This window comes from Lolium perenne, chromosome 1 (assembly GCF_019359855.2).
Source record: "Lolium perenne isolate Kyuss_39 chromosome 1, Kyuss_2.0, whole genome shotgun sequence".
Lineage (NCBI taxonomy): Eukaryota > Viridiplantae > Streptophyta > Magnoliopsida > Poales > Poaceae > Lolium > Lolium perenne.
This window is the reverse complement of record NC_067244.2, coordinates 255,495,929-255,567,017: the sequence shown is the minus strand read 5'-3', so window position 1 is coordinate 255,567,017 and position 71,089 is coordinate 255,495,929. Positions and strand designations below refer to the sequence as shown.

Here is a 71,089-nt window from a genome sequence, read left to right as displayed (position 1 = left end):
CGTTTAAGCTAGATTTTAGCAATTGTATTCAATTTTTCTATCACGGCACTCATAACTTTACCCGTTCTTGATTCTCTATAATTCATATATATTTCAATAAGATCCAAATAGGTTGTAGGTTCTCCCATAACAACATTTTTTAATTTTTCGATTTTTCAAATTTTTATGGATTTTTGGGTATATAGGAAAAATAAAACAAGACAAAAACAAACTAAACAGAAGTAAACTAAGCAAAACAAAACAAAATAAAATAAAAACAGAGAGAGAGGTAGAGTGTACTCCCCAGGTGAACTTATGAGTAGAGCTATGCCTCCCTGGCAACGACGCCAGAAAATAGTCTTGATAACCCACAAGTATAGGGGATCGCAATAGTCTTCGAGGGAAGTAAAACCCAAATTTATTGATTTGACACAAGGGGAGGTAAAGAATACTTATAAGCCTTAACAACTGAGTTGTCAATTCAGCTGCACCTGGAAAAGCACTAGCAACAGGGGTGATGTGAAAGCAGCTGTAATATGAGAGCAGTAGTAACAGTAACACAACAAAGCAAGAATAAAGAATACGTAGGCAATGGCACCAGAAAATAGTTGATACTACTTCCAATGACATGTAGGAACGAGTATATGATGATGAGAGATGGACCGGGGTTCCCAGCTATCTATACTAGTGGTAACTCTCCAATAACAAGTGACAAGTGTTGGGTGAACAAATTACAGCTGGGCAATTGATAGGATTGAAATAGCATTAAGACAGAACATCAAGATTATTAATCATGTAGGCATGTTTTCCATATATAGTCATACGTGCTCGCAATGAGAAACTTGCATAACATCTTTTGTCCTACCAAATGGCAATGGGCCTCTAGGGAATCTACTGGCAATTAAGGTACTCCTTTTAATAGAGCACCGGAGCAAAGCTTTAACACTTGGTGAAAACATGTGATCCTCATACCTACGCCTTCCCCTCCAGTTATCCCAGTTGCTGTCACTCTGGGACCTCGGGTTCCGGACATAGACATGTGCAAACAACTTGTAGATACAATCTAAGCAATAATTATAGAGCTTAAATCTAAGATCATGCCACTCGGGCCCTAGTGACAAGCATTAAGCATAACAAGATTGCAGCAACAATAACTTCACAAACTTATATAGATAGACTGATCATAATGTAACAATTCATCGGATCCCAACAAACACAACACCGATTACATCAGATGAATCTCAATCATGTAAGGCAGCTCATGAGATCATTGTATTGAAGTACATGGGAGAGAGAGTACCAACTAGCTACAGCTAGAACCCGTAGTCCATGGGGGAACTACTCACGGAGCATGATGGAGGCGGTGGCGTTGATGGAGATGGCTTCCGGGGGCACTTCCCCGTCCCGGCAGGGTGCCGGAACAGAGACTTCTGTCCCCCGAATTGGAGTTTCGCGATGGCGGCGGCGCCCCTGGAGTCTTTCTGGAGTTTCGTCAATTCATATCGCGTTTTTAGGTCGAAAGGGGTCTTATAGGCGAAGAGGCGGCGCAGGAGGGTGCCTGGGCCCCCCTCACCATAGGCTGGCGCGGCCAGGCCTGGGGCCGCGCCGCCTTATGGTGTGGTGGCCCTCTGGCCCTCCTCCGACTCTCCTTTGGTGTTCTGGGGTCTTCCAGGAAAAATAAGATACTGGGTCTTCGTTTCGTCGAATTCCGAGAATATTGCCCGAACACCCTTTCTGGAACCAAAAACAGCAGAAAACAGGAACTAACACTGTGGCATCTTGTTAATAGGTTAGTGATACGTCTCAAACGTATCTATAATTTCTTATGTTCCATGCTACTTTTATGATGATACTCACCTGTTTTTTACACATTATATGTCATTATTATGCATTTTCCGGCACTAACCTATTAACGAGATGCCGAAGAGCCAGTTGTTGTTTTCTGCTGTTTTTGGTTTCAGAAATCCTTGTAAGGAAATATTCTCGGAATTGGATGAAATCAACGCCCAGGGTCCTATTTTTCCATGAAGCTTCCAGAAGATCGAGGGAGAGACAAAGTGGGGCCACGAGGTGGCCAGACAACAGGGCGGCGCGGCCTGGACCCTGGCCGCGCGGCCCTGGCGTCTGGGCCCCTCGTGACGCCTCCTGACCTACCCTTCCGCCTACTTAAGCCTTCGTCGATAATAGCTCCAGTACCGAGAGCCACGATACGGAAAACCTTCCAGAGACGCCGCCGCCGCCAATCCCATCTCGGGGGATTCAGGAGATCGCCTCCGGCACCCTGCCGGAGAGGGGAATCATCTCCCGGAGGACTCTACACCGCCATGGTCGCCTCCGGATTGATGTGTGAGTAGTTCACCCCTGGACTATGGGTCCATAGCAGTAGCTAGATGGTCGTCTTCTCCTCATTGTGCTATCATTGTTAGATCTTGTGAACTGCCTAACATGATCAAGATCATCTATCTGTAAAGCTACATGTGCGTTTGTTGGGATCCGATGAATAATGAATACTATGCTATGTTGATTATCAATCTATCTATGTGTTGTTTATGATCTTGGGGAGTGGTGTTTTGGCACCCGGGAGCATATGCTCCCGGTTTTTAAATTCTATTTTAAATATATTTTCAAAATGTTGAAAAGTTCGGACATAAAATTTAATAGGTATATCTCGAAGTTCTACACGTTTACAAATTGGTCTCACGGAAAACTGACTTTTTTACTGTCGCGTGTAAAAAAGACAAATTTTGGTGCAAAAAAGGGCAGTGTACGTGACTTTTTTTGTCTTTTTCACACAAGTCATAAAAAATATTGGTTTTTTGCAAAACTTGATATACGTACGTAGAATGTCGAAACGTAAGCGCGGAAATTTTTGTTCAAATTTTTTGACATTTCAAAATGTTTTTCCGAAGGCAGGAGCATATGCTCCCATGTGCCGAATTGAATTTCTGATGATCTTGCATGCTCTCCGTTGCTAGTAGAGGCTCTGGCCAAGTCATTGCTTGTAACTCCAAGAGGGAGTATTTATGCTCGATAGTGGGTTCATGCCTCCATTGAATCTGGCGGAGTGACAGCAACCTCTAAGGTTGTGGATGTGCTGTTGCCACTAGGGATAAAACATCAATTCCATATCTAAGGATGTATTTGTTGATTACATTACGCACCATACTTAATGCAATTGTCTGTTGTTTGCAACTTAATACTGGAGGGGGTTCAGATGATAACCTGAAGGTGGACTTTTTAGGCATAGATGCATGCTGGATAGCGGTCTATGTACTTTGTCGTAATGCCCAATTAAATCTCACACTACTCATCATAACATGTATGTGCATTGTTATGCTCTCTTTATTTGTCAATTGCCCAACTGTAATTTGTTTACCCAATATGCTATTTCTTATGGGAGAGACACCTCTAGTGAACTGTGGACCCCGGTCCATTCTTTTACATCGAATACAATCTACTGCAATACTCACTTTACTGTTTTCTGCAAACAATCATCTTCCACACTATACATCTAATCCTTTGTTACAGCAAGCCAGTGAGATTGACAACCTCACTGTTACGTTGGGGCAAAGTAATTTGGTTGTATTGTGCAGGTTCCACGTTGGCGCCGGAATCCCTGGTGTTGCGCCGCACTACACTCCGCCGCCATCAACCTTCAACGTGCTTCTTGGCTCCTACTGGTTCGATAACCTTGGTTTCTTACTGAGGCAAAACTTGCTTCTATACACATCACACCTTCCTCTTGGGGTTCCCAGCGGACGTGTGTATACACGCTATCAAGCAACTTTTTCTGGCGCCGTTGCCGGGGACCTGAAGAAAAATTACACCACAAAGATCTCTAACTCCCACGTCAACTTTGCGCCAGCAACTTTTTCGGGCGCCGTTGCCAGGGAGATCAAGACACGCTGCAAGGGGAGTCTCCACCTCCAATCTCTTTACTTTGTTTTTGTCTTGCTTTATTTTATTTACTACTTTGTTTGCTGCACTAAAACAAAACACAAAAAAAATAGTTGCTAGTTTTAATTTATTTACTATCTTGTTTGCCATATTAAAAACACAAAAAAATTAGTTACTTGCATTTACTTTATTTAGTTTGCTTTATTTACTACTGCTAAAATGAATACTCCTGAGAACACTAAGTTGTGTGATTTCACTAGTTAGGCTTAATGGAAAACAACAAAAATATTAGAGATCTTTATAGTATTTATCTTGAGTTAGGACATGAGGAGTTTGAAGATAAAATTAAAAAACCTATGGAAGTTTATATGCATGCTAATGGCAATGTTATTAATATGAACGCTTTGAACACTATTGTTGCTAATGCTATGGAAAATTCTAAGCTTGGGGAAGCTGGTTTTGATGAGCATGATATTTTTAGTCCCCCAAACATGGAGGAGAAAATTTTCTTTGATGATACTATGCCTCCTATATTTGATGATTATGGTGATGAGAATAATAATGATAGCTACTTTGTTGAATTTGCTCCCACTACAATTAATAAGAATGACTATGCTTATGTTGGGAGTAGTAATAATTTTATGCATGAGACTCATGATAAGAATGTTTTACTTGATAGTTATATTGTTGAGTTTGCTCATGATGCTACTGGATATTATTATGAGAGAGGAAAATATGGTTGCAGAAATTTTCATGTTACTAAAACACCTCTCTATATGCTGAAATTTTTGAAGCTACACTTGTTATATCTTCCTATGCTTGTCACTTTGCTCTTCATGAACTTATTTATGTACAAGATTCCTATGCATAGGAAGTGGGTTAGGCTTAAATTTGTTTTGAATTTGCCTGTTGATGCTCTCTTTTGCTTCAAATACTATTTCTTGCGAGTGCATCATTAAAACTGCTGAGCCCATCTTAATGGCTATAAAGAAAAGCGCTTATGGGAGACAACCCATCACTTTACTACAGTACTTTTGTTTTATATTTGAGTCTTGGAAGTTGTTACTACTGTAGCGACCTCTCCTTATCTTAGTTTTATTGCATTGTTGTGCCAAGTAAAGTCTCTAATCGAAGGATGATACTAGATTTGGATTACTGTGCAGAAACAGATTTCTTGCTGTCACGAATTTGGGTTGAATTCTCTGTAGGTAACTCAGAAAATTATGCCAATTTACGTGCGTGATCCTCAGATATGTACGCAACTTTCATTAGATTTGAGTTTTCTCATTTGAGCAAGTCTGGTGCCCCAGAAAAATACGTCTTTACGGACTGTTCTGTTTTGACAGATTCTGCCTTTTATTTCGCATTGCCTGTTTTGCTATGTTAGATGGATTTCTTTATTCCATTAACCTCCAGTAGCTTTGTGCAATGTCCAGAAGTGTTAAGAATGATTGTGTCACCTCTGAACATGTGAAATTTTTGGTTACGCACTAACCCTCTAATGAGTTTGTTTTGAGTTTGGTGTGGAGGAAGTTTTCAAGGATCAAGAGAGGAGGATGATACAATATGATCAAGGAGAGTGAAAGCTCTAAGCTTGGGGATGCCCCGGTGGTTCATCCCTGCATATTTCAAGAAGACTCAAGCGTCTAAGCTTGGGGATGCCCAAGGCATCCCCTTCTTCATCGACAACACTATCAGGTTCCTCTAGTCAAACTATATTTTTATTCCATCACATCTTATGTGCTTTACTTGGAGCGTCTGTTTGTTTTTGTTTTTGTTTTGTTTTAAAAAAGTTGGATCCTAGCATTCATTGTGTGGGAGAGAGACACGCTCCGCTGTTGCATATGGACACATATGTCCTTAGGGTTTACTCATAATATTCATGGCGAAGGTTGAACTGCTTCGTTAAATTGTTATATGGTTGGAAACGGGAAATGCTACATGTGGTAATTGGCATAACATCTTGAATAATGTGATACTTGGCAATTGTTGTGCTCATGTTTGAGCTCTTGCATCATATACTTTGCACCTATTAATGAAGAAATACATAGAGCATGCTAAAATTTGGTTTGCATAATTGGTCTCTCTAAGGTCTAGATATTTTCTAGTAAAGGTCGAACAACAAGGAAGACGGTATAGAGTCTTATAATGCTTACAATATGTCTTTTATGTGAGTTTTGTTGTACCAGTTCATACTTGTGTTTACTTTAAACAACCTTGCTAGCCTAAACCTTGTATCGAGAGGGAATACTTCTCATGCATCCAAAATCCTTGAGCCAAACACTATGCCACTTGTGTCCACCATACCTACCTACTACATGGTATTTCTCCGCCATTCCAAAGTAAATTGCTTGAGTGCTACCTTCAAAATTGCTATTCTTTATCTTTGCAATATATAGCTCATGGGACAAATAGCCTAAAAACTATTGTGGTATTGAATATGTACTTATGCATCTTATCTCTTATAAGTTGCTTGTTGTGCGATAACCATGTTCCTAGGGACGCCATCAACTATTTCTTTGTTGAATATCATGTGAGTTTCTATGCATGTTTGTCTTGTCTGAAGTAAGGGCGATTTACCATGAGTTGAATGGTTTGAGTATGCATATTGTTAGAGAAGAACATTGGGCCGCTAACTAAAGCCATGATTCATGGTGGAAGTTTCAGTTTGGACAATAAACCTCAATCTCTTATGAGAACATTATTTGTTGCTAAATGCTTATGCATTAAAGAGGAGTCCATTATCTGTTGTCTATGTTGTCCCGGTATGGATGTCTAAGTTGAGAATAATCAAAAGCGAGAAATCCAATGCGAACTTTCTCCTTATACCTTTGTACAGGCGGCATAGAGGTACCCCATTGTGACACTTGGTTAAAACATATGTATTGCGATGATAATCCAGGTAATCCGAGCTAATTAAGACAAGGTGCGGGCACTATTGGTATACTATGCATGAGGCTTGCAACTTGTAGGATATAATTTACATGATACATATGCTTTATTACTACCGTTGACAAAATTGTTTCTTGTTTTCAAAATAAAAGCTCTAGCACAAATATAGCAATCCATGCTTCCCTCTGCGAAGGGCCATTCTTTTACTTTTATTGTTGAGTCAGTTTACCCATTTCCTTCTATCTTAAAAGCAAACACTTGTGTTAACTGTGCATTGATTCCTACATACTTGCATATTGCACTTATTATATTACTTTATGTTGACAATATCCATGAGATATACATGTTACAAGTTGAAAGTAACCGCTGAAACTTAATCTTCCTTTGTGTTGCTTCAATGCCTTTACTTTTGAAACTATTGCTTTATGAGTTAACTCTTATGCAAGACTTATTGATGCTTGTCTTGAAAGTACTATTCATGAAAAGTCTTTGCTATATGATTCAGTTGTTTACTCATTACATTTACCATTACTTCGAATCGCTGCATTCATTACATGTGCTTACAATAGTATTGATCAAGATTATGATAGCATGTCACTTAAGAAATTATCTTTGTTATCGTTTACCTACTCGGGACGAGTAGGAACTAAGCTTGGGGATGCTTGATACGTCTCAAACGTATCTATAATTTCTTATGTTCCATGCTAGTTTTATGATGATACTCACATGTTTTATACACATTATATGTCATTATTATGCATTTTCTGGCACTAACCTATTAACGAGATGCCGAAGAGCCGATTCTTTGTTTCTCCATTGTTTTTGGTTTCAGAAATCCTAGTAAGGAAATATTCTCGGAATTGGACGAAATCAACGCCCAGGGTCCTATTTTTCCACGAAGCTTCCAAAAGACCGAGGGAGAGACAAAGTGGGGCCACGAGGCGGCCAGACAACAGGGCGGCGCGGCCTGGACCTTGGCCGCGCGGCCCTGGCGTCTGGGCCCCTCGTAACGCCTCCTGACCTACCCTTCCGCCTACTTAAGCCTTCGTCGAAAATAGCCCCAGTACCGAGAGCCACGATATGGAAAACCTTCCAAAGACGCGGCCTCCGCCAATCCCATCTCGGGGGATTCAGGAGATCGCCTCCGGCACCCTGCCGGAGAGGGGAATCATCTCCCGGAGGACTCTACACCGCCATGGTCGCCTCCGGATTGATGTGTGAGTAGTTCACCCCTGGACTATGGGTCCATAGCAGTAGCTAGATGGTCGTCTTCTCCTTATTGTGCTATCATTGTTAGATCTTGTGAGCTGCCTAACATGATCAAGATCATCTATCTGTAAAGCTACATGTGCGTTTGTTGGGATCCGATGAATAATGAATACTATGCTATGTTGATTATCAATCTATCTATGTGTTGTTTATGATCTTGCATGCTCTCCGTTGCTAGTAGAGGCTCTGGCCAAGTCATTGCTTGTAACTCCAAGAGGGAGTATTTATGCTCGATAGTGGGTTCATGCCTCCATTGAATCTGGGGGAGTGACAACAACCTCTAAGGTTGTGGATGTGCTGTTGCCACTAGGGATAAAACATCAATTCTATATCTAAGGATGTATTTGTTGATTACATTACGCACCATACTTAATGCAATTGTCTGTTGTTTGCAACTTAATACTGGAGGGGGTTCGGATGATAACCTGAAGGTGGACTTTTTAGGCATAGATGCATGCTGGATAGCGGTCTATGTACTTTGTCGTAATGCCCAATTAAATCTTACACTACTCATCATAACATGTATGTGCATTGTTATGCTCTCTTTATTTGTCAATTGCCCAACTGTAATTTGTTTACCCAATATGCTATTTCTTATGGGAGAGACACCTCTAGTGAACTGTGGACCCCGGTCCATTCTTTTACATCGAATACAATCTACTGCAATACTCGCTTTACTGTTTTCTACAAACAATCATCTTCCACACTATACATCTAATCCTTTGTTACAGCAAGCCAGTGAGATTGACAACCTCATTGTTACGTTGGGGCAAAGTAATTTGGTTGTGTTGTGCAAGTTCCACGTTGGCGCCGGAATCCCTGGTGTTGCGCCGCACTACACTCCGCCGCCATCAACCTTCAACGTGCTTCTTGGCTCCTACTGGTTCGATAACCTTGGTTTCTTACTGAGGGAAAACTTGCTTCTATACACATCACACCTTCCTCTTGGGGTTCCCAACGGACGTGTGTATACACGCTATCAGTTAGTTCCGTAAAACGCATAAAAACATTATAAAGTGCGAGCAAAACATGTAGGTATTATCATAAAACAAGCATGGAACATCATAAATTATAGATACGTTGGAGACGTATCAATGGGCAATGTTCTTGTGGCGTGCATTGCCTGTTGTGCATAAGTGTGGGAAACTCTGCTGAGTTGCCTAGTGACATGGATGACCTTTGCTCTAAGAGGTTGAGCTAGCTCCTGGAATTGGATGGCTTATCTCCTGATTTCCCATAGGACATTTGGATCCTTAGCTCTTGCCGTTGTTGTTGCCTTGGCAAGACTGCGATTACCAGTGAAGAAGATGGGGTCCTGAAAAAGAATAAAGGAAGCAATGTGCGATGTACTGATAAGAGTTGTTGTCTCGTCCTAGATGGGAGATGCAATGTTTGTAGTCTTGGCTGCAATAAACACATCAATCACTTGTGAGTTATCTTGCCAGGTTATGTAAATCCCAATGCATGCCTTTGTTGTTCGTCTATTGGTCTATTCTTTTCATGATGCATCAACAAATATTTTTGGCCCTGCATAGGTTAGCTCCTCAGGAATAGCAATAGGTTTGTTTGGCTGAGGAGTAGATGCATTTGTTTGTAAGCTATTTAGCAAGGCATGAATTCTTATGAAAACATGGTTAGGAAAACCTTCTTTGTTGGAGAAAAGTTTATCATTTCTCATATTCCATAAGCACCAAAGGAAAGTGAAAATGTGTTGGATAGTAGTAGTTGGATGGTTGATTGCTAGCAAGTTTGATATAACGGTGTTTATGTTGTTTGAATTTGCAGCAACAATGTCAGTTCTTAGGTGCTAGGTAGAATGGAACCAAGCAGCTCTAGCAAAAGTGCAGGTGAAAAATAAGTGTATATCATCTTCTTGTATTCCACATCTGCAACAAATATTGGAAATGTGTTTAGAATACCTTGTAGCTTTTTATCCCATAGGAATTGCTCTTCTTATTATCCTCCAAGCAAAAGCTTTGACTCTCAGCATTAGCTGCTTATTTTCCCAGACCTTGTTGAGAACTATCATTGATGTGTTGTCTGGTGGAGTTGGTTTTGAAGATCCTGCATCAAAAAGATCTTGCAAACATAGTTTATAAGTGAATTTCAAATCGCATTTTCCATTTGGAGTTGGCTTCTAGCAGAGAATATCTTCGTCTTCAGTTGGAATGATGGAAACATATTTATTTTTTGAAAGATCGGACTGTGAGGCAAAAAGCCCCACAACAATTTATTTATATCATAATAAAACACAAAAAGTTATGTACAAAGAAAGGAGAGAAAACAACCTACCAACTATACCTATGTACACTTATGGCAGAGAGGATAGCCAATCCTCATATCTATCTAGATGTTTATATTTAATCCTATGCTTGAGGAGATGCGCATGATGTATGAAATTACACTTCCACTTTGTAAAAGTGGGTTTCTCATTCCTAAAAATAAATCCATTCCCGATAATCCATATGTTCCAACTAGCCATGATCATCACCTCCATAAAGAAAGGGTGTTGGAAGCTCTTACGTGGTGCAGCCACAATTTCCTGTATATCACCATTTCCTCCGGTCCAATCAATCTGAAGATAATTCCATATACGTGTGCTGAAATTGCACTCAAAGAAAAGATGCACCCGATCCTCATACGCTCTAAGAGGGCACATAACACAATACTTATCATTGGTGACCTTCCACTGTCTTCGCTGCAGCAGATCACATGTGTTTAGTCGATCTCTCAATAATAACCAAGCGAATTTTTTTGTCTTCATGGTACAGCTGGACTTCCAAATCCATTTGAAAACCAAAGGAACAGAGATATGACTATGTATGTGAGAATAGAATTTAGCCGAGGTATACGAGTCTCCCCAACAAAATTTCCAAACATCATCACAGTCAGACAAAGGCACATCCATCATTATTTGCTGCAACTGAAGCATTTCCTCATGAGCTTGCCGTGACAATGGCAAATGGAATATGGACATAAGGTCCTCCAGAGAGAAAACTTTGGCACCAGACACGTTAACCTCAAGCACATATGAATATAGCCTAGGAAATCTGTCCTTTAGAGGTGTAGAGGAGCCATTGATCTGCCATTTATCCTCCCAAAATAAAACAGTGTCTCCTCTCCTCTTCCTGGACTTACCACCGCCACTTCTTTGAAATTTTCCACCAACTTCATCACATCACGCCACCAGAATGATCCGCATAGATTCTGAGCATGCGGTATTTTATGTTCATAGTGAGAAGACCAAATCAAATGTACCCAAGGTATATCAGCCCGGTTATAGAATTTATCCAAGAATTTGATCAATAGAGCAACATTATGTTTTTGAAAGTTGACAATACCCAAACCACCAGACTTTTTTGGCTGAGTAACCATCTCCCACGAAGCAAGAGATTGTTTAGGAGTATCAGTATGATCACCCCACAAACATTGTCTAAGAACACAGTCAAATTGATTGAGGCATGGAGGCAAGAGCGGAGTTGATTAACTGCAGCCTAGCGCCCTGGTTGAGAAATCTCAAACTTGCAGACAATTTACGTTCCAGCCGACAAACTATATAAAGGCATCATATTCCTGATCAAAGGCTTGGTAGTTCCCAGCGGGAGACCAAGATAAGTGAACGACATCGACCCCACTTGGCAACCAAACTCTGCAGCTAACTGTGAAGTCATTTCACTGCTCACATTGATAGGGATCAGCTGTGATTTACCATAGTTAATTTTAAGGCCAGTGGATAACGAATATTTGTGGAGAACATCCTTCAGAGCTTTTAGTTGCACCATATCAGCAGGCAAAACCATAACTGTGTCATCAGCATATTGTATAATTGGAAAGTCATCATCATGTGTATCAATGGGTCTACTAATAATACCTTGATGCAACAAATCATTTACCACCACCTGTAACAAATTCGAGCCAAAGATAAATAATAGAGGCGAGAGAGGATCGCCTTGCCGAACCCCCGCTTGCATGCAAACTGCTTCCCAAGGACACCATTCAGTAAGATTACCGAAGTTCCAGAAGATAGGATCTCTCTAATCCAAACAATCCATTTCTCATTGAAACCAAGATGCTGCATAACTTGGATGATTACTTCATGCTCAATGGTATCGAAAGCTTTTGCAAAGTCTAGCTTCAGAATTACTATTGGCTTTTTGGAAGCATGACATAGGTAAATGTATTCAAAAGACCATGCCAAACGGTCTTGGATAGATCGTTTCCTCAAAAAACCATACTGATTTTTACTAACACATTCCAAGATTCTCCCATGTAGTCTATTTGCAGCCAACTTGGTAAGAAACTTTAAGCATACATTTGTAAGCGAAATTGGTCTGAAGTCATCGACCCCAACAGGACATGCCACCTTGGGAACTAAAGTGATGTAAGAACCATTTATGTTCTGCAATTTGAGATTCCCATCATTGAACTCTTCAGCAAGGCGGTAAAACTCTGTTTGAATGATGGGCCAACACTTCTTCAAAAACCGGCCATTAAAACCATCCGGCTCAGGGGCTCGATCCGTCGGCATGTTTTTGATTACCCCATTCATCTCTTCCTTTGTAAAAGGAGCAGTCAGCTCTTCAAGCCCATCTACACGCTGTATCAAATGACCCAAATCAAACTGCATAGATATACCTTTTGACCGGCCCATTCTTTCTTTATAATTCGTCCATAGCATTCCAGCCATAGTCTGATGATCTGAGAACTCAGCCCCTGTTTCATCTCTGAGCATTGCAATATTATTCCTTCTATATCTCTCGGTCGCCATGGCATGGAAAAATTTACTGTTCTCTTCACCTTGCTCGATCCAACGGATTGTGCACCTTTTTTTCCAATAATCACTTTCACATTTCAACAGATCTTGAAGATGCAACTTGACAACCTTTCTAAAATTAAATTCAGCACAAACCAAAGGTCTATATTCTTCTAGTGTATCAAAAATCATGATAACATTGTTACAGTTCTGAATCAAACCATTTAATTTAGCTAAGCTGACATGCCACTTTTTCAAGTCATAGCTCAAACTTTTTAATTTATCAGCAATGATGGCGCATAACTGTATCTTTTACTGCTCGGATTAGCCCAAGATTTGGACACACATTCCAAGAAACAAGGTAATTCAACCCAGTAGTTTCCAAAACGAAATAATTTAGCCTTGGGGATTGAAGTATCAATATTAACCACGCAAGGTACATGATCGGAACGAATTTTGGCAAGCGGTAGCACCAAAGAATTAGGTAGTCTGACACCCAGTTTGAGCTGGTAAAGAACCAATCGAGTTGCTCCAAAAGAGGGTTTTTTTGCATATTCGACCAGGTATAGGCACGACCTTATAACGGTAGTTCCAATAACCCAAGGTGTCCAATAACCTCATTAAAGAGGAACATATCACTGATGTCTCCTCCCTCCTTATTCCTGTTTTCAGGAGTTCGAATGAAATTAAAGTGTCCTAAGATGAGCCAATTATCATCATGTGGGATTTGTAAATTAAACAGCCAGGAGACAAACTGATCTCTAAGTGCACCCTGACATGGACCATAGACAGATACAAGTGTCCAACAAGCATTATTATGTTTAGATGTAAATTTAATGACAATGCCAAATCTCTGCATTTCCAACAGCTGATCATCAAAAACAGATGAATTCCGCAAAACCAGAATACCCCCAGACGCCCCCACAGAAGGCGCATAAGCATAATTATCAAAACGCTTGGGGCAAAAATTTGCTTATTAAACGCCAATCAAAGACCTCACATTTTGTTTCTTGCAAGCATATAATGTCACATTCGCTTTCGTCAATTTTGTTTCTGACATCTCTCTGCTTACTATCTGAGTTAAGTCTTCTAACATTCCAACAAAGCACTCTCCACTTTCTCCTCATTAAAAGACACATTAATAAACCATATAATCATTAAGATATAAGCTTGGCACATAATACCAATCTTGACAGAAACAATATGAAGCTGACACTGCCCACTGACCATAACCTGAGATAGACACAACCCACTGACCATAACCAGCTTGCCCCAAACTAACACCAAACAGAGACTGACCAACTCCTTGACTACCCTCAAACTTTAAAAACACATCCCAACTCTCTAAATCATCAATGAACCGAAGGCAAAAAACCATGCAAGATGACCCAGACCAAAGAGCAAACAGGCCTCCAAGGTAGACCCATAAACCCAGCCCCGAAAGAGAGCTAGGTCCACACTGAGAGAACATGAGAAAACTAATCATCTTGAACATCTTTTGGACGGTTAACAGGATCAGCTTCAAGCTGCTCCTTAGTGAGACGCGCTGGGTCAATACCAAGCTGTAAACCAATCCTCTGCAAGACATCCAGAGACGTAGCAGGAATTTGCACTGCATCTGGACTGCTTTCCTCATGACCTTCCTTACCCTTGGTTCGTTCCTCCGCAACTTTACTGACAACCAACATCTTGGCACGTATGATTTTTGTTGGCTTTGGCTGCTCCACCACAGGCTTCAGGCGATATCCATTCAACTTGGCACTACTTCTTGTTACACGCTGAATAGGAAGGCGTGGAAATACATGAATGGATAAGAAAAGTATTCCAGATTTTTGTATCTGCCATCCAAAGTTCTTTTACCATAGGCAGGTAGGTGAAACCTTGAGCCTGGATAATAAGGTCCTCATGGATGTTCTTCCAAGTAGTGCACCAAGGGGAGCTCAAGATTGAGAAATTTCTACCAAATTTTCCTGGAGTAAATGGAAAAGTTTGAGAATGGATGTCCAAAAAGCTGATTTTGGCTTGTTGGGCTTAGGCCTCCAGATAGTATTGTTCATGAATTACTTGGATTTCATGATTTGGTGTAACTAACTATTGGACCGGTCCGCTATTCTCGAGGTAGAAGCAAGAATGAGCACATGGTTAATGACTGTCAAATTTTTAATTCCTAGGCCTCCTTTTTGGCGCGCAAATGTTTTTTCAAGCTGCTAAGTATAGATGCTTGGTTAACCCATGTCCACCAGAAGTTCCTGATCACATATGTAATTTTTGATAGGAACTTTTTTGAAAAGATAATGTTATACATGTAGTAAACATGGAGGGATCGAGGAAAAGACTGATTTGATGAGTTCAAGTTGAGCATCATGGGAAAGGGAATTTTCCTTATAAGTGGAAAGTTTTGATTTAAACTTACCCAGGATAAAGTTTGTAGGCTTCCATTCTGTTCTTTGCCGACATAATGAGAGGGTGGACAAAAGTTTCATCTACCAGTGGTACGAGGAAAATATTTCTGATTTTTTCTCGAGTGTGAGTGTCAACAACTTTGCACAAAAATATTCTAGATTTTGACCAATTTGGAAGCTGACCTAAGCGGGTACGAAAGTTTTGCAGAGTTTGTTTAATGTGTTGAGCTTCCATTGATGTTGCTTCTCCACATATAAGAAGATCATCTACAAAAAGGAGAGAATGGACTGGAGGGCAATTCGGTCCAAGCCTGATACCTGCAAGGACAACGTCTGTAAGAGTTTGCTAAAGAAGCAAGGCCAATTCATTTATAGCCAGCACAGAAAGGCACGGGGACAGGGGACATCCTTGTCGAATTCCGCGGGTACCGACAAAGTTTGCATATGCATGTCCATTGATGACAACAGAAAAGGAAGGCGTGGAAATACATGAATGGATAAGTCTGATGAAATGACCATGCAACCCTTTACATGCCAGGGCCAACACTGTTGGAGGGAAATTCGGTCCAAGTCTAGTACATGCAAGGGCTACGTTTGTAAGAGCATGCTAAAGAAGCAAGGACAATTCATTTATAGCCAACACAAAAAGGTATGGGGACAGGGTACAACCTTATCGAATTCCGCGGGTACAGACAAAGCTTGCATATGCCTGCCCATTCATTGATGATGACAGAAAATGAAGGAGTGGAAATACATGAATGGATAAGTCTGATGAAATGACCATGCAGCCCTTTATGTGCGAGGGCCGACATCATGAAACTTCATTCAAGTTCGTCAAAACCTTTTGCAAGGTTGATTTTAAGCGTGAAAGCCTTGTCCTTCTAGGATGACATTGAAACGAATGAGTGATATCGTGTGCCGCTATAATGGTGTCGCTAATGCTGGGATGGGTGTATATAGTGTGGAGATGGGGCTCGAGTGTTTGCAGTGCATTTGGTAATGATTTTGTGAATAGCATTGTACATACGGATGTCAGCGATGAAGAAATTGTGAACTATGGCGTGGACATCGTCACCGATCCAATCCCAGGTAGCTAAATAGAATTTGATGTTATAGCCGTAAGCTGATTTTTGGCTTGTTGGCCTTAGGCCTCTAGATAGTAGTATTCAGGAAGTACTTGGATTTGAGGATTTTGTGTAACTAACTATTGGGTCGGCCCGCTATCCTCCAGGCAGAAGGAAGAATGAGCCCACAATTAACGTATGTCAAATTTCGAATTCCTATGCCTCCTTCTTTTTTTGGCGCGCAAATATTTTTCCAAGCTGCTAAGTATAGAGGCTTGGTTGTGTGGACCGTGTTAAGCCCTGCCCACCCCTTATGATAGATGTAATTTTTGCTAGGAACTTTTTTTTTGAAAAGATAATGTTAGGCATGTAGTAAACAGGGATTGAGAAAAAGACTGATTTGACGAGTTCAAGGCGAGCAACATGGGAGAGGGAGTTTGCCTTATAAGTGGAAAGCTTTGATTTAAACCTACCCTTGAAAAGTTGTAGGCTTCCTTTCTGCTCTTTGCTGGCAGAATGCAAGGGTGGACAAATGTTTCATCTACGAGAGTTACGGGAAAATATTTCCAATTTTTTCTCGAGTGTGAGTGTCAACTGCTTTGCTGAAAACTATTCCAGATTTCAACCAATTTGGAAGCTGACCTAAACGGGTACGAAAGTTTTGCAGAGGTTGTTTAATGTGCCGAGCTTCCGTTCTTGTTGCTTCTCCACATATAAGAAAATCATTTGCAAAAAGGAGAGAATGGACTGGAGGGCAATTCGGTCCAAGCCTGATACTTGTGAGGGCAGCGTCTGTAAGAGCCTGCTGAAGAAGCAAGGACTATTCATTTATAGCAAGCACAAAAAGGTACGGGGACAGGGGCATCCTTGTCAAATTCGGTGGGTACCGACAAAGCTTGCGTATGTATGCCCATTGATGACAACAGAAAAGGAAGGCGTGGAAATACATGAATGGATAAGTCTGATGGAATGACCATGCAGCCCTTTACGTGCCAGGGCCAACACTATTGGAGGGAAATTCTGTCCAAGTCTGATACCTGCAAGGGCAACGTTTGTAAGAACCCGCTAAAGAAGCAAGGACAATTCATTTATAGCCAGGACAAAAAGGTACGGGGACAGGGTACATCCTTATCGAATTCCGCGGGTACCGACAAAGCTTGCATATGCCTGTCCATTCATTGATGATAACCGGAAAGGAAGGCGTGGAAATACATGAATGGATAAGTCTGATGAAATGACCATGCATCCCTTTACGTGCGAGGGCCGACATCATGAAACTTCATTCAAGTCCGTCAAAACCTTTTGCAAGGTCGATTTTAAGCGTGAAGGCCTTGTCCTTCTAGGATGGCATTGAAAAGAACGAGTGATGTCCTGTGCCGCTATAATGTTGTCGCTAATTCTCCTCCCCGCTATGAAAGCTTGCTGGGATGGGTGTATATAGTGCGGAGATGGGGATTGAGTCTGTTTGCAGTGCATTTGGTAATGATTTTGTGAATAGCATTTTACAGACGGATGGTAGCGATGACGAAATTGTGAACTATGGCATGAACATCGTCACCGATCCAATCCCAGGTAGCTAAATAGAATTCGATGTTATAGGCGTAAGCTGATTTTTGGCTTGTTGGGCTTAGGCCTCTAGATAGTAGTATCCAGGAAGTACTTGGATTTTAGGATTTGGTGTAACTAACTATTGGGTCAGCCCGCTATCCTCCAGGCAGAAGGAAGAATGAGCCCACGGTTAACGTATGTCAAATTTCGAATTCCTAGGCCTCCTTCTTTTTTTGGCGCGCAAATGTTTTTCCAAGCTGCTAAGTATAGAGGCTTGGTTGTGTGGACCGTGTTAACCCTTGCCCACCCACCCCTGATGATAGATGTAATTTTTGCTAGGAACTTTTTTTGAGAAGATAATGTTAGACATGTAGTAAACATGGATGGAGAAAAAGACTGATTTGATGAGTTCAAGGCGAGCAACATGGGAGAGGGAGTTTGCCTTATAAGTTGAAAGCTTTGATTTAAACTTACCCTTGAAAAGTTGTAGGCTTCCTTTCTGCTCTTTGCCGGCATAATGAGAGGGTGGACAAAGGTTTCATCTACGAGAGTTACCGGGAAAATATTTCCGATTTGTTCTCGAGTGTGAGTGTCAACTGCTTTGCTGAAAACTATTCCAGATTTTTACCAATTTGGAAGCCGACCTGAGCGGGTACGAAAGTTTTGTAGGGTTTGTTTAATATGCCGAGCTTCCATTGTTGGTGCTTCTCCATAGATAAGAAGACCATCTGCAAAAAGGAGAGAATTGATTGGAGGGCAATTCGGTCCAAGCCTGATACCTGCAAAGGGGGTAACGTCTGTAAGAGCATGCCGAAGAAGCAAGGACAGTTCTTTTATAGCCATCACAAAAAGGTATGAGGACAGGGGACATCCTTGCTGAATTCCGCGGGTACCGACAAAGCATGCATATGCCTGCCCATTCATTGATGATAACAAAAAAGGAAGGTGTGGACATACATGAATGGAAAAGTCCGACAAAATGACCATGCAACCCTTTGCGTGCCAGGGCCGGCACTATGAAACTCCATTTAAGTCTATCAAAAGCTCCGGCGAGGTCAATTTTAAGCATGAAAGCCTTGCTCTTCCAGGATGACAATTGAAAAGAATGAGTGATCTCCCGTGCCGCTATAATGTTGTCACTAATTCTCCTTCCCTCTATGAAAGCTTGGGTGGAGTGGCTGGATATAGTCTCGAGATGGGACGGCTTGAGTCTGTTTGCAATGCATTTGGCAATGATTTTTTTAATGGCACTGCACGCACATACGGATGACAATGATGAAGAAATTATGAACTATGGCGCGGACATCGTCACCGTTCCAATCATAGGTAGCTAAATAGAATTGGCGTTGATGAAGAATTCACACTCCCCTGTTGTGGATGCAACGGCCAGCCACCAAAGCGAGCAGCAGCTCATCCCCGCACTCATCACCATGCCGAACAAGGAGAAGGAGCTTGCCGTTGCTTCGTTGGCCACCAAATCCACTAGAAGCCACCTTATTTACGGAGTTCTTCGCTTCACTCTGCTGCCACACCTTCGAATCCGACCACCGGAGTACCATGAATCAGAGGATGAAGACGATGCAGAGCTAGATCTGGTCGCAGCGATCTGCGTCCTCCCTCCCGGCATCAACGCCATACGCCATAAAGGACCATAAACTGTACCTAAAATTACACCTACCTACTCAGGCGTCATCTCCTCTCCAACTCCGGCCAGCTTGCTCGGCGGAGAGGGATAAGGAGTGGCCCGGTGAGAACGAGGGAGGGCTTAGGAACTTTAGCGAGCTAAGAGGGAGAGGGGGGTGGGGGATGAGAGCCTTCCAAAGAATCCGCCTTATATAAGTTGAAAGCTTTTATTTAGAATTACCCATGATAAAGTTCTAGCCTTCTGTTATATTCTTCGCCAGCAGAATGAGAGGGTGCACAAAGGTTTCATCTACAAGAGGTACCGGGAATATACTTCTAATTTGCTCTTGAGTGTGAGTGTCAACCGCTTTGCTGAAACCTACTCCAGATTTTAACCAATTTGGAAGATGACCTGAGCGGGTATGAAAGTTTTGCAGAGTTTGTTTAATGTGTTGAGCTTCCATTGTTGTTGCTTCTCCACGGATAAGAAGATCATCTGCAAAAAAGGAGAGAATGGATTGGAGGGCAATTCGGTCCAAGCTTGATACCCGCTATCACAAAAAGGTACGTGGATAGGTGACATCCTTGCCGAATTCCGCGGGTACCGACAAAGCTTGCGTATGCCTGCCCATTGATGACAACGGAAAAGGAAGGAGTGAGGATGCATGAATGGATACGTCTAATGAAATGACCATGCAACCCTTTACGTGCCACTATCGACACTACGAAACTCCGTTCAAGTCCGTCAAAAGCTTTTGAAAGGTCGATTTTAAGCATGGAAGTCTTATCCTCGCAGGATGACATTGCAAAAGAATGAGTGGTCTCCCGTGCCGCTATAATGTTGTCGCTAATTCTCCTTCCCTCTATGAAAGCTCGTTGAGATGGGTGGATGTAGTTAGGGAGATGAGGCTTGAGTCTGTTTGCAATGCATTTGGTAATGATTATAATTAAAATAAAAAACGCAACAACTAGTCAAAGTAGATACCTGGACAGAGTGCAGGAGCAAGAAGCCCCCGACGAGCGCGTGCACGGCTGCACCACAGCACCGCCCGCGACCACACGAGGCGGCGAGACAAAGCTGCCCACAGAAGAGAACCGCAGGATTCGAGCCCCCGGCGGAACGAGAGGCCAGCGTTGCTGATCGCCGAGCACAGAAAAATACGTAAATAATAAAGTGGGCGAGGCGAGGCGAGGAGATAAAGCAGCCACGCGAATTTCTTTTGTTTCTTCCCCACCGCACCGCTTCTCTTCTTCCTCCTCGTCTCGTCTCGTCTACCTGACCTCTACTGCTCCCCTCTCTATCTCTCTCCTCCACACGCTCGCCGCGAACGCAAAAGGAAACCTAGGCGGATTTCCCTTTCGGGAAACCTCCCACCGCCGGCGGCACCGCCGCCGCCTATCTACTCCGCCCGCGGTTCGTTCTGGTCTGCCGCCCGTGATTTGGTGCGGCTGTTTGTTTCGGGCCCAGACGAATCCTAATCCCACTCGTCTGCTTCTGCTCCTGCCCTCCAGGTACTCCGCGCGGGGCAGCCCGTGGTCCCCTCTCCCTCGCGGCCGGGACTCGCGGCGCCGGCGCGACCGAGCGAGCGACCTCGTGGTCGGAAGGGAATGCTCCGGTGCGGCGTGATCTCACCGCAAGCGCGTGGGCTAGTTTCCTCGGCGTAGGTTTCGGGCATGGAAGGGACAACGGCGGCGGAGGCGGGCAGCGGCGCGGTGGGGGATGCGCAGATTAAGCCCCTCCCGCAGCAGCCGCCGCAGCCGTCGGGCAGCGAGGCGCTGGAGATGCCGGCGACGCCGCTCCCTGTCGCGCGGGAGCTCGACTGGTCGGAGCACTTCTCCTTCTTCAACTCCGAAGGCGGCACCGGCGCCACGGACGGGGCCAGGCCCGCCGACAGCGTCACCCAGCACCAACGGCACCTGGACAGCGGCGCGGACGAGAGGGTGGAGGAGCTCACCGTGCGGAACTGCATCAGTTCGGAAGCCCAGCCCGAGGCCCCAGCTGCCGGGAGCTCCGGCGGCGGGGAGAGGCCGGTAGTCATGAGGGGCCTGTGGGGCAATTTTACAAGGATGGCCTGGAGGACCGGGGATGCGGCTAGCAGGGAAGCATTGTTAGCGGCGAGCCGTGGCGACACTGCAAACGCTAGCAGGGACAACTTAGCAGCGAGTCGCGGTGACAACGCAAACTTGAGGAGTGGCGATCTGGTTAGCAGGGAGAATTTGCCAGTGAACCTCGGCAACGGTATGATCTCACACAACATTGATGCCTCTTCTGCCAAGGAAATGCTCTTCAGCCGTGGCGAAAATGCAACTAATATGGACTTCAGCATGTCATTTGGTAGTCAGCAGCAGCAGCAGCATATTCTGTCCTCGCGGCTGAATCAAAGCGAGCAGCAGCAGCATATCCTGTCGTCACGGCCCAATCAAAGTGAGCAACAGCAGCATATCCTGTCCACACGGCCGAATCAAGGCGACCAGCAGCAGCATATCCTGTCCACACGGCCGAATCAAGGCGAGCAGCAGCAGCATATCCTGTCCACACGGCCGAATCAAGGCGAGCAGCAGCAGCATATCCTGTCATCACGGCTCAATCAAAGCGAGCAGCAGCAGCATATCCTGTCGTCACGGCCCAGTCAAAGTGAGCAACAGCAGCATATCCTGTCGTCACGGCCCAGTCAAAGCGAGCAACAGCAGCATATCCTGTCGTCACGGCCAAATCAAGGCGAGCAACAGCACCATATCCTGTCCTCACGGCCGAATCAAGGCGAGCAACAGCGATCTGAAAGGGAGAATGGTATGAAGATGAGTAGCTTCTCTAATAGAATTATTGATCAGATGAGGAGCAAGACTGTAGCACCACCATCTGGGGTTCAGGGTTCCCCGTTTAAGAATGGATTGAAGGGTAAAGGGGTTTCCCACCAAGCTGCACGTGAGGAGATGCAACTTCAAGCTAATGCAAGATCCAGGGCCCCTATTCCTAAGATTCCTAGCTCAACGAACGACTCCGTCACCAGATTGGACGGTGCATTTTTCAACACTGCTGCCGGAAGTGTTTCCGAATCTCAGCATGAGGGAACCAGCCTGAGGGAACTAATTAAGCCTGCACGCCAAGCGATGAGCAAATTTGAGAAAATGCATTTGTTTAAGCAGATCCTTGATCATGTAGACAAATGTCATGCACAGGGTTTAACCTTACAGCATTTGCGGCCATCGTATTTTATAGTCACATCTCCAAACCAAGTAAAATATACTGGTTCTTATACTACACAAGATTTATCAGCCCCAGCCAAGCCGGAAATGGCCGCAGATGAGGTTTTTAACAGAAAACGGTTCTTAGATCAGAAAACTGTGCTGCAAGAATCTAATGGCAATGGAAATTCAATCCTAAAGTATCAGAAGGTCGGTGAACAAGGTTCTGTTGCCATCAGGCGACCGATACATGCCTTCCGGACTGACCACAGAGGGGGCAACCAACGTGAAGGCGCTGATTTAGGTGCTTCAGGACAGGGAAATTCTAGTTGCACTGCCAGAGGACGTTTTAAGTTTGGCGAACCTTACTATGGCAGTAATGCATCTTATGCCCAGCGTTTATCTAACTACGGCAACCAAGAATCAGTACTTGAACCGAGGGTGCTGGAAGATAGCTGGTACAGAAGCCCAGAAGAGCTCAGTCAATTGAAAGGCACATTCCCATCCAACATCTATAGCCTTGGGGTTCTTCTATTTGAGGTATGTTGGTTACTTTCACAACATTTCCTGAAAGGCTGTAATAGGATTTGTAAGGGGACTCTGAATTTTAAACACTTCGAATGCTCATAGAAGTGAAGTGACAGTATGAATATTATTTGTTTGCACCTCAAGAAGTCATTTTCTGGACGATTTTACTCTAGCGTTCTAATTAGTCCATGTGGTTTTAATTATAGAATCTACTTATGAGGTTTCAACATTTTCGCACTAGCATATCATAGTGTTTCCTGCTTTTTAGACAGCATGTCCGGCTGGTCTGCTGTTTTCTGTTGTTCAGCAGCAATCTGATTGCTGGAAGCATCTGTTGCTATATTATAATATTTACTGCAAGTTCGACATATATCTAGTTGAATTGTGCAATTGTGTTTGAGACCATATGGAATAATTTTTTGTTTGAATATTCTATTATTACCTACTTATCTAGGCTGTATGAAAAGGCATATCACTATCCTTGTTAACCATGATCACCTTATATGGCATCTTAGTGTTACAGCATATTCCACTAGTAGCTATTCTTGTTTGCATGTAATTCCATATGTTCTATGTTCAGACAGTTAAGGTATTGAATGAGTTAATTCTTTTAACAGCTGTTTTGCTGCTGTGAGACATGGGAGCAGCATTGTGCTGCAATGTCAGATCTTCGCCATCGGATCCTGCCTCCAAGTTTTCTTTCAGAAAGTCCCAGAGAGGCTGGCTTCTGCCTTTGGCTAGTGCATCCGGATCCTTGTTCTCGACCTAAGGCAAAGTGAGCATATTCTATCTCTACTCAGCTTTAAAAAGGCTTTTACTAACTGATTAGTTGGATACAATCAAATGCTCATTGAGTACTGTTCTGATGAATGATTAAAGTTACATTCAAGTTAAAGGAAGAGCTTCCAGGGCATGGTTATTTCAATATATGATGAGAACTGACTATTCATTGCACGTGCATTGCCTTTGTTTGCTTCTGATCTCATAAATGTATCTGTAGCTGTAGGGCAGCTGTTCCTCTAACTCTAATTCCTAGAGATATTTTCATATAATTGTACAGTGACTTGAGTTTTTTGTTAATTTGTTTCGTGTCTAATATAAGTATATAACAAGTCCTCACCACGTGCAGACTGGAGATAATAGTTCCACGTCAATTCATATCTAACAGCATTTTTTTTCTTCTTTTTGCCAGGGATATTCAAGGATGTGACTTGATAAATGAGGGTCGGGATTTGTCGTTGTTAGATAAGGAACCAGCTGCTGTCAATGAGGACGACACAGAATCTGGTTTGTTACTAAATTTCCTTTCTCAACTGAAAGAAGAAAAGGAGATGCAGGCTGCCAAGTTATCAGCAGATCTTGCAAGCTTGCAAACTGATATTGTAGAGGCTGATAGAAGACACTCGTTAAGGATGGGGTTCACTTTGGAGGACATGGATGCACTGGCAAGTTCTAATGATGTGCCAGGCACTTCATCAAATGCCTTGAGAGGAGGGGCCTTGTTGTCAGGTGCGATACCGCCATCAGGCAGGCCAAGCATATACGAGGAGAGGGTGATGAGGAATTTGGAGCAGCTTGAAAATGCATATTACTCCATGAGGTCCACCATTGACACATCGGATACTAATGTAATTAAGCGTCCTGATAATGATGCTTTGAGGGTCCGTGAAAACTTCTCCCAACTTCACAGGGACACCGATGTTATGGATGGGCAAACAGACCGCCTTGGGTGCTTTTTTGATGGTCTATGCAAATATGCCCGTCATAGTAGGTTTGAAGTACGAGGGATTTTGAAGAACGCTGATATACTTAGCTCGCCAAATGTGATCTGCTCTTTGAGTTTTGACCGAGATGAAGAATATTTTGCTACTGCTGGGGTTTCAAAGAAAATCAAAATATTTGAATTCGATGCTCTTTTGAATGATCGTGTTGACATTCATTATCCTTTAGTAGAGATGCCTAGTAAGTCCAAACTTAGTTGTGTCTCTTGGAACAACTATATAAAGAACTACTTGGCATCAACAGACTATGATGGCACTGTTCAGGTATGTATCTAATGGATGTGCTATGCCGTTATATGTTTGCCCAGATACTCATCGCATGATTTTTTTTCCTAATCTGTAAGTAAAACTTATCTGTATGACCAATGTGGCATATTTCCTTCATTTTCGTTGCATTTTTTTCCCCTAGCTTTACAGCATTTGTTTGATTTAGTGAGCTTCATATACACATCGTGGATAATTTAGTTTTTTGCTATTACTTAAGTACCAGCTGTGTACTTGTGGATCTAGCATAGTACTGATTGTTATGATAGTGTTCTATGGATTTTGGCACCATCTTTACTAGTAGTTTGCAATTGGTGGTGTCCGTACGTGAAAAAGCCGTCGTACGTAAAAAAAAAATGGTGGCAACGTTTCGTTCGATTGACTTCCATGAAAATCTGAGGAAAACCAAGAAAACCAGGGAAGTACGTCGTCCTCTCGCGTGCGCTCCCTCCTGTCGTGTTAGCGTGACACTATTCCCTTGCGTGCCCGACCCAATCTCTCGTTCTTCTCATCCCCTGGTGTAAGCCAACCCTCTACTTATACACGTCCCCGTCCACATCGATTATCCAGCCTAGATGGTGTCCAAGCGGAGGGTACGCCCGTGTCGACAGAGGCAAGCAAGTCGGCGCTGGCCTGTGTTGCGTCCGTCGACCGAGACAAGCAAGTCCTTGCCGTCCGCTGACGAATATTCGTGGTTGACTGTATGCTGCGAGCCTGTGACCACGTGGCCGCCGACCTGTAAGATTGACGTGCGTACGTGTGTGTGCAGAGGTTGGTGAATCCATGGGCGCTTTGGCTGTCGTTGCCGATAAAGATGGATGAGTACCGATCACACATGCATAGCTTAAGATTGGGGAATTTACACCGTTGGTTCACGCCATGCAAATCGACCAAGATATATGGCCGCGTTAACTAAAGCTGCAGCCATTGATCCTACATGCTACTCCTGGTCAAGGACGCCCCATGAAATCTTGTGTTATCTGTTGTCATGGTATATCTACCATATATTAGTAAGTATCGAGAAAGTGTACACGTGGAGAGGTTACCTCTTTAAAAAGGGGCACGATACCGAGAGATGAGATATGGAAGGAATTTCAATGTTAATAAAAGAAGAATCCGCTGCAACGCGCGGGCATTGCGCTAGTATCCTCATAATGTTAGTTGTGGGCAAGACAATTTGCTGTTTGTCATGCCTATTTCTTTTATGTTTGGGTTAGTTTCTTTGTTATCATTATGGTTAATTGGTTATGATTTGTGAGGTACATCACAGACAATTCTATTGTTGTCGAGAAGTAATTTAAAGTTGAATCAGTGAGCTTCAGCATTCGGGCTATGCTTGGAAACAGCAAAGCGATTACTGTTTGAGGATAGGCATATCATTTCCTTGTGTTGAATTTCACACGAAAAGCTTTAGGTGTTCAGGAAACAATGGACAATATTATTCGGATTTCAGCTCTTCGATAGTATATCTATGTACACGTCCTGAAAAAGACCAGTATTGATGAACATCCAACACTACGTACTCATTCCTATAAAAGAAAATTTTCGTGCTCATTAAAACATTTTCCACTTTTAGCTGCTTCCCACAGTTATGTTCATTTGTTTCTTTTGGTTGTGTGGTGAGTCATTACTTCTTTTGCATGCTTACCTGGAAATGCACCAGACATTATTTACTTTATTTTTCCACTGGTTTAATGATCACTTTATCTCTGTGAAATGCAGCTATGGGATGCAAGCACTGGCCAAGGATTCACGCAGTTTACCGAGCATCGGAAAAGAGCTTGGTCTGTGAGTTTCTCAGAGGTGGATCCAACTAAATTGGCAAGTGGGAGTGACGACTGTTGTGTGAAAGTGTGGAGTATTAACCAGGTATGTTACTTAGCTACATAAGTTGTTCTATTCCAATTTCACCGGGATCATCTTAATTAGAGTCAGTATTTCAAAAATTGACCTTACTGGGCTGGGCTGCCTAATGGCTCGGAAATGCATGTTGGGCCAGCTGTGCTGGATCCAAAACTCATTCATTTTTGCCAGACCCTTGATATGGCCTGGTTTTCAGAATAACCAGCCAAATTAAATTTGAACAGTGGACAAGTGCTATTAACATCTGTTCGTTTGGCCGTTGCAAAGCAGCAAAGAGTCACTATGCCTTCAATTACAAACACCAATCTCGCTCTTTGAAATATTATTTTTTTGCATATTCCATTAATATTATCATTTTCTCTAATGCAAGTTACATCTTGTTGCTGTTACCAGAAAAATTGCGTCGATACAATAAGAAATGTGGCCAACGTATGCTGCGTACAGTTCTCTCCATACTCCTCTCGCATGTTAGCTTTTGGCTCAGCTGATTACAAGACATACTGTTATGATCTGAGGCATACTAGGATCCCCTGGTGTACCATTTCTGGACATGGGAAAGCTGTCAGCTATGTAAGATTCTTGGATCCAGAAACGCTTATATCTGCATCAACTGACAACACCTTGAAGATATGGGATCTCAACCAGACTAATTCCAGTGGCTTATCTACTAATGCTTGCAGTCTGACATTGAGTGGTCATACCAATGAGAAGGTATAAAATGTTTGCTAAATTATTGCTTTCTTTCTTTTGGTAACTCATTTTCCGAGTTGGTGTATTATCAACCTCACTATGTTTCTCCTGCAGAATTTTGTCGGATTATCTGTTCATGATGGATACATAACGTGTGGTTCTGAAAACAACGAAGTGAGTATTATATTGAATGCATATATTTTATTGTCATGCTAGCACTGAACTTTCTTTAATCGAAGCATATTAAGCTTATTGTGTTCTCTTTGGTGGAAACCTTTTGTTGTAGCAGCCATTGTTAAGCAAATTTGATGCCCTGATGAAGCTGTAAATTTTCCATTGTTTTTGCAGTTTCCATGTACTCCCACATAAAAAAAACATGGTCTCACGCTCCCCACTGTTCCCGCCAACTTCACGCTTTTATAGCCCTCATTTCCCAACCTAATTACTTAATCATCAAACCCTCTAGTGTCTATGCGGTCATGGTATATTTTTCTGTTTGGGATGATGAGGTTAGATTATGCTATCTTGATGGTTTAACGTGGAAAATCTCATGCAGCACACTTCAAAAATCTGAAACTCATTTCACAACTATATGTATCTAGCGGGTTAATTGAAGTGTGCTATTAATAAACCCTTCAGTACAAGAACTCATGTACTTGTGTTCGTTTGCAGGTATATTCTTACTACAAAACCTTTCCCATGCCAATAACTTCTCATAAGTTTGGTTCGATCGACCCAATAACTGGACAAGAGACAAACGATGATAACCAGCAATTTGTGTCGAGCGTCTGCTGGAGAGGGAGGTCAAATATGGTGGTGGCCGCCAACTCTAGTGGGAGCATTAAAGTTCTTGAGCTTGTTTGAACAAGCTGTTAGAGAAATTTACAGAATGAGATCTGGGTGCTGCGGTTGTGATGCTGTCTTGGTGATGCTTCAGTGACTGTATATTCCCTATCGACCATTCTGCCTTGTCAATGGACAAATAAGGCCGAGCCATCAGAGCGGTCGAAACACACAGTTGTTCAGTTCAAGCAACCTGCAACTGCCGACTACCGGTATTGTTTGCTTGAGACTCCACCAGTGAAGTGTGCAACTGGAGGGGGTAGGAAAGGCCTCGGCTATTCTGAAAGGTAAACTGTGTTAGGAAGCCGCTTTGACATAGTACTTGCTAGTCAGCATCTCAAGGAGGGCCTAGGGCTAGGTGTCTGTACAGATTTAGGGGCTCCAAGGGCCGTGTAATATATATCCTGGAACTGGTTGTGCTTTTGAGCTAGAACCTTACATGATAAGTCTGCGCGATCCATATCTCACAGGGACCAACCCAGTTTTGGTATGCAGTGACTAACAGTCTAGCATGATGTGTGCTGAAGGTCGACATTGTTGTTCGAAGGAGCTAATCATGCATCTGATGTGTGTGAGAGTGAGTGATGCAACGAGGAAGAGTCTGTCTATGCCTATTTTTTGTACTCCCTTTATTTAATTAGAGCAATATATTACTTACTGTATATATATAGCAAAAATGTGTTGCTGTTGAAGAGAAGAAAGATGATTCTGGCCGTGCAATTCAGATTAATCAAAGGTTGCTTGTTCCTAATATTTACGTACAGCTGCCAGAAAACGTATTGCTATCATAGGTGCCGTGATTTTCATAGATAAATACTCGATTTAATGTGAAGGAAAACTGTACTAACACCCTCTTTAGACCTAGGCCTAGTAGGATTAAGTCCAAATATTTTTAAATAAATCATATCCACGACACACACCGCTGTCGTTTCTGAATCTAATAAGACCAGTGAAGCAAGAAGCGATAGTTCATTTGCCGGGGACAGACTGGATGCAAGCTAAGAGCAGAGAAAACGAATGTTCAGTACCCTCTCGGAGAAATTTTCGGACATCAGACGAGCACTGAATTAACTGCATTTTCAGGTAGCAGACACACACTGAATAAATTGCGTCACGTATGGACGGGAACATAATATTATGCAATGCATCTCCCTATCAACTCTCCTACCTCAAGGTTTGTTCCCTGTCTGACACTATGTTGCCTTGCTGAAGACCAGCCGACCTGGCCCAAAGTCTAACCATGAGTTTTTTTAACTGCAACAACTTAAGTATACGTTATTGAAGCTAGAATTACCACGGCTGCTGGCACCACCAGATTTACCCTCCAATCCTCGTTAAGGAATTTTGATTATATATTTCAATTACCAGACTGTCTTTCTATCTCAAGATTGCCTTCTTTGAAACCACCAAACCAGCCAAACATAGCAGTAGCACATGTACGCACACATTTTTGGTTGTAGCGTCTATGCATAAACACTTGCCAATATTAGAGAAGAGAGACAGGGACCAGTAACAAAAATAGGCAGCTCGCCATGGGTTCCCCACAAGGCCTCCTAGCTACCTAGCACCTCCCCACCACGCCATTACAATCTTTTCTTCCACGGGGGAGGAAAGGGAAGGACGCTCTTCAGGCCAAGGGAGGAAGAAGCTAATTAAGCGGATCAATAAAGGAAGAGAGCGAGATAGGCGCGTCGAGAACAATGGCGAGCAAGGCCCATCTCTCCTTCTTGCTTCTCTCGGTCGTCGTGGCCTCCCTGGTCGGCTCGTCCGCCGGCGTGTTCCACATCGTCGGCGCCGGCAAGGGGTGGACCATCGCCCCCAACCAGACCTACTACGCGGATTGGGCTCGCACCCGGGACATCCGTGTCGGCGACAAGCTCAGTAAGCTACAATCTCGACTGTCTATCATTTTCGATATGATGTATGCATCTCAAGATGCAAGACGGGGGGATGTATATGTTCCTTCCAACCATTCTGTCCAATCTATTTTTTGTTGCAACTGTTTGGTTTGTGTGTTGCAGTGTTCTTGTACCGGAGCGGGGTGTACGACATCGTGGAGGTGCCGACCAAGGAGCTGTTCGATAAGTGCAGCATGAACAACGTCACCATGCGGTACCAGCTCGGCCCCACCATCATCAAGCTCACCGAGCCTGGCCCACGCTACTACTTCTGCGGCGTCGGCAAGCACTGCGAGGGAGGGCAGAAGGTCGCCGTCAACGTCGCCCCAGCCGTGGCGGCCCCAGCAGGGTTGCCCGTGCCCACGCCACCGGCGGCGTTGGCGCAGCCAGCAAAGAAGAAACTATAGGAGAATTGTATGTATGTATGTATTTTTTGCGGCACAAATTAACAGCCATCTGGGCTTGGGTATATTTTACTTACACTAAGCCACGGCGCAATTGGATCGTTCGTACGTACATGGTGTACGTACAAAGTTGCCGTGTATGTACAACAGAATGAGGTGTGGCACATTGTGCCGGATTTGCTTTAGTATGTATCATTTCACCGTATCAGCTATATGTATACTAGAAAATTATTCACTGTGTTTCCATATTTCTTGAGGTCTCTGTTTATGTTTGAGAGATTGTGATTCTTATGAGGAAACGAGCTTGTATTTTTTTTTACTCTGGTCTTCATACGCTACAGTCTTGCACAGGTGTTGTATTATGACTGTACTACAATTAGCTGCACCCTTTACAGGAATACTTGTCTCACTGAGAACATATCTAGTGATACCACCCACTAAATGATAGCATGATACCAGTTATCAAAATTCATAACTTTGAGATTTTAACAAATTCGAAAAAAAACATATTAGTGTTCACAAGATGTGTGTTCACAATTCCTAAATCTTTCAGAACTAAATTTGAAACACAAAGAGAGAAACCAAAAAAAAAATTGATATGTGAATAGTGTCAATTTGTGCTGTCTTTTTCAACAATATTCATGTTGGATATATTTGTCTTTTTTTTTTGTTGTTGGTGTGTGTTTCAAATTTGGTTCTGAAAATTGTAGGAACTGTAATCACGCATCCTATAAATACTCACAATTTCTTTTTTTTGAAAATTTAGATTTTTATTTTATTTTTTCGAGAGCACGTGCAAAGCGTGCCATGTTTTTATAGAAGGAGAAGTGAACACAATTTACAAGAACCCGACTAACTGATGCGTACATCAAAACACGGCAACACTCACTCTACTCTCTCACACACACACACTCCGCCTAAAGCCTACTCTCGGGCTTGATCTCCACTCCCTCCTCTCCTTGCAAATTCCCAGAGCTTGGATTCCTGTTCGATATAGTCAACTATTTGCTCGGAGTTAAGTTGCCTGTGAACATTACCGAAAACTCTTGCATTTTTTTTTGTTTCCATAGTGTCCAAGAAGTTAGGATTATGAGAGTGTCAAAACATTGTCTGTCACACTTCCTCACCCTTTTCCTTGCCTCCGTCGACCATCTCTCTTGGTGTTTTGCTGCTGCACCTGATTCTGTAGGTTCATTCTTCTCATGCAATTGAACCAAACATGTTTGGTATAAGTGCATTGGGTTAGGATATTCGGATCCTGCAGACATGTAAAACACGAATCCAGTTGATCCTGTAGCACATGTCTAGACCTACACCTACTATCCAAGGTCCGGAGCCACTACCTTGTCCCTAGCCAGCGGAAGATTTTACATTTCATCAGGGCATATGATCTCCAAATAGGTTTACTCATGCTCCAGATAGTATTGCCATGGCACAACATATCATTGGTCTCCTTTGCTAACTCGTGCTCCAGATTTTTGAATTTTAATGACTGGGATCATGGTTTCATTTAGGGTTATATCAATAGATATTTTCCATTGACTCACTAACACTCGTCTCCCAGCCACAAGAAACAGCTAGCACCATCCAGACAGACAGGACATGGGTATACAATACACACAATTTCCAGTATCTGGTTATCTTCGTTTGGGTGGTTCTTTAGTACAGATGCATGAGACAACTATGTATGTACAATCGAATGAATACACCACTCACTCTCTATGCTATGCATTACACCATGGAATATTACAAGATATATGTACTAGTATATGCTACTAGGTGCTTCCAACATCATCTGTCGAGCATGCAGCTTCTCACTGCAGTGGTGCTGCATTTTGATGATCCAGTGTGTTGTAGGTGTAGCCGCTCGATGAGTTGAGTCCGTACTGCAGGGCCAAATGAATACTAATTAGTTAGTTACACATCTGCAATTCTATAATAGATTGCTATCTTCAGCTCATGCAATATATGTGAGGTAGAAAATACAGGACTGCCAACATATTTACAAATTACAATATCCAACTCAGGGGGATGTACTAGCATAAGGTTAGATCATCATAACCTTCCGTGCTATAATAAATGATTCTTGAGCACTCCATAATTTTCATCTAAGTATATTGGTGATTCAACATAGTTACATAGACCTGCTTTTACTCTAAAGCAATGATGAATAGCTGCAGCAAGACAACATCACCACTAGCTTCTGCAATTCTTTACTTTTCTTTGCCAAAAAACGAGGTGCTTTGCAAAATATCCAGCGAAGTTTGTCTTGACAACTCAATACACATGATTCAGTTTAAAATTCCAGGCTTTAAATATTTGTGCCAAACAACTAATCTATCATCCTCTCATGACTTGTCATAACTTGACCCTGAAGCTAACACATGATCCAGCCTGATGATGATGCGTAATCAGCATATGAAAATACCACTTTAGCACATTTTTCTTCAAATTGCTTGCTTAGTTAAAGCCTCGGAGGAGTAAACGAAATAAAGTAGCATTCGTCCAGAAATGCCTTAACCGTGGCGTGTACTACAATCAAGTTATGCTCTAAATCATGTGCTACTCATGTAGTGGTGTACAAGATAATTATGGTTGATATATAGGATCATGGCTGCAGGTATATGAAGCAGCTGAGAAGAGGGTAATGACTCGTGAGTAACAGCGGGTGTTCAGATATAGTAAAAGTTTGCAACAAAAAATGAAAAGTATCAGAGAGTAAGCAATTGAATTGCTACCTTCTGCCTCATAGATGAGCTCCACAGTTGAGGATGGACACCTCTAGGATCGGCGGTGGTTGGGAGATAGGACGGAGCACCTTGGGCTACAAGAAGCGGCCTCCTTATGACCACGAAATCTTCGTCGCTGTCGTAGTCATCGCGCGAGGTCGAAACCATGGCTCGTAGAACCATCGCCAAGAGAAGAGAGAGTGCCTATACATGTAAATGGATCAGATCCTCCTCGAGACAAACATCCTGAGTTGGTGGTTTATCTTAGTTATTGGATATTGTGAAAGGAAATTAGAGAATCCAGCTTGAAGCCGAGCACATAGATGTTATGGCGTTTGCGCTGAAAAATGCTGGTGCAGGTTTGCCAGGAATAAGCATGGGAGTTGGGAGGGAAGCGACACGAACCTGTGTGGCGAGAGTAGCAAGAGCAGTCCATTTGCAGGTGTCAAGGTTGTTCTGCACGAACGTGACGAGGTTGTTGAGCTCTCCGGTGCGGTCATATGGCAGATCCTGCAAGGAGAAAGATAAACAAGACGATTCATTGAGCGATTCGGTTGTACCAAATGAAACTGAACTATCTATCCAGGGAATCGGGTCACCCAATCCAGGTTTTGTTGTACAAAATGAAACAATCTATCTAGGCAATGGGGTCACCCAATTAAGAGAACCCAATCCAGGTTTTGTTGTTCTGCCCACCTGCATCCAGTGCTCGTTGAGGAGGAGATGGCCGGCCACGGAAGCCTCGAGCAGCAGCATCGCCATGGCCAAGACGGTGTACTGGGATCGGTATCATCAATAGTTAATGGTGAGTGGTGAAACGAGGAAGATGCAAGCAAGTAAGAGAGGAACAGTGGTGGAAGCAAAGGAAGGTGGACGTACGAAGCAGAGGCAGCACCCGCTGCTGATCTCGGCGGCGATGTACCCGGCGAGGAGGATGGCGCAGTAGAGGAGGCCGGCCGCCATGACGGCGCACGCGAACCTGCACGCGCGCAATCGAATTAACACAGGGCTCAAGTCCAACCCGCGGTAAGGATAGGGCGGGGCGGGAGGTACCAGAGGTCGGGGAGGAGGTGGTCGAGGTGTAGCTCGTGGTGGCGCGCCCACCGGGAGACGATCCAGGCGCCGTAGAGGACGGCGGAGACGGCGGCAAAGGCCTGGAGGAAGGCGAGGAACTTGAGCAGGAAACCCAGGAAGCAGCCCGCGCAGCCTCCGCCGCCGGCGCCGTTCCTCCCGGACCGGCCACGAGCCATCGCCGGTCGATTGATGGACGGCCGAGCCAAAAGATTTGGATTTGGTTTCTTTGGAGAGGAGAGGAGACGGAGCAAGGAAGGAAGGAAGAGGATGGATGCAAATGATTGACTCGAGCAAATGTGAGCTGGCAAGGTACACGTGGGCCATGCTCTGTATTACGTGTACCGTTACCTTTGCAGCTACCCACGTTGGTTAAACGTTTCACCCTCTAAGAAAGATGTTAAATTTTCGGTTTTACTAATTCTGGGTTGATTGATAATTAGCATAGTTGGTAGTAAAGTTACATTATTCGTGATTCAAATTGCAAGTACGATTCTTTCAGCTGCACACGAGTTTGCAACCAAGGTTTGACGGCCTACCCATGTGTTGCAACTTGCAAGTGAGAAAAATGCCTGCACCGTTGAATCATTTTTTTAATAATTTGTGCTAGTTATAAGCTGCAACTCATTGCAACTGATAATAATATTTCGAACAATTGGATTGCTTCGTGATTCAGGGTAGCCATGAGTTGCAACATGAAATGCAAGTGAAATTCAATGACATCACGACTGGCTTAACTCTCGCTTCACGGATACTTTTCTCAAGGAAAATAAACATGTATGATAAAGGAAAACGTAAGTTTGACTCAAGGAAAATAAACATGTATGGAACCACAGATTATTGGTGCAAAAACTCAGTCATTGGTGGAAAAAATCCCGAACATAAATTTTTCTATATATGTAGCATTTAAAAAAAGATGCAACATCAATTTGCAACAACTTACTCTGTATGTAAAAAACTTGTGTTGTGTAGCAAAAAATGTTGTAACATTTAGATTACCAATATAGCAAAAAGCAACAATGGATGCAACAAATTCACATTTGTTTGGGACAAAGCATTGGTGAAGCATGTCACCTTTGCATCATAACAGATCAACAAATACAACAAACATGTCCATCAAATTCAACATTATTGGAACATTTTTTGCAACAGTGGAGGAACTCTCTATAGCATACATCCCGAATAACATCGCAACATTTTGCGTGCGGTAGACATAAAAATGCGCTTCTAACATGGTGCACATGCCTTCATCATGCAGATAATGTCCATTGACAACGACGCGAGAAAGTGCTCCCTTTCATTTTATGTAATACTTATTATAGAGTGTGGCGTTTTGTAGACCGGACTAGCTTGTTGTTTAAATTTTTTTTGGAAATACCATTCTAAAATTTATTTTTTTATAGAAATTTCCTAGATGTAGGTAATAATGTATTTTATAAATGTGCAATTTTTTTTAACTCGAATCACCTTATACTCTAGGTTGTGCAAGTATAACAAAAATGAAAATCGGAAGTAGTAAACATGCAAATTTTAAAATATCCAAAACTTGTTAGATTTTAACATTTTAGTGTGGCCCAAAACGCAAATGTGTTGAGTTGAGATTTGCATATTGGTAGAATATCACAATTTTTTGGAACTTTAAAATGTCATTAAAAAGATCTACATGTAACCCAAGCTAAGTTTGTAGTTTTCGCACTTATTACGGTTACATACACGATGTTTGGATGGTAGTAGCTGGTAACTTCCGTACGTTGTGTAAGCACGGCGTATGTTGTTAACAAGTTTTTTTCGAAATGGGGGAAATATTGCCCCAGCTTCTGAAATGATCGTATGCCGCACCTAGAGGGGGGGGGGGGGGGGGGGTGAATAGGTGCTAACCAATTTTTAGTTCTTTTTCAATTTAGACTTGACACAAAAGGTAAATTCTCTAGATATGCAACTAAGTGAATTTACCTATATGACAAGGCTAACAACTAAGCAAGATATATCTAAGCAATATAGAGATAGAATAGGATAGAGGTAACCGAGAGTGGAGCACGCGATGACACGGAGATGATTCCCGTAGTTCCCTTCCTTTGCAAGAAGGTACGTCTACGTTTGGAGGAGTGTGGTTGCTACGAAAGCCAAACCAACAGCCACGAAGGCTTCACTCAGATCTCCGGTGAGCAACGCCACGAAGGCCTAGCCCACTTCCACTAAGGGATTTCCTCGAGGCGGAAACCGGGCCTTTACAAGGTTCTTGGGGCACACATCCACAACCAAATTGGAGGCTCCCAAATCTGTTACAACACAACAATCAACAACAATACATCAACACAAATCAACTAGGGAACCAAATAGGAACACTAACATGAGATCCCTCAAACAAGAGAGGGGGAAATGAAGAATGCTTCGGTGAGGATGTAGATCGGTGTCTTCTCCTTCGAATCCCCAAAGATCAAGAGCTTTGGTTGGGGGAGGAAGGAGATCTTGCAAATCTTGTGTTCTTGAGGTGGCTCTAATGGTGGTGAAGCTTGGCAGATTTTTCTTGCAATGATTGAGCAACTTGTCCCTTTGGAGAAGGAAGCTATTTATATGGGTGGAGCTTTCAGATCTGACCGTTGGGGACGAATTCCACTTACACCGGAAGTTCCGGCCAGGATGGCCGGAAGTTCCAGCTTCCACCGGAAGTACCGGCCATTCGGGCCGGAACTTCCGCCCTTGATAAAATTCCTGCAAAGCAAAAGAAGGGGTGGAACTTGGGCGGAACTTCCGGTGGCCGGAAGTTCCGGCCAAGTTCCGGAAACTTGCGAAAACCTTACTGGACTATACTGAGCCACAAACACGGAATTCCGGAACTTGCCCGGAAGTTGGGCGGAAGTTCCGCTGACCGGAACTTCCGGCCAACTCCACCGGAACTTCCGGTCCTGAAGAGAAAACCTGAGCACAGACGTCGCTGAGAAGCTTCTGCTGAAAAAGTTAGGCCGGAACTTACGCCAGATACAGAAAACCTGCAGAACTTCAGAACAGCTAAACCAATACACCGATCCAACATAATTTTTGGTGGCTTGTACCTGTCTACATCAACACACATAAAAATATACATAGTGTTGACGTCAAACACACAAAACCCAAAAGGGCGGAAAATGTTCTTTGAATCTCCCCCTTTTTGGTGTTTGATGACAACACAAGTATTTGCAAGGAATAGATAATGTAAACAACAATGTGAGAGAAATAGAGGAGCTCCCCCTAGATATGAGCAATGGTACATAAAGAAGCTCCCCCTATATCTTGCATCCGTCTTCCAAGGGTTAGCAATACAACATAGTGATAAGCATATGGATAATAAGATCATGCACACATAGATAACCAAGGAAGACTCACATACGGAGTTTACCATACAAAAATAAGGTTCCAAGCACATAGATAGAGTTTACAAACCAAATAGCTAAGACATAGTTCGACACCATAAAGATAACTAGAATCACAAGCAATAAAAACCAAAGCCAACACGAGCTTGTGACTCCCCCATGCAAATACCCACCGAAGAGCAACCTAATAAGGTCTCACTCCCCCTTTGGCACCAAAGCACCAAAAAGGAAAAAGAGAATCTACGCGCCCCAAGGGTCGGTGTTAGCCCAGCCGGGAGGGAGGTTCGATGAAGCTCCGGGGTAGGGAGGAGTGTGAGGAGGAGACTCGATCTCAAGGCCATCCGGAGGGAGAGGGACACCATAACGAGAGACCCACTCAGCTTCCGGAGTGACATTCTCCTCGGAACCGGGGGGAGACACTTCCACCTCAAGTGCCCTCATGATGCTCTTCTGACGAACCCTTGACTTCTTGGCTTCAACATGCTGCCGGGAGCACGACGTTGGTTGACTGCAGAGGTGAGGCAAAAGATCTGTCTCATGCGGCGTGCTAGCTTGGAAGCCCAGCTAGGTGGCTTCTCATCCATGGGGTTAACATCTTCAAGAGGAGAGTTGTGGCGCTTGGCCCTCAATGACTTCACTTCATGGGATGTGAGAGTGAGTGGAATGGATTGAACGAGTCTAGCCTGACAAGTATCCATCCAAGTGTCCTCAATGAGCTTCATAATGTACGGAGCAAAGGCGGGAAGCTTCTTCTCCATCACACATGACCACATCTCATGATAGATGTAGTCCATCACATCAATCTTCTCACCGGTGCCCTTCTTAGCAAAAGAGTTTGCCATTAGATCCACTTCATAAAGATGTATCTCATCAAGGTTGCCACCCTTTGGTCCAATGGTTTCCCGGTAGACTCTAAGCATAATATCCCAAGTAGGGAGAAGATCCGCACTCTTGCCCGGTATGCCCCAACCGGGGATGTAGAGGTTCTCCAAGACTTCCCTTGTTTGAGCCCATGAGCTATCATGGCACCTCCAACCATTTGCATTCACACCCGGGTAGCGAGGATATCCAAGGGCGGCTCCAAACTTTGCCAAGTTAGACTCAAGGAGCCTCTCATGAGTCATCCACCGAAATGTTCTTGCTTCATCTTGCTCAAAGTGGACGGTGGCATAGAATTGTTGAATCAACCCAACATCATAGTCCTTGTTGAGCTCCATAATGGGATAGAGCCCAAACTCTCCACACATGGCATAGGCTTCTTCAAAGTACTTATTAGCGGCCATCTTCCCGGTGTCAATAGCATGTTGAGGGGCTACCCCCTTCTTGAATGGAATGTAGATCTCATAGAATATCTCCTCTTGGGACTTGTTGTGGAACCGCTTATCCCCAACCCTATTGTTCCGAGGGGTGAGGTAAGGGTTCATGTCACGGAGCTCCTTGTACTCATTATATTGCATGCCCTTCACGGATATATGTATGTTCTTCCCACGAACAGCCGGTGACTTGAGCCTCTAAGCAGCTGCAGCTTGCTGGCGAGCGGTGAGCTTGGATGGTCGGGTTTGCTCAAGTTCTTCCTCAACCTCATCCACATGATCCTTGCCTCTCTTCTTGGAACCACCTGATAACGGAATCAAAATGATAGGAATGATGAATGAGAACACATAAGCAAGGAGGCCAAACACCAGAGCATGCACAGGATATCGGGTAACAGCAGAAAAAATCGCCAGCCGGAAGTTCCGGTGAGAACCGGCGGAAGTTCCGCCGGCGGAAGTTCCGGCTCAAGGGCCGGAACTTCCTACTGTTCGAAAACAGCGGCAGTTTCTCACTGCATCTGAGGCAATGGCTAAGAGAACCGCATTACCACGACATCCTAAGCACGATCTAGTAGAGGAAAGGCATCTAGAGGATTTCTACCATAACTTTGCCTAGAGTATGCCCTATATTTCATCTAGTGAGGTCTACCCACACATAGAGAGGGAGAGGGCACAAACCGGGGGGGGGGGGGGCCATGGAGGAGAAGAGGGAGAGGATGCCGATCCACGGAGACGATCCGGCGGGGAGCGCCGGAGGAGGGAGATCCGGCCGGAGGAGCAGCAGCCGTCACAGGGGAGGAGCACCACCAAATAGATCTTGGAAAGGGGAAAAGTGAGGAAGATGGAACTGCTCACCCGTTCGGCCCAGTTATATAGTGGCCACTTAAGGCCGGAAGTTCCGCTCGTTGGAGCCGGAACTTCCGGTCTCTCAGGAACCACCCAGGCTGGACACGAACAGGGCTGAACTGGCGAAAAGGATACGGCCGGAAGTACCGGTCGAAACGACCGGAACTTCCGGTGGAACAGGAAACTGTGCCCAAAAACAGGATTTTGACACGAACAAGGTGCACTTGGAGAAGGTGAAGGATATGTCTTAGATGAGATAGGCTTAGGACAGATACGCCAAACTGTGAGATGGTACATGATCACTCATTTTTGCAAATAAATGCAAATGAAGGCCAAAAATGAGTGATTTCCCATAAACAAGGAGATGTCAATAAAATCAAATGAAGATCCAAACAACTCCAACTCTTCACGAAGAAGAGTGCGGTGGCCTAGGCCACCATATATGAGTGTTATGATATGGCACCGCGAAAATATATCTTGGGTCCAAACCAATACTCATCATTTAAGCTCACATATCAACATATGATATAACGAGAATGAAATCTTTAATGTTGGCATTATGGGGGGAGGGATAGCTCAATAATTTAAACCGCACTCCCCCTATCTCCATGCCCACATCTAAACCAAATAAAGTTTTGAGACGAAGGTGTGTTTGCAAGATGATCAAGCTATACTCCTTGAATCGATGATATTTAGCTCATTCCTCAAATAAGTGAACCTTGCTTCATCAAGAGGCTTCATGAATATATCGGCAAGTTGATCTTTGGTAGGAACATAGATGAGTTCAATATCACCACGGGCAACATGATCCCTAATGAAATGATTCCGGATCTCAATATGCTTCGTTCTTGAATGTTGCACCGGATTATAGGCAATCTTGATAGCACTTTCATTGTCACATAATAGAGGCACTTTGTCACAAATGACACCGTATTCCTTTAAAGTTTGCCTCATCCATAACAATTGAGTGCATCCACTTGCGGTGGCAACATATTCGGCTTCGGCGGTGGAGAGAGATATACAATTTTGCTTCTTAGATGACCAACACACCAAGGACCTACCAAGAAATTGGCAAGCCCCGGAGGTTGATTTCCTATCATCCTTGTCTCCCGCCCAATCCGCATCGGTGTACCCATTGAGAATAAAACTTGAGCCTTTGGGGTACCAAATACCATATCTTGGGGTATCAACCAAATATCGAAAGATTCTCTTGAGAGCTATCATGTGGCTCTCCTTAGGAGAAGCTTGATACCTTGCACACACACCAACACTCAACACTATGTCCGGTCTAGATGCACAAAGGTAAAGCAAGGATCCAATCATGGAGCGATATACCTTTTGATCCACCTCTTTACCATTGGGATCAAGTGCAAGATGACATTTGGTAACCATAGGAGTGGCAACACCTTTCATCTCGGTCATCTTGAACCTCTTGAGCATGTCTTGGAGATATTTTGCTTGGTTGATGAAGGTTCCTCCTCTCAATTGCTTGATTTCAAAACCAAGGAAGAACTTCATCTCTCCCATCATAGACATCTCAAACCTATCGGTCATAAGCTTTGAGAATTCATCATTGAAAGCTTTGTTAGTAGAGCCAAAGATAATATCATCAACATATAATTGGCAAACGAAAAGCTCCCCATTGACCCTCTTAGTAAAAAGAGTGGGATCGATTAGCCCAACATCAAACCCACGGTCTACCAATAATTCCTTAAGGTGCTCATACCAAGCTCTAGGAGCTTGTTTGAGACCATAAAGAGCTTTATCGAGCTTGTAGACATGGTTAGGGAAGTTGAGATCCTCGAACCCCGGGGGTTGCTTAACATAAACCTCTTCATGCAAAGGACCATTAAGAAATGCACTTTTCACATCCATTTGTTGTAACTTAAAGTTATGATGCGATGCATAAGCAAGAAGGATACGGATGGACTCTAGGCGAGCCACGGGAGCATAGGTTTCTCCAAAGTCAATTCCCTCAACTTGAGAGAACCCTTGAGCCACCAATCTTGCCTTGTTCCTCACAACATTGCCAAACTCATCTTGCTTATTCTTGAATATCCATTTAGTGCCAATAACATTGCGGCACTCCTTTGGCTTCTCTACTAAGGTCCACACTTTGTTGCGCTTGAAGTTGTTGAGTTCTTCATGCATAGCTTCCATCCAATCCGAATCTTCAAGGGCTTCAAATACTTTCTTGGGTTCCACTAAGGAGATATAAGCATGATGGTTGCTAAAATTAGCCAATTGCCTTCTTGTTGAAACCTTTGCCCTTATATCACCAAGAACCTTATCATGAGTGTGATCACGAAGCTCAAGGTTCCTATCTCTTCTTGCTAGATGACGGGCCTCGATCTCCTCCTTGGTTCTTCTTGGCCTTGGAGGTATCACTTGATCAACTTGATCTTTTGGGTCCCCGTCTTGACCTTCAACTTGAGCAACTACAATTTCTTGTGAGTGCTCAACATCATGTGCTTGATCTTGGACATCATTTGGTGCGGAGCAAATATCAAATGGATACTCGTCGGAACCATCATGAATTCTTGGTTGATCTTGACCTTGATCTTGTCCTTGATCTTGTCCTTGATCTTGCCCTTGATTTTGTCCTTGATCTTGCACACTAGAGGGAGGGTTTTGTTCTTGTTCTTGGGTTGGTGCATCATTTGCTTCACTTGATGGGGTTTGTTGATGTTGAGAAGATGAGGGCTCCACCATGGTAGAGCATAGTCCTTCCCGAGACGCCACACCGTGTCCCTCAATGGGGCGGAAAAAGCCCACACCCATTCTTACTATGGCATCTTGAGGTATTTCATCACCTGCACAAACATCAACTTGCCCCACTTGGGAGCCATCATTTTCTTCGAACCTCACACTACAAGATTCAATGATAATCCCGGAGGCTATATCAAAGATTCTATAAGTGTGAGACTCAAGACCGTAACCAACAAATATACCCTCCAAAGCTTTAGGAGCGAATTTAGATAAACGAACTCCTTTGATCTTGTAGAAACACTTACACCCGAACACCTTGAAGTATGAGATATTAGGCTTGTTCCCGGTGAGTATTTCATATGGAGTCTTGTTCAAGCCCTTGCGGAGATAGAGCCGGTTGGAGGAGTGGCAAGCGGTGGAGATGGCTTTGGCCCAAAAGTTATAGCGGGATTTATACTCCGCCATCATAGACCTTGCCATATCCATAAGAGTCCGGTTCTTCCTCTCCGCAACACCATTTTGTTGAGGGGTGTAAGCAGCAGAATATTGATGACGAATCCCCTCATCACTCAGAAAATCATTGAGTGTGTAGTTCTTGAACTCGGAGCCGTTGTCACTTCTTATTGCCATAATGAGAAGGTTGTGTTGGCGTTGCACCTCGGTAGCAAAGTCAATGAATATTTGTTGAGTCTCATCTTTCGTCTTGAGAAAGTAGACCCAAGTGTATCTTGAGTAGTCATCGACAATCACCAAGCAATGTTTCTTCGCACCAAGACTTGCATGAGTAACGGGACCAAAGAGATCCACATGAAGGAGCTCCAAGATCCTCTTGGAAGAGATAATGGTCTTGCTTGGATGCGGAGAGTCATGCATTTTACCTTCAACACAAGCCCTACAAACACGATCTTTGGCAAAAGACACATTTTCCATTAGTCCCACAATATGGTTCCCCTTGTGAAGACTTTGCAAAGTTCTCATGTTGACATGGGCTAGGCGGCGATGCCACAACCAACCCACGTCCGCCTTTCCGAATAGGCACATCGCACTTGACGTGGTGGTCCCCGAAAAGTCCACCACATACAAGTTGTGTTCGTGATACCCAACGAATGCGACTTTTAGAGTCTTGCTCCACAAGAGGACCACAATATCTTTATCAATAAAGACGGCGAAACCCATCTTGCCAAGGGCGGAAACGGAAAGCAAATTGTAACCAAGGGTTTTGACAAGCATGACATCCACAAGAGTAATGTTGTGTGCAACCACAACCTTGCCAAAACCCAATACCTCGGATGTAGAATTATCGCCAAAGGAGACGGTGATATTATTTATGTTGGGCCTCAACTCCTTGAAGAGGTTCTTGCCGCCGGTCATATGACTTGTACATCCACTATCAAGTACCCATTTTGAACCTCCGGCGGCATAGTCCTACATGAGATCAATTCTTGGATTTAGGTACCCATTTTTCAATGGGTCCTCTTTTGTTAGCAACAAGGGTTTTTGGAACCCAAATAGACCAAGCAACATAACCATCATATGGACCAACATATTTAGCATAAACATCACCATAATAATCTTTAAAGAGAACATAGTGAGGGTTATCTATTCCCGCACCATCATCATTAATGGTGTTGCCCTTTCGGGGTTCACCATTAGTTTTCTCATGTGCGGGCTTGGTCTTTTTCTTGTTTGCCTTTTTAGCCTTGGTATTAAAACCAAGTCCCTCCTTCCCATTGTTTGACCTTTGCTTACTCAAAAGATCATCCAAGGAAAGTTTACTTTGGGGAGAGGAGGTCCTAGCAAGTTCATCTTTCAACCTAGCATTTTCCTCAATTATATTTGCATGATCACATGAAGGAGTAGAGGTACTAGGTATGTCATATGAAGCAAGCCTAATTTGAAGTTGCTCATAAGACTCGGAGAGGAGAGAGTATTCACTCTTCAAGGCTTTGTGAGCCTTATCTAGTTCATCTAGATCCTTCACAAGTTTCTCATGATCAACACCAAATTTGGCCTTTTCCTTTATAAGCACTTTAGTCTTAGCTCTAGCAAGATCTCTAGCTTTAGTGAGCTTGTTAAGTTTCTCTTGAGGTTCTTCAAGACTTTCTAGCTTCTCTTCAAGAGATGCTATGGTTTCTTGACATTCCTCAAGAGCATTTTTAAGAGCATGTATTTCTAGAGAGTCTTCTCTCTCTATTTGACACTTTTTCTCAAGAGTAGCATTTAGTTGAGCCATACGAACCATGAGACTTGAAACATGCTTCTTAGTGTTACCTTGTAGGCTACTAATGAACTCATCAAACTCTAGCATCTCTTGTTTCACTTTTAGACTAGCGGGGTCAACCCCTAGATCATTAGCAATGTTAGGCATAGAGGGGTTAGGAGATGATACCTCGGAAGATTTAGCCATGAGGCAACTTTCTTCCTCCACATGAATGACCTCATTGGGAGATTCGCTTGTTGATGAAGAGTTAGTAGCGAGGGAGGCAAGGGCAACCAATCCATTTGAGGTTGCATCTTCTTCATCTTCAACATCTTCATCTCCGGAGGTGTACTCTTCTTGAGTTGATAGCACAATTGATGTGTCCAAGGTGGACCTTGCCATGAAGCAATGTGCATTCTTGCGTTGAGGGTTCTCATTGGGTGAATCAAAGAGAGAGGAAGAGGGAATGTTGGTGGTGACAATGGCGGCCACTTCTCTTGAGCTTTCCTCTTCATCATCATCACTAGCACTTGCAATCTCATCGGAAGAGTATTCTTCATTAGCCACTAGCACAATCCTTGAGGGCCTCTTGCCCTTCTTGTTCTTGTTGTAGAATTTCTTGTTGAGGGGCTTTGAATATTTGCCCTTTGAGTCTTTGCTCTTGTCCTTGGGGATGAGCCTTCCACCATGAGTCTCCCTATTCTCATAGGGACATTCGGCAATGAAATGGCGCTTGTCATTGCAATTGTAGCAAGATCTTGTTCTTGGGCCCGAGCTTGAGGGACCCCTTGAATTGTTTCTCTTGATGTTGTCCTCCTTGGCCTTGGAAGGATCAATCCAAAAGGTGTTTGCATGGAATGCCATGTGGTCATGGTAGTGGTGTTCCAAGTCTTCCGGATAGGTCATGCTCCAAGATGCCCTATAAGATTCTTGAGGAATCACTTCTTGCACGGGGTTGACCACCAAGGCAAGGTTGGACCCTTTTGTCATCCCAATGGCACGATTGCGGGAATCATGAGAGTTTTGCTCAAGCACCTTGAGAGCTTGCATCTCGTGCACGGCTTGTTGAGAGGTGAGAGAGGCATAGCATTCTCTTCCGACAAGAGTCTTGACATCAATAGGCTCGAACGGCATCATGCACTCAATGTACTTCTCCTTGATCCAAGAGTCATTAATGTGAGAGGCACCAACAATCCGGAAGGCGTCGGCAACGGTGAGAAGTCTTCCATACATGTCTTCATGATCTTCATCCGGAAGCCTCATGAATCATTCGGCTTTATTCCGAAGAGCATTATACTTGTTCCTTCTTGTGCTCTCGCTTCCAATGCAACTCGCGGCCAAAGCATCCCAAGCATCCTTGGTGGTGGTGAAATGCCGAACACGAGTCAACTCCTTTGTCCCCACGGCGGTTTGAATCATGTGCAAGGCGGTGTTGTTGAGTTGACTATCAACCGCTTCTCTTCTAGTCAACTTCTTGGGGTTGTAAGGATTGAAGCCTTCCTCGATGATTCTCCAAAGTTCATTGGAGGCACTGCGAACATGAGAGCTAAACTCAAATTGCCAAGTATCGTAATCATTAACGGAAAACTTAGGTGGGTCGCCCCGGATGTTTATATGAGGATGGGGAACCGGTATATCGGGTGATTGGAAAGGTGGAGGTACTCGATTGTAGCTCTCAATTCCACTAGTTCCCTTGGGAGATGCAATGGGGGGTTTGATAGTGTTTAAGTTATCACCATTCATGGGTGCGGTAGCGGAGGGTAATACCGAAGTATCACCCTCTACAACCGCATCCGTGATATTAACCTCTATGGTGGGAGCCACGGGACGGGGAGGGGTCAAAAGCTCGGAAATCATCTTTCTCATGCTTTCCGTTTGAGCATCCATGTATGACTTCAACGAGTTGATGTCATCCATGGTTACCGGCCTAGTCTCCCCTTCCGATGGTTCCTCGTCCGGCATACTCTTAGGCGGTTAAGCCCGAAATAAGAGCCGAGGCTCTGATACCAATTGAAAGGATCGTATGCCGCACCTAGAGGGGGGGGGGGGGTGAATAGGTGCTAACCAATTTTTAGTTTCTTTTCAATTTAGGCTTGACACAAAAGGTAAATTCTCTAGATATGCAACTAAGTGAATTTACCTATATGACAAGGCTAACAACTAAGCAAGATATATCTAAGCAATATAGAGATAGAATAGGATAGAGGTAACCGAGAGTGGAGCACGCGATGACACGGAGATGATTCCCGTAGTTCCCTTCCTTTGCAAGAAGGTACGTCTACGTTTGGAGGAGTGTGGTTGCTACGAAAGCCAAACCAACAGCCACGAAGGCTTCACTCAGATCTCCGGTGAGCAACGCCACGAAGGCCTAGCCCACTTCCACTAAGGGATTTCCTCGAGGCGGAAACCGGGCCTTTACAAGGTTCTTGGGGCACACATCCACAACCAAATTGGAGGCTCCCAAATCTGTTACAACACAACAATCAACAACAATACATCAACACAAATCAACTAGGGAACCAAATAGGAACACTAGCATGAGATCCCTCAAACAAGAGAGGGGGAAATGAAGAACGCTTAGGTGAGGATGTAGATCGGTGTCTTCTCCTTCGAATCCCCAAAGATCAAGAGCTTTGGTTGGGGGAGGAAGGAGATCTTGCAAATCTTGTGTTCTTGAGGTGGCTCTAATGGTGGTGAAGCTTGGCAGATTTTTCTTGCAATGATTGAGCAACTTGTCCCTTTGGAGAAGGAAGCTATTTATATGGGTGGAGCTTTCAGATCTGACCGTTGGGGACGAATTCCACTTACACCGGAAGTTCCGGCCAGGATGGCCGGAAGTTCCGGCTTCCACCGGAAGTACCGGCCATTCGGGCCGGAACTTCCGCCCTTGATAAAATTCCTGCAAAGCAAAAGAAGGGGCGGAACTTGGGTGGAACTTCCGGTGGCCGGAAGTTCCGGCCAAGTTCCGAAAACTTGCGAAAACCTTACTGGACTATACTGAGCCACAAACACAGAATTCCGGAACTTGCCCGGAAGTTGGGCGGAAGTTCCGCTGACCGGAACTTCCGGCCAACTCCACCGGAACTTCCGGTCCTGAAGAGAAAACCTGAGCACAGACGTCGCTGAGAAGCTTCTGCTGAAAAAGTCAGGCCGGAACTTCCGCCAGATTAGGCCGAAACTTCCGCCAGATACAGAAAACCTGCAGAACTTCAGAACAGCTAAACCAATACACCGATCCAACATAATTTTTGATGGCTTGTACCTGTCTACATCAAAACACATAAAAATATACATAGTGTTGACGTCAAACACACAAAACCCAAAAGGGCGGGAAATTTTCTTTCAGCTTCTGCATCCAAAGGATGCACACGCCTTTTTTTATTAGATTATTCACGAAACTTTACAAGAAACAATACAAAAGATCAATCTCGAAGCAACCTTACTATACCTACAGTGGGATGAAGAGGGTGACAATACACCAACTCACATCATCCAAAACTAAATGCCTTCCCAAACCGCCCAATAGCAGGTGAGAATCACATTCAGTCAAGCAGACTCTCAGCGCACGCAAACACACACACCACAAGAGTTGCTCCCGCCGTCTTTCTCGACTCCATCTTCAAGAGAGATCATCGGATTAACCTTGCAAGACCTGCCATCGATGCCACCATGACGCCAGACGGCTCCACCATCCTGCACGTATACATCATCCCACATCTGCCGTCGATACCCTACAGCACCATGCCGCTGAGACTCAGCGCCAACAATGTGGTAGATGAACACCACTCCACCAAAATCCACCAACATGCAGCAGATACTCCAAAAACGATGCCCCAAGAGATAGAACGACGCAGGACGGCCATCATTCGATCCGAGAGACCCGGACCTAGGGTTTCCCCCGGAGCAGCACGATAGTTAGTGACACCAGATAGCTAGTGCCTTAGTGCCAGACCCTCGATCTGTACTCCTTTTTTAAGTGTATGTGTACCGTCCTATCAGTAAATCTGTACTTCAGTTTAGGTGTACTCCGCGGTGCACGGTGAAGTACAGTGTGTTTCCTCAGCACGGTGACACTTGTCAGTATGGTAATGCTACATGCTTTAAAGGTTTTTGTGAAGATCGGCGTTTTGCTAGTCGAACCAGCTGTAAATTAATTCTCATATGTCCGACAACTAGAACCTGAAAATTATTGCCTAAACAAACAGGAAAAGACCATCTTCACAGGTTCTATATCCAGTTGGATTATTTCTCGTTCATCGCCATATGTTGAAGCTTTGTCCTGGTGGCTCCAGCCTCCAGGCCGGGGGACTTTTGTCAAGTTAAGCAGAGTGCCCCCTCCCATGGCCGTAGATGAACCTGGCATCATCCTCCGTGTAAACATGCGTCTCATTCAACAGCCTGCATGCAAATAATTAACAAGCGATGAGAAGTAGGGGAGACACGATAAACTTGAGGCGAAAGAAGACGGGCGGTGAGATGGCTCACGAGAGGCTGACGCTCTTGTTGAGAATGGTGGAAGAAATGAGGAATTCCCCGCTGAGATACAGCAGTTCCCCATCGATCCTGTCGATGATTCTCTCGTCGATCAGCTGGGTTGTGAGGGTGAACTGATGATCCGATGCCTACATAATGTTATCAACAAGAAGAGCAGCCCATCATCAATGTGCACTAGCTAGCCGCGGATCTTAGAGCATCCCCACTCGTTGGCGCTCCCCACGTCCAAATCCGGCGAATTTTTCGTCCGGATTGGAGGAAGATTTGGCGTGGGGAGGAGTAGTTTCCCAGTCGTGTGCTCCCCAAGCGGCGTTTCTCGGGGAAAAAGAGGATGGCTCGGGGAATCCGGACGAAAGAGGAGACACGTGGGCGTGGGCGGTTGGTTTAGCTTCGTCCGGAGTCCCCGAGCGCTCGGGGGCCGGGGATGGCGTGGGCTCGCCGGATGGATGAAGGGTCAAATCCGGACGAAAACGAGGAACCGGGGGCGCGACTGGGCCGAATTTCGCCGTCCGGATGGAAAAAACGTCGCTCGGGGGCCTCGTCGGGGGACGAGTGGAGATGCTCTTAATACCGTGTCTGTACGTTTTCGTTAACGAGAGGTGCCTACCATGACCCAGCCCCAGGTGTCAGCGAAGGATGGCACATGTGCGGTGTAGGCTTTTACATCTATGATCAGCAACACCAGGCAGATGGAGCTAGTTAGTGCAGATCATCGTATGCATCACCGAAACAGCCAAACAGGAAGTAGATGACTCATAAATACTCACGCTTGAAGACGCGCCTGAGGGTGTTGTAGATGGAGGAGAAGACCGCCTTGTGCGTCAGAACGCCGGCTGGCCCAGCCTGTACGATGAACAAATTCAGAGCTAGCGGGATAAACAAATTCAGAGCGAGATGTATTGATCGATCAAAAGGTTGCCTGTGTGACGAAGATGCCTCCGTCGTGGAGCTTGGGCTTGAGCACGTTCTGGTAGAAGGACTTGGTGTAGAGCTGGTAGCAGGGGCCTCCCTCCATGGGATCAGCGAGATCCCCCACTATCACGTCGAACTTCTCCGTGCTCTTCTCCAGCTCAGCCCTGCAGCATCGACCGGCACAGGATACATCATTATTTTGAGTAGGAGTAGTAGATTGTTTCTGGAAACAACAGTTGATTGAAATGTTGAAATACACATTAATTCCAACTACATAAGTGACCCATATACCTGGCGTCGGTGATGACCAGACAGAGCTTGTCACTCGCGAACGCGCCCCAGTTGGCGCTTAGGTATGTCCTGCAAAAGTCCACAACCTCATGCTCGGCCGCCGACGTCGTGCACACGCGGACATGTTTAGAATTATCTGAGCACGAGTCTAAGGATCTGCTTGTGTTCGTGATGGGTACGCACCTCGTCGATATCGCACATGACCACCCGCTGCACGGTCTTGTGCCTCAGTGCTTCCCTTGCGGCGGAGCCCTCACCGCCTCCCATGATGAACACCGTCTTCGGGCTGCAATGGTTTTCCGAGTAGGAAAGCATGCTTGCGTAAGTCAGAACAATAGACAGTGGAACTGAAATCTCCAAATTGCATTCACATATCGGAGTAAATATATGATCCAGAGTTAACTGAAAACTAAGCCTACTTCCGGGGAGGAAAAACTGAGGAAAGATTGCTCACTTGGGGTGGAAGAGAAGCGGCGGGTGTATGAGGGACTCGTGGTAGATGAACTCGTCCACTTCTGTGCTCTGCATCTTCCCGTCGATTATCAGAGCCTGGCGGATGAGATCAGGGCGACAGGGGCCCACCAACCAGATGCGGTTGGGCGCTCCCGATCAGGGCGCGGATGAGGTCAAGGGGTCGTGCCAGAGCCGTTGGGCTCTGGTGCGGTGGAGATCAATCCTGACATTCTCCCCCTTGATCTCAATTTTTCTTTTAACTTTATACTTTCACTTTATTCGTTTCATTTTGGATCAGTCCATAGGGCATGTTTCATCGTCACAGCTCTATTGCCGATAGAATCAGACAACCACAATGCATTTCTCTGTTTTGAAACAAATTCTTTTACTTTTGGGCCTCTTATGATCCAGGATAGGTAAGACTTTTCCTTAAACCCATGCCGGCTACGTGCTCCTTGAGCACGCTGGGTGGTAAGCCTTTCGTTAGCGGATCCGCAAGCATATCTTTTGTCCTTATATGCTCGAGACTTATTGTTTGATCCTGGACCTTGTGTTTCACAACATAATACTTAACCTTAATCGGTTTCGTAGCTGTACTCGACTTGTTGTTGTGAGCATAAAATACTGCAGGCTCATTGTCGCAGTACATCTTTAGTGGTCTGTTAATACAATCTACCACTTTCAAGTCGGGTATAAATTTCTTTAACCATAATGCCTGCCCCGTGGCTTCATAACATGCTATAAATTCTGCATACATCGTGGATGATGCAACTATCGTCTGTTTGGAGCTTCTCCACGAAATAGCTCCCCCTGCGAGGGTGAATACATATCCAGATGTGGATTTTCTATCATCTTTATCCCCCGCAAAATCTGCATCTGAATACCCTCTTATTTCTAGGGAATCAGATCTTCTGTATGTTAGCATGTAACTCTTTGTGCCTTTCACATAACACAATGCCTTCTTTACCATTTTCCAGTGTTCAAAACCTGGATTTTCTTGATATCTACCGAGTACTCCGGTGATAAATGCTAAGTCAGGGCGAGTGCACACTTGTGCATACTGTAGGCTTCCAATAGCCGAAGCATATGGAACCGCTTTCATTTGATCGAGCTCGTATTGATTTTGGGGACTTTGATGTTTCCCAAAACTGTCGCCCTTGACTATAGGGGCAGGTGTGGCACTGCACTTATGCATATTATACTTACTTAGAATCTTTTCTAAATAAGCCTTTTGCGATAGTCCTAATACTCCATTGTTTCTATCTCGGTGAATTTCTATGCCCAAAACATATGACGCTTCACCAAGATCTTTCATATCAAAATTTGAGAACAAGAATTTCTTTGTCTCTTGCAGTAGACTAACATCACTGCTTGCAAGCAGAATATCATCCACATACAAGATTAGGAAAATATATTTCCCACTTTTAACTTTGCATAAACGCAACCGTCCTCAATATTTTCATTAAACTTTAGATACCACTGTCTAGAGGCTTGCTTTAATCCATAAATGGATTTCTTTAGGCGGCATCCCATTTCTTCCTTGCCTTCCATGATAAAACCCTTGGGTTGTTTCATGTAGACATTTTCTTCTAAATCCCCGTTTAGAAATGCCGTCTTTGCATGCTTTGATGCAACTCTAAATCAAAATGTGCAACTAGTGCCATGATGATTCTGAAGGAATCCTTACATGAGACCGGAGAAAATGTCTCATTGTAATTTATCCCTTCTCTTTGTGTAAATCCTTTTGCCACAAGTCGTGCTTTGTACTTTTCAGGAGGTGGCTGTTGTTGCTCCCTTTCATGCTCAACAAATGGTTCATTCGGCTCCTGACGGACAGGTTCCGAATTTTCACTCATCGTTGTCATGGGTGGAGTTACAACAGGCGCTTGCACCACAATCGCAGGGATCGTCGGTACAGGTGCACATGGTAGCGCAAAAAATGGCTCCTGAGTCATCGGATTAGGTGCATGCACCCTCTTCTCCTCAAGATCAATTTTCCGAGCTACCATGCTCCCCCTCATCATTTCGTCCTCTAAGAAGACAACATGTCTCATTTCCACAAACTTTGTGTATTTCTCTGGGCAGTAGAAACGATAACCTTTTGACTTTTCAGGATAGCCAATAAAATGGCAGCTGACTGTTTTGGTATCTAACTTTGCGATATTTGGATTGAATACTTTGGCCTCAGCAGGGCTCCCCCACACTTTCAGGTGGTTTAGAGAAGGCACTCTCCATGTCCATAGCTCATACGGCGTTTTGGGCACCGATTTGCTTGGTACTCTGTTTAGAATGTGAATAGTGGTTTTTGACGCCTCAATCCACAATCCCAATGGTAGGGTGGAATAGCTCATCATATTGCGCACCATATCCATAAGGGTATGGTTGCGCCTTTCAGCTACCCCATTCTGCTGAGGTTCGCCTGATATCGAATAGTGGGCAACTATTCCAGTCTCCTGTAGAAACCCTGCAAAAGGGTCCAGGGACTTGGCCATATGGAGTATGTCGACCGTAGTACTCCCCTCCACGATCAGACCTGACTATCTGTATTCTTTTATCATGCTGATTTTCAACTTCAGCTTTGAATATTTTGAATTTATCCAACGCTTCTGTTATTTCTTTTATTGGATAAATATAACCATATCGGGAGTAATTATTCGTGAATGTTATGAACGAATCATAACCATCCACACTTTTCACAGGAAATGATCCACATATCTCGGTGTGAATTATTTCTAGTGTTGCTGTGCATCGATTTGCACCCTTTTTAATCAACCTTTACAATTTTTTCTTTAATGCAATCGATGCGCTGTTCTATGTCTGAGAATTCTAATGGAGGAAGAATACCATTTTTAACAAGTCTTTCTATTCTCCCCCTCGAAATATGGCCTAAGCGACAATGCCATATTTCGACGATTCATCAGTTCTTTTCTTTTCTTTTGTTCTTTGTCCAACGCGGACAACACTTTTTCATTCACATTACACACAGACAACACCCACATAAGCATTATTACACCATATGGCACACTTGCCATGTCCTTCCTGTCCATGTGTACTTTTCTGTCACCAGTTGCTACAGCAGCTGGGTCGCACATATCTTTGAAGAACCAGTGAACTGGCTCTTTATTCTTTCAAGATACTCCCATACGGAAGCATACTTTGCAATTGAGCCCACAATAGCATTCTCAATTGTATTCTTTATAAATGGCACTTAGCCACCCTTTTATGCTGCCATGCAGCATCATTATTCTTGTCATTTCTGACTGGATCTTTTGGTCTGACCGGCTGTGGGGAACCCAGTCCACCTCAGCACAAATCGACCTTCTTTCTTCCTTCAGTGTAGTTGTCACCTCTGAGGGTTGGAACATCATTGATACAAGTTATCAAGTAGTACCCTCCTTTAAAACTACAATGAAATGAGATCATAACAACAATTGCATGCAATAATCCAACGTTGGTCAAAATTAGAACATACAAATGTTTATGCAATTAAATCTATATAACCGTTGGGCAGAAAATAGAGATAAATGCACACCTTATTGCAACAAATCATGATTATGTCATTAATAACGTTGGTTAAAAAATAACAGAACCATAATTGTCACAATAATCACTTTGATTATCACTTTTGCACATGTTATTACAACAAAACATGATCATGCCATCAATAACGTTGGTCATAAAATGACATATCATAATTGTTTCAACAATCACTTTTAAGCAACTTTACAAATTTTAATCATCACTTTTGCATTTTTCCAAATTGAAAATGCATCTTAACTATTTGCAGCGGAAACTTTGAAGTCAAACTTTAAACTTTAAACTTTTCAGAAGCATCTCTGTTACTTTTTAATTTTCCAAAACAAATATCTCGTTGGTTCAATTTGCTCAGGAAAAACTTGACAAAAAAAAGCTTCTTTTACTATTGCAGCGGAAACCTTTACTTTGATCTATTAACTTTTGAACTTTCCAGAGGCATATCTTTCACTTTTAATTCCTAAACAAATATCACGTTGGTTCTATTTGTTTAGAAAAAACTTGGACAAAATTAGGCCAAAATTGACCCAAAACTGCCTAAAAAATGCCTCTGGAAAAACAAAAAACAGACAAACTGTAAAACTGTGCAGCCAGACTTTTGGCCCACGGCCTGTGGCCTGCTCGGCCAGGGCTGCGCCCACGCGCGGCGCGCAACAGCGCGGCGCACATGCTGCGGCCTGCCCGCGGCCTGCCAGCGGCCTGCCCGCGGCCTGGCCAGCCGGAGCCCACGCAGCCCGCACGCGGGCGCCGGCGCTGCCCGCACACGGTGGCCACGCTGCGGCCCTCTCGGCCGTCGGATCGAATCCGACGGCGGCCCTTTCGATTTCGGGCTGGTATAAAGGGGACCGAACCGGCGAACCCTAACCCTAGCCATTTGCCCCCAACCCCCTCTCTGTTCTTCCCTCCGGCGGCTGAGCGACCGAGTGCCGCCGGCAGCTTGCCGGCGGCTGCGACGGCGCCGCCCGGCGGCTCCTCGCGCTCGCTCGGCAGCCCCACCGCCCCTTTCTGGCGCGCCCCGCCCGACGCTCTCTGGCGGCCACGGCAGCAACGCGCAACCGCGCCCCGCTCCTCCATGCGAGCGGTGGAGGCAGGCATCGGCGGCGCCCCCCTGTACCTCTTGGCGGCGGCGCGTGCACCCGAGGGTGGGCGCGTTGCCGTCAAGCGGCGCAGTGGTGGCGCTTTTCTTTGCCGGCAGCAGCCGGTGTCTTTCGGCGAGCACAAGGCCCCCGGTGAGGTTCTTTTCTTTGCCCCCGGCTCGCAGAGCGAGTGGAGGTTGCCCTTCTTCCCGGTGCCTCGGCATACCGATGCGCATCGGGATCGAGAGGGGCGGCGCGGCCTTGCGACGGCGCAAACTTTGCCGGCGAGCTCGAGGCTCTGCCGGTGATCTTTCTTTTCTTTTCCAAGATTAGGGATTCTGTACTGTGGGGATGGCTATGGTTGTTCTTTGATTTCTTTTCTACCGAAAAATAATCTAGGACTAGATGGCTCTGATACCAATGATATTTTTGCTAGATCACCTAGAGTAGATCATTGCCGGGTAGATGAGGGACTGTGAGCATTTACCTTCTCACTTGGAGAGGACGAACCCGTCGACGTTGACGTGACGACGGCGGCGGATCGGTGAGGGAGTGGTGGCGGCGGAGCTTCCCGTCGGCACTGCGCAAACCCTAATCGGTGGGTCAGTAAGTGGGGCGAGTGGTAGCTCCAGATCACCTCGTGCTGAGTGCCAACGACCCCCACCTCTCTTTATTGCGCAGGCGACAGGGGCCCACCAACCAGATGCGGTTGGGCACCCCCGATCAGGGCGCGGTCAAGGGTTACGTCGAGCCGTTGGACTCGAACGGGTGGAGATCATCCTAACAAAGCCTACTTCCGAGGAGGAAAAACTGAGGAAAGATTGCTCACTTGGGGTGGAAGAGAAGCGGCGGGTGTATGAGGGACTCGTGGTAGATGAACTCGTCCACTTCTGTGCTCTGCATCTTCCCGTCGATTATCAGAGCCTGGCGGATGAGACATAGAACATGTCCTTGTTCAATCAAAAGAAAGTGCAAATATGCTACTGTCATTGAGAAGATGAAGAACAAACAATCTACATACCTTCCCGAAATGATTCGTATCAATCAGAGCTATCTCCTGGTACTTGCTTGTCCCTCGGTGCAGCACACTAGCAAGAAGATGAAAAAAAGTAGGAGTAAGAATCAATCCCCTCGGTCGCAAATTCGATCCTGGCTATGCAATATAGATACGCACACCATGAATGCGTATCAATTTCAACCTGTTCAAGGCGTAGCAGAGCTTGAGGTCGTCGTGGATCTCCTCCTCGTACCACTTGCTCTCCTCGCCATCTTCCCTCTGCAGCGGTTGCTTTGCCGCAGCCGCCTGGCCGTGCCCATTGTTCTCCAACCCATTCATGTCGCCGCGAACTATGCCATCGTGCGCAGCTCCTACCATCTTGCGCACGAAGCAAACCCACAAGATGAGCAGAGTCGAGCTCCCTGGCTCTGTGTATGATGTGGGTGTGACTGTGACGGCAAATAGCCAAGGTCCTCCGACGGTTATATGCAGACATCGGGGCGCCAGTGTGCGCCTGTTAATGTCGTGCGGGAAGAAGACAGGCGCTAATGGTAATCATTCTACAGAGAACCAAACGGTTCGCACCCCCGCGTCGCCTCCTCCTGGCGACCGGGGGGACGAAACCCTAGCCCGCCGCCGCCGCCTCCCCCAGCCACACCTCTCCTCCTCGTCGTCCCCGGAGACGCCGCCGGTCAAAGGCCGCGACGCCGGTGAAGGGGGCGGCGGGGATTTAAGCTCTCGGCTCCTGGCACGGCGATCGGAGGAGGAACGCCGTGCGAGGCTTGCTGGTGCCGGCGCGGCCGGGCGGGAGACGACCCTGCTTCGATCTGCTCCTCCGGAGCGGCCGGGGCCAGGGCGTGGTCGACCGACGTCCGCTCTGGAGGGAGCTTGGGCACTTGAGGCGGCGGCCTCTGCGAGGTGAGGGCGGCGCGGGCCCTGGCGGCGGGGGGCGCTGGCTGTTGCTGGAGACCGCCTCCATGGTCGCGTGGGTGGCGTGGAGGTGGAGGAGGGAGCTCACGGCGCGGTGGTTGCCCTGTCGACCCTGCGTCAGATCTGAAGTCGGCGGCCGGAGGCTGCGCAGTTCCCACCCCAAGGCCATGGAGCCTGGCGTCCTCGCCGGATCCGCGGGCTTTGTTGGGGTGGCAGGTTCGGGGGATCTGGCCGGGAGAGATCCTTGGCCGGCGGGGCGGCCACGGTGTCGGCGACATCTCGGACGCCGTCATCCTTCTTGAAGGCGATGCCGAGGTACATCCTCCTTCCCCCACCCTCCCCTTGTGCCCGGGTGAAAACCTTAGATCTACGGATTGGGCGGCGACGGCGCTCCGGCGTCGTTCTTCTCCTTGGAGACGTCGCCTTGGGACGGCGGGAGGTGGGCGTTCTGCGTGTGTGTTTTGGTCTGCTGGTGGCGGCGTTTGCCGTCTCTTCTTCGGCGAGCTCTGTCTGGAAGCTGAAGTCTTTTGGGGTGCTGGTGAGGTGGCCGGTGGCGATGCTCGTTGTTCTTTGCGTGCGGTGATCTTGTCTGGCGATGGTCCTTGGCATCCTGCCCAGGTGCTCTTGCGTGCTCTAGGGTGAGCTGCTCCGCCTGCTGATGGTTCGACGCCCTACGATCCAGGGTGAGAAGGTTGGGGCCTTCTTCGGAGGTGGAGGCGGATGGCAGGCTGGCTGCGTTGCGCCAAGACTTGATGTCGGCAGGGCTCTCCGGTGGCGAGCTGCACGGCATTGCTTCTCCTAAGCTTTGCCTCCCCCTCTAGATGATGACATCAAGATCAAGTTGCGTTCTTTGTTATCTTTAGTGTATTTGGTCCTTGATGTTTGTAAGCTGTTTTCAGCACTTTGTAACTCTGCCGTTGTGGCTTTATTAATTTAAAGCTGGGCCTTTAGCCTTATGTTTAAAAGAAGACAGGCGCTGAGGAAACAAAGTTGGAGAAATAAGAGCATCTCCAGTCGCGTCCCCCAAAGCGTCCCCCAAACCGCGCCGGATCGAGCGTTTGGGGGACGAGTTTTGTTCGTGCCGCCTTTGGGGGACGTCGCTCCCCAGCCGCGTCCCCCAAACGCCGCCCCCAATCAGAAATTCAAATAGATGCATTCAAAAGAGATCGTTCCCGCCGATTCGTCGCGATCAGAGTAGCGGCGATCGATCAAAGTACTGGGCGCGCGATCATATTACAGACCGATGGTGCATGCAAATTAGAAGAAGGGGAAGGGGTTGGGCGACGGCGTCGTATCCTGAGTCGACGCAGGCCCGTCGAGCACGATGACCTCGTCGCGATCTGCCTGTTGCTGTGCATGGTGCGTCTGCTCCGTCGCCGACGCAGAGGCCGACGCAGGTGTAGCAGTAGAAGACGCGTCAGCCTGCTCTTGCTGCGCTGCCGCTGCCGCCGATGCCGCTGCCCGGGCCGCCGCGTCCGCCGCCGCCATTTTGGCTTCGATGTCGTCGAGAATCTGGCCTTTGAAGAAGTTGTGCGCCGCTCGCGTCCGGGGAGACATTCCCTCTGTGGACGTTCTCAGCAGGGACATGTCGTCCCTGCGTTTCTTGAGCTCCAGCTTCTCCTCTTGCCTCTTGAGCAGCTCCGCCCACCTTTCGTCGTTCTTTTCGGCGCGGGAGATAAAGGTTGAGGAGACGTCGGCGAGGCATTTCGTGATCGATGCATGCGTCTTCTCAGACGACGCAGCGTCGGCCAAGGCGGCCTTGGCAGCCTTGTTGCCAGTAGGACGCCCTGTCGAAGTTGCCAGCGGCGCGTCCAGATCAATGGCGTCCTTCCCCTTGGACAGCGACAGGCGCGTCAACCGCCATTTCTCATTCACTTTGAGCTTGCTATAGCAATGCATCAACGCGAACGGCTTATGCCCATCTGAATTCCTCGCGTAAACCTCCATGGCCCTATCAAACTAACCAAAGGAAGCAGAGTCATTTCATCGAACACAATGTAGGCGCTACGGATTATGGGAGAAAGAGTCGTACCAGTTGGGCGACATCGGCGCCGCTGTCGCCTCTGGTCTCTAAGTCCTGATGGTACCAATGGAAGGAGTTCACCGACGCCTGGATGATGGCCCATCGCGTCGACATTGCCTTCTGGCTCCTCTTCATTGTCACTTTGTTGTAGTCGCTGTTGATGAGCTTGCGCTCATCGAACTCGGCCTTGATCCTCGCCCAATACTTCCCGCCTTTTTGGTTGGCGCCGATGATGGAGTCATGGCTCACCGTCGCCCACGACTCGCACAGACAAAGATCTTCCAGAGGCGTCCACTTCGGGCCCCGTGTGCCCGATGCCTTCTTCTTCTTCTTCTTCTTCGTCCTCACGCCGTCCGCGTCTACCTCCACGAGATCATCGTCACCGGCACCCTCGTCGTCCTCTTCCTCGCCGCCCTCTTCGTCCTCATCGTCGTCCTCCTCGTCGTCCTCCACCCCGTCCTCTTCCTCGTCGTCCTCCTCCTCAACCCCGCCGTCCTCCTCAGCACCGGCGCCGTCGTATTCGAGCGGACCCCTGCGACCGGTGAAAGGGATGCCGTCCGGACCGGGTCCTGGCTCGCGCTGCTCGTACGTCGGGGAGTAGAGGTTGTTGGGGTTGAAGCCGCCGTGCGGCAGCGCATCCTGGTAGTGCGGCGACAAGTTAGGCGTCACGCACCCGGGAGTGCCGGAGGGGCCGTCGTTGTAGAAGGCGGATGACGACGGAGAGAAGACTCCCGGAACGTACACCGGCACGTTCGTACTATATGGGCTCGCGTTGGTGGCGGCGATACACCCGGCCAGTATGTGCTGGTGCTGGCGCGCCGCCAGAGCCTTCTTCTCCAGCTCCACCACCCTCCGTCCTTTCCGCTCCGCCGTCGATAGCTTCCGGCGCAGGCAATCTTGCTGCCATTCATCGTCGGTCCATCCTTCAGGCTTCTTCTTCAAAGCCGGCGCCTTCTGCGGCCTCGCGAACGGCGCTGTCGCCCCTTTCGTCCCATTGCCCGGCGGCTTCTTGGCCGCTTTCTTCACCATCTTTTTGGGGGCTATCGGCGGCGCCATGTGGAGAGGGTAGCGCCGGCGGGTGGATGGCGGGATAGGTTTTGGGAGGCCTGAAATGCGCGGCGGTATAGGCGCGATTTGGCGGGAGCGACGGGATTTGGCGGGAGTGTGAGACGAATTTTCCCTGTGCCGCTGACGGGTCGGCCCCGCCACTCCCCGCCTTGCTTTTCGTTGTGTCCGGCGTCCCCGGTGCGTCCCCTGTGGGACGGGGACGGGCTCGGGGCGCCGGACACCGAATGGGGGCGCGCCGGACAAAAATGGGCTTTAGGGGACGCGGCTAGAACGCATTTTCTGTCCGGCGCGCCCCAAATCCCTTTGGGGGACGCTTTGGGGAACGCGACTGGAGATGCTCTAATGGGGCCGAGCGCAGGCCATAATGCTGCGTTGGTATGCAGCATGATGCAGACGGGGCTAGTTCTTCTGGCGTGCTGCGCGTGGATGTAGTAAGAACTAGTTGATTCTCCGCGCGTTGCGGCGGAAATTGGTAGAACTATATTTTACGGATACACAGTCGTGCAAATATATCATCGCTGCGAATAATTTTGACTCCATCAGCTTTTATTTCATTGAAAAGAAAAACAATGACTCCAGCGGTTATCTATTTGAAGTGATTGACATGATTACAGAATGGGATCCACACCGTGAAGTATGATTGGAAAACTATCTGTGGCATACATTTTGCCTAACCTTTTCCAAGTAACACATATCCGTAGTATTATTTTTTTACAGAACAGTACGTGAGGAAGGCAAAAGGCAGATATTCAAAGCTCTTGATTTGATCTGCTTCTTGTCACCTTCATTCCACAACTTTTTAACGAATCACATCACGTTACTATTTTGGCGTTTCAAACTTTTCCCCACTAATCTACAAATGGGAAATAACAACTGCAATTAGAGAAATTACTACAATTTATTTTCAGAAGCAGGCTACTTATTGGCTGTTTTTTGGGAAAGTAAGCTAGCCTGCCATTTGGCAAACTTTATGTTGCCGTTCCATATGGAATAAAAATAAATAATGTTCTGATCATGCAGCTATGTGTTGTGACACTCCCAAGCTAGCACTTTTATTCACGATTCATTGACAGACTATCGTTTTCTTTTACTAAAATCATAGAGGATGAGGTGATGGATGCAAGTTAAGCAAATGACAGGGGCTGGACCTCTCACCTGATTGATAGTCGCCGCGAGACTGGTTCATGGAGTTATGTTCATCTCAGTTGCTCTGCCCTCACCTTCTCCCTTTGGCCTATGTTCTTCTGGCTTGGATCTTGAGTCTGTCACCACCTGGGCTTCGTGTCGCAGCTCCTCTGCTCCTGCATGGGTTCAGGCCAAGGAAAAAAATAGCGCGCTATAACAAAATAGCGTCAACCAAAAAATATGATATTAGCGTGCTAATAGCGCGCTATAGCATGCTATAGCGCCGAAATGATGTAGCGTGGGCTGTCTAAAAATGCTATAGCGTGCTATTAGCGCCGAAATAGCGCGCTAGAAATAGCGCGCTATTAGCGTACGGCAGAAACAACACCAAGACTGGGGGAAGGCCACAGAACTGGCTAAGCCGCTGTACACGACCATAGCAATCCTGCTGATGATCAGCGCCCTCATAGGCTAGCTGGTAGACCACACTCACCCATCGGACAGGCAGCGCGCGCGCACGCATATAGGTGCCGGAGGAGAGCGTGGAATGGGGAAAAGATCTAGCGCATCGGATGGTGCTTGGCCCTGATCTCGGTTAAGTAGATGTGATGAATATGAAGGGAACCGACGCGTGGTTAAGTAAATCTTGAGTGGGTCGGTTACTGAATACAAACCGGCTTGAGCAAATGGTCTGCTAATATAGAGATGACGTGGTCTTACCACAAAAGAGAAAAGTCGGTAGCGTTGGTTGCATTTATTGGCAATAGAGGGCTAACAGAGACCACACATTTGAAATCCGACGGATGAGAACAATTGAGGTGATGTGGCTGCACCAAATTTCAGCTTGCAAATATTAAATGCATTTTAGTGGGGATGAACTTTATAGATATTATAGATAAGCTCCGTAGTGAACAATGGAATAATTTCCCCTGGCACCGCACCATGCTCTCCGTTAATGGAAAAAAAGAGGGACCAGGGAACATATTCGGTGCTCCCTTCTGGTCAAAAACAGGAAACACATGTAAGCGAAAATCTCATGTAAACCCTACTCCAACCCGTGGTCCTAAGAGCAACTCCATCTGCGTCCCATAAAGCGTCCGCAAACGGCGCCGAAATTAGCTTTTGGGGGACGCGTTTTCTTCGTGCCTCATTTGTGAGACGTCGCTCCGCAGTCGTGTCCCCAAACAAAATTTGAGATTTTAAAAATTTAATAGAAAACAGTTAAATTTATTCAAACTTACTATATATTACATAGATTCGAATGAAATTCGATGAAATTTAAACCTAAACCCTAATAGTACTTGCGGCGGCCAGAAGGGTCGTAGTACTGGTGGAAGTTGTACATGTCATCGATGACGACGTCCTTCTTGCCGCGCTGCTTGGCCCAGCCTCGCCGTCGTCGGTGAGGTCGACGAGCGGCTTCTCGGTGTCGCGGATGAACATTACGATCGACGCGTCGAGGTCACCCCTCCAGGCGTCCTTGTCGTTCAACGACGCCACGTGCAACCATGGGCAGTCGTCGGGGTCATCGCTGCTGGCGATGAGGCGCTACTGCCGCTCGTACTCCGCCAACTGCACGGCCTTCGCGGCTTCCTCGTCGTCATGCTCCTCCTTTACCTCCGGCCTCGGGATGAGGAAGGCGCCTCCGGCGCGCCTATGTTGCTGCTGCGCTGGTTCGCGGATGCTGACGCTGTTGCCCCCGCGCCTCAGATTGACGGGTGGCGTCGTGTACTGTGGTGACCCGGCATACCACTGCATGGTGTAGTATGCAAGTCTGATATAACACCAGTGAAACACCGTTCCACTAGTTTTATATCGCTCAGAGTGGTACAACAGAAACATATGCGGGTCCAAGGCATATCTATAGAATTACAACACTGATTCGTTACAAAAGATCATCACAGCCTCCTACTTTACATTGAGGTAAAACTGCAAATAAACTCCAGAAGAACGACTCGTTGTGTAATCCTAACACGAACTCTACTTGTAGAGTATTTAACTAGCTACAGAGGCTATGAATAGATTCTAGCTAAATAGGAGCTAAGTTTAGGAAGCTAGTTCCTTTATATTGCTAATCTAGGTTTCTCCTTGTTGGATGTGGTATCTGACTCCTCGGACAGGGTCCTGTCTCTTGAAGTAGTGGTTGACTCCTCGGCCTTCGAGTTGCACTGTAGACCCTCCTTCGATGCCTCCATATCTAAGCAGGGGATTTAAGAGTGGGATGAGTACGAGCGTACTCAACAAGTTCATTATAGGAAAGAGGTGTTTAATGCACTAGCTACGGCATTAGACCAGAAAGTCTAATACCAATGCAAGTTTTCATAACCATTTCTTCAAAAGGTTGCTTTTATTTAGAAGAATTATGTCCGTCAGCCTTCACCGGTTTACTAGAACTTCATGGAGCTCCTTTCCGGCCGCGTTCGCAGTTCCATATCCCGGAACAGGGAGTGACAGGTCACGGTTCTTTACACTCTGCAGAGGTGTGTTGCTTTACCCATAAGAGATCTTAACCTTGGTGCCAACCGGGAATGACCCGTCCACACTTCCTATGGTGTGAGGCCCGGTATAAGGTCTAGTCAATCATGTTCCTCCGCTACCTCGAACACCCACCCTTTGTTGCATACCCCGACCCTGGGTCCACGCCGGTCCCATTATTCCCATATATTTCAGGGTGGACCCCGACCACGACGACAATGCATGGCTCTACCATACATTCCTACGCCGGTAGCTGCAACCCATCATAGACCGCAATACCGTGGGGACTTAAGGCTTCCCCAGCCTACCGCTTGTTCCTCGGGCGAAAAGTATCTACGGACAATGCCGTGGGGACTTAAGGCTTCCCCAGCCTACCGCTCGCCCCCGACAGATACAAGTGTCTACGGTAAAGCACATCCGTTGATGAACGAGAGGTGGAAACACTTTTGACTACTCCGTCCCACTCCGGATCTTATGGTTAACACGGGTATTACGGCACAAAAATCACTGGACGATATTTGTTGTTTAATCCTAGATGGATATAAACCCTTGCAATGGAACCTCCACCATATCAACACAATCCATGGTTCCATTGCCCACCACATAGTCATATTCATAGTTATGAAAATAGTGGTTTTGGTTTTTATGCAATAGTGATAATCATAGTATTTTGCAAGTAATTTGATAAAGATACTCAATTGACATGAGCAAGTGATGAACTTGCCTTTCTTGACTGCAAGATTATGCAGACAAGGTCTTCAATACACAATAACTCCAAATTCTGAAATAGCATCATCGTCCGGTAAGGACGATGTTTAAAAGATTGGCAAGGATGCAATAATGCATAAGTATGAGATGCAATCGTTCTAAGCTGCCCTAACCCCGATGATTTAGGATTAGTGAGTGGTAATGATTAGTTCAGGGTGTGTTGCACTTTTAGAGTGATTCACAAACCAGGTTTTTATTCAGGTGTGATTATTTGGTATCATAAACAGGTGTTGCAATATATCATAACAATAGCATTAATAGCACACAACAATAAGATTTGGTGTAATCTTAACATGTAATGAATAGTGGTTGGTGTTAGCACTACATGGCATGGTTAATGATTAATTATCATATATTTCAAAAGAATAACTTTGGAAGAACATGTTCTTTAATAAAGAACAAGTATGATAATTAGGGTTGTGGGGTGATGTCTACGCCCCCCTCCTTTTCCTGTAGACAGTGTTGGGCCTCCAAGAGCAGAGGTTTGTAGAACAGCAGCAAGTTTTCCCTTAAGTGGATCACCCAAGGTTTATCGAACTCAGGGAGGAAGAGGTCAAAGATATCCCTCTCATGCAACCCTGCAACCACAAAGCAAGAAGTCTCTTGTGTCCCCAACACACCTAATAGGTGCACTAGTTCGGCGAAGAGATAGTGAAATACAGGTGGTATAAATATATATGAGCAGTAGCAACGGCACCAGAAAAGTGCTTTGCCCAGGACAGTAAACAAGCAGTAGTAACGCAGCAGTAGTAACACAGTAAACAAGCAGCGATAGCAGTATTTAGGAACAAGGCCTAGGGATTACACTTTCACTAGTGGACACTCTCAACTTTGATCACATAACAGAATAGATAAATGCATACTCTACACTCTCTTGTTGGATGATGAACACATTGCGTAGGATTACACGAACCCTCAATGCCGGAGTTAACAAGCTCCACAATTCAATGTTCATATTTAAATAACCTTAGAGTGTAAGATAGATCAATACGACTAAACCAAGTACTAACGTAGCATGCACACTGTCACCTTCATGCTAAGAAATGAGGAATAGATCCCATCAATACTATCATAGCAATAGTTAACTTCATAATCTACAAGAGATCATAATCATAGCATAAACCAAGTACTAACACGGATGCATGATACGTCCAATTTGCATCACTATTTTATATCATAATTTGCTGTTATTCATTGATATATTTCATATTGGGACACATTACTTATGTTATTTCATCTATTTTGCATGTTTCATCGTTATTGGAGGATCAAACACCGGAGCCAGGATTCTGCTGGAAAAAGCACCGTCAGAACGCAATATTTCGGAAGATCAACTCTGGAAGGAAATTATACCAAAAATCCTATTTTTCAAGATGACGAAGGAAGCCAGAAGGAGGAGCCAGGAGCAGCCAGGGTGGGCCCACACCCTAGTGCGGCGCGGCCCAGGCCCTGGCCGCGCCGGCCTGTAGTGTGGAGGGCCCACGACCCCTTTCGCCTCCTTTTCTTCGCCAAACCCTTCGTCCCGAAGACCTAAGCCACAGAGGGTACCTCGCGAAGAGTTACAGCCGCCTCTGCGGGGCAGAGAACACCAGAGAGAAAAGAGCTCTCCGGCGGGCAGGAATCCGCCGGGGAAATTCCCTCCGGGAGGGGGAAATCGACGCCATCGTCACCGTCATCGAGCTGGACATCATCGCCATCACCATCATCATCATCTCCACCATCATTACCGCCGTCATCACCGCTGGACACCGTCACCGCCATAGCAATTTGGGTTTGATCTTGATTGTTTGATAGGGGAAACTCTCCCGGTATCGATTTCTACTTGTTGTTGATGCTATTGAGTGAAACCGTTGAACCAAGTTTATGTTCAGATTGTTATTCATCATCATATCACCTCTGATCATGTTCCGTATGATGTCTCGTGAGTAGTTCGTTTAGTTCTTGAGGACATGGGTGAAGTCTAAATGTTAGTAGTGAACTATGGATGAGTAATATTCAATGGTGTGATATTTAAGTTGTGGTGTTATTCTTCTAGTGGTGTCATGTGAACGTCGACTACATGACACTTCACCATTTATGGGCCTAGGGGAATGCATCTTGTATTCGTTTGCCAATTGCGGGGTTGCCGGAGTGACAGAAACCTAAACCCCCGTTGGTATATCGATGCAGGAGGGATCGCAGGATCTCAGAGTTTAAGGCTGTGGTTAGATTTATTTCTTAATTACTTTCTTGTAGTTGCGGATGCTTGCAAGGGGTATAATCACAAGTATGTATTAGTCCTAGGAAGGGCGGTACATTAGCATAGGTTCACCCACACAACACTTATCACAACAATGAAGATTATTTAGCCGTATGTAGCGAAAGCACTAGACTAAAATCCCGTGTGTCCTCGAGAACGTTTGGTCATTATAAGTAAACAAACCGGCTTGTCCTTTGTGCTAAAAAGGATTGGGCCACTCGCTGCAATTGTTACTCTCGCACTTTACATACTCGTACTTTATTCAACCGTTACATCAAACCCCCCGAATACTTGTCTCGTGAGCATTTACGGTGAATCCTTCATCGAAACTGCTTATCAACACCTTCTGCTCCTCGTTGGGATCGACATTCTTACTTATCGAAGATACTACGATACACCCCCTATACTTGTGGGTCATCAAGACTATTTTAGGCGCCGTTGCCGGGGGAGTGAAGCGCTATTGGTAAGTGGAATTGGTAAGGAAAACCTTTCTTGTTGTGCTGATTTTATTTCTGCCGCTATAAGTCATTATGGAGAGATCTTCTCTTCAATTTCTATTTGGGAAATCTACTACTACCGCAACGGTAGTGGATGAAGCGCCAGTGAGGAAGTAATACCATATAAAATACCTATGAAAATTATTGAACGTGTTATGGATAACCGCTATGAAGGGGATGGAACTGTCCACCCTGGAGACCATTTATTGTTCTTACATGAATTATGCGGTTTATTCAAGTGTGCAGGTATTGCTATGGATGAAGTGAGGAAGAAACTATTCTCTTTATCGCTGTCTGGTAAAGCGGCGCATTGGTATAAATTATTGGATAATGGGGATTCTCTTGAATGGAATGATATTGTGCCCGGTTTTATTCTAAGTTCTATCCTCCAAGTGAAATTCATAAGGATCGGAATCGCATATATAATTTTTGGCCTCATGATGGAGAGAGTATTGCCCAAGCTTGGGGGAGATTGAAGTCTTTAATGCTCAAATGCCCCATTCATGAGCTTCCTGGTAATGTTATTATTGATAATTTCTATGCAAGACTTTCTTTTCAAGACAAGACCTTGCTGGATACTTCTTGTTACGGATCATTTACACGCAACAAAGAAGAGTTTAAAAGGGACCTTCTTGATCGAATCCAAGAAAATACCGAAGGATGGGAGAACGACAAAGATCGAGAATCGGGTATAATTTATGATTATAAATGCATTGAAGCTTTTATGGATCTTGATAAATTTCGTAATATGAGTGCTACATATGGTCTTGATTCTCAAGTTGCTGCAAATCTTTATAAAGCTTTTGCTTCTCATTATGAATTGCCAAAGAAGAATTTTGATAAGTATCATGAACCGTATAAAGATAAAATTGATTCATCTATTAATAAATGTGTTGTAGTTGAAACCGCTGATCATGTTATTCCTGAAGCTTATATTGAAAAAACTCCTTTCCCTGCTAAAATGAAGGAGTACTCTGTTATAAATAGTGCGGTTCATAAAAGTGAAAAGAAACCTGTAGAACCTGAAGAACAAATAAAAGTTGAACCTCCTGTTGCAATAGATAAAGATCTTGTGACTGAAAATGTGGAGGATGGTCATATTATTTTCTGTGAAGATGCTTCTCATATTGTTTCACATCCTAATAAACCCAAACAAGCTAGTGTTCCTATGCTATCTGTTAGAATTGGTGATCATTGCTATTATGGATTATGTGATATTGGTGCAAGTGTTAGTGCTATTCCGTATGAGCTTTACACGGAGATTATGCACGAAATTGATTCTTGTGAACTTGAAGATATTGATGTGGTTATTCAGCTGGCTAATAGAGAAACTATTTCTCCAATTGGTATTGTTCGAGATGTGGAAGTTTTATGCGGTAAGATTAAATATCCTGCTGACTTTTTGGTACTTGGTTCTGCTGCTAGTGATTATTGTCCTATTATTTTTGGTAGACCTTTTCTAAATACTTGTGGAGCTATTATAGATTGCAAGAAAGAGAAAATTTTGACTAAATTTGCTGGTGAATCTTATGAGTTTAACTTCTCTAAATTTACTAAAACTCCTTATAAAGCTGATTTGCCTAGTAATGATATTAAAATGGAGCAATGTGCATCTATTGTTCTTGTTCCTAATAATCCTTTGCAGCAACATTTGGAGGATAGCGAGAGCGAAATTTTAGGAAAGAAAGAGATGAGCTTGAGGAAATTTTTCTTCGCCAACCTATTCTCAAGCATGATTTACCTGGTGGAAGATTTGGGTACAACACCGCCACCAAAGGAAGATCCTGTTTTTGATTTAAAACCTTTACCTCGATAATCTTAAATATGCTCATATTGATGATAAGAAAATATATCCTGTTATTATTAGTTCTAAGCTTTCAGAGATTGAGGAAGAAAGGTTATTGGAAATATTGAAGAAGCATCGAGGCGCTATTGGCTACACTCTTGATGATTTGAAAGGGATTTCTCCTTCTATTTGCCAACATGCTATTAATATGGAAGATGATGCAAAGCCTGTTGTTGATCCTCAGCGTCGTCTAATTGCAAAGATGAAAGAAGTGGTAAGGAATGAGGTACTACGACTCCTTGAAGCTGGTATTATATATCCTATTGCCGATAGTAGATGGGTTAGTCCCGTGCACCGTGTTCCCAAGAAAGGAGGTATGACTGTTGTGCCTAATGATAATGATGAGCTCAGTCCTCAAAGAGTAGTTGTAGGGTATAGAATGTGCATTGATTTTCGAAAAGTTAATAAAGTTACTAAAAAAGATCATTACCCTTTACCCTTTATTGATCAAATGCTAGAAAGATTATCTAAAAATACTCATTTTTGCTTTCTTGATGGTTATTCGGGTTTTCACAAATTGTGTTAAAGCTAAAGATCAAGAGAAAACCACTTTTACCTGTCCCTATGGAACTTATGCTTATAGACGCATGCCTTTTGGTTTATGTAATGCTCCTGCTACTTTTCAAAGATGCATGTCCTGCTATTTTTCATGGTTTTTGTGAAAGTATTGTAGAGGTATTCATGGATGATTTTTCCGTCTATGGGAATTCTTTTGATAGCTGCTTGCGAAACCTTGATAAAGTTTTGCGAGAGATGTGAAGAAACTAACCTTGTTCTTAATTGGGAGAAATGCCACTTTATGGTTAATGAAGGAATTGTATTGGGACATAAAATTTCTGAGAGAGGTATTGAAGTTGATAGAGCTAAAGTTGAAGCAATCGAGAAGATGCCTTATCCGAGGGATGTTAAAGGTATTCGTAGTGTTCTTGGTCATCTTGGGTTTTATAGGAGATTTATTAAAGATTTCTCTAAGATTTCAAAGCCTCTTACTAATCTTCTTCAAAAAGATGTACCATTTGTTTTTGATGATGATTGTAAGGAAGCGTTTGAAACTCTTAAGAAAGCCTTAACAACTGCTCCTATAGTTGAACCCCCGATTGGAATTTACCCTTTGAAATTATGTGTGATGCTAGTGATTTTAGCTGTAGGCGCTGTCCTTGGACAAATGAGTAGATAAAAAACTGAATGTTATTCATTATGCTAGTAAAACTCTTGATGCTGCTCAAAGAAATTATGCTACAACTGAAAAGGAATTATTA

General features: G+C 45.0%; 4 protein-coding genes across 5 annotated transcripts; 2 read left to right on the top strand and 2 right to left on the bottom strand.

Annotated features, from left to right (window-relative positions):
• The first annotated feature begins 20,645 nt into the window (after positions 1–20,645).
• Positions 20,646–29,244, top strand: LOC127327705 (protein SUPPRESSOR OF PHYA-105 1). Of its 2 annotated transcripts, none has more exons than XM_051354495.2 (8): positions 20,646–20,841; positions 20,940–23,153; positions 23,759–23,916; positions 24,334–25,186; positions 26,909–27,055; positions 27,443–27,760; positions 27,854–27,913; positions 28,412–29,244. In XM_051354495.2, exons 2-8 carry the CDS (start codon positions 21,102–21,104, stop codon positions 28,601–28,603), a joined length of 3,780 nt encoding a protein of 1,259 aa, XP_051210455.1. In that variant the 5' UTR covers positions 20,646–20,841; positions 20,940–21,101; the 3' UTR covers positions 28,604–29,244. The 2 variants fall into 2 exon arrangements, with proteins under 2 accessions (XP_051210455.1, XP_051210456.1); XM_051354496.2 differs by having other exon boundaries at positions 20,646–20,851.
• An 860-nt stretch (positions 29,245–30,104) lies between these two features.
• Positions 30,105–31,132, top strand: LOC127327545 (umecyanin). Its single transcript, XM_051354327.2, has 2 exons — positions 30,105–30,463; positions 30,604–31,132. The coding sequence occupies exons 1-2, from the start codon at positions 30,283–30,285 to the stop codon at positions 30,885–30,887; spliced, it is 465 nt and encodes a 154-aa protein (XP_051210287.1). The 5' UTR covers positions 30,105–30,282; the 3' UTR covers positions 30,888–31,132.
• Positions 31,133–32,493: 1,361 nt separating this feature from the next.
• On the bottom strand, positions 32,494–34,978 carry LOC127327703 (tetraspanin-18). The gene is made up of 6 exons (XM_051354494.2): positions 34,667–34,978; positions 34,493–34,592; positions 34,310–34,390; positions 34,019–34,123; positions 33,623–33,817; positions 32,494–32,770 (listed from the first exon to the last, which is right to left on the bottom strand). The coding sequence occupies exons 1-6, from the start codon at positions 34,861–34,863 to the stop codon at positions 32,699–32,701; spliced, it is 750 nt and encodes a 249-aa protein (XP_051210454.1). The 5' UTR covers positions 34,864–34,978; the 3' UTR covers positions 32,494–32,698.
• Positions 34,979–49,190: 14,212 nt separating this feature from the next.
• LOC127327702 (thermospermine synthase ACAULIS5) lies at positions 49,191–57,361 on the bottom strand. The gene is made up of 10 exons (XM_051354493.2): positions 57,062–57,361; positions 56,884–56,950; positions 56,692–56,786; positions 50,983–51,085; positions 50,800–50,891; positions 50,516–50,672; positions 50,364–50,439; positions 50,204–50,262; positions 49,588–49,724; positions 49,191–49,500 (listed from the first exon to the last, which is right to left on the bottom strand). The coding sequence occupies exons 1-10, from the start codon at positions 57,235–57,237 to the stop codon at positions 49,422–49,424; spliced, it is 1,041 nt and encodes a 346-aa protein (XP_051210453.1). The 5' UTR covers positions 57,238–57,361; the 3' UTR covers positions 49,191–49,421.
• Positions 57,362–71,089: the final 13,728 nt, after the last annotated feature.

What these genes read in the sequence shown, in the direction of transcription:
- LOC127327705 (XM_051354495.2), top strand. Translation starts at nt 21,102, where the DNA reads ATGGAAGGGACAACGGCGGCGGAGGCGGGCAGCGGCGCGGTGGGGGAT. An exon ending in ACTATGATGGCACTGTTCAG is followed by an intron (nt 25,187 to 26,908) that starts GTATGTATCTAA and finishes TGTGAAATGCAG; the next exon opens with CTATGGGATGCAAGCACTGG. An exon ending in AAGTGTGGAGTATTAACCAG is followed by an intron (nt 27,056 to 27,442) that starts GTATGTTACTTA and finishes TGCTGTTACCAG; the next exon opens with AAAAATTGCGTCGATACAAT.
- LOC127327703 (XM_051354494.2), bottom strand. Translation starts at nt 34,863, where the DNA reads ATGGCTCGTGGCCGGTCCGGGAGGAACGGCGCCGGCGGCGGAGGCTGC. An exon ending in CACCTCCTCCCCGACCTCTG is followed by an intron (nt 34,593 to 34,666) that starts GTACCTCCCGCC and finishes GCGCGCGTGCAG; the next exon opens with GTTCGCGTGCGCCGTCATGG. An exon ending in TTGCTACTCTCGCCACACAG is followed by an intron (nt 33,818 to 34,018) that starts GTTCGTGTCGCT and finishes TTACATGTATAG; the next exon opens with GCACTCTCTCTTCTCTTGGC.
- LOC127327702 (XM_051354493.2), bottom strand. Translation starts at nt 57,237, where the DNA reads ATGGTAGGAGCTGCGCACGATGGCATAGTTCGCGGCGACATGAATGGG. An exon ending in ATACGAATCATTTCGGGAAG is followed by an intron (nt 56,787 to 56,883) that starts GTATGTAGATTG and finishes CTCATCCGCCAG; the next exon opens with GCTCTGATAATCGACGGGAA. An exon ending in CCGCTTCTCTTCCACCCCAA is followed by an intron (nt 51,086 to 56,691) that starts GTGAGCAATCTT and finishes AAACCATTGCAG; the next exon opens with CCCGAAGACGGTGTTCATCA.
- LOC127327545 (XM_051354327.2), top strand. Translation starts at nt 30,283, where the DNA reads ATGGCGAGCAAGGCCCATCTCTCCTTCTTGCTTCTCTCGGTCGTCGTG. An exon ending in CCGTGTCGGCGACAAGCTCA is followed by an intron (nt 30,464 to 30,603) that starts GTAAGCTACAAT and finishes TGTGTGTTGCAG; the next exon opens with TGTTCTTGTACCGGAGCGGG.